Genomic DNA, 72,089 nt, shown 5'->3' on the forward strand with positions numbered 1-72,089 from the left:
AACATTATTTATTCCGTTGACATTCAAAGATATTACTTTTAACTCACCCATGAGGCTGCTGACAATTCCCAGGTTCGAGCATCCTTACTATTTCATCTGATAGCATCCAGCGGCACCGGCAGATCTCGCTGCTGCAAGAGGTCCGTTGGAGTTGAACTTGAACGCGCCTATTGTCACATTAGGCACGTTCAAGTTCAACTCCAAATGACCTCTTGCAACAGCGAGAGCTGCCGGTGGCAGCAGGGGAGGGGATACAAACGCTGCTATGAAGTTGTACACTCTCTACTTCCCGTAGTCTAGACTTGACCATGTGACGAATCACGAGGCACGGACCCGCACGGACCCTTGTGGATATGAGGAGGCATCTAAACACCTGCACATACGTCAGGGATGTAAAAGCCAATTAGGGCAAAGACCTGACGTCATGAAGGCAGGGTCTAGGCTCCGCTGCGCTCCGCAGCGCTCCGCAGCGCTCCGCAGTACCTTTTCGGCTGCTGCTCCGCTGCGGAGCAGCCGCCTGGCCACGCCTTGCTCCCGCGATAAGTTGAGGCCATGTGATACCGACTGCCGAGTCGAAAACACACCCATCTAGACCATCGTGGACAGATTTTTAACCACGTGCATCTTGTGCTGCGCAGTTTTTGTGCTGCACAGCCATCTTGAACGCGCCTCTTGCTATCTTGCAATCATGTGACATGTGAAACTTTATTGTTAAACATGTTCCCTTTAAATTATGTATATGAATTTATTTGAATTTCACTGAAGTTCAAATTTGAATTGTAATTACATCCCTTTTGACTTCAAATCAAATTCAATTCAAATTCAAGAATCTCAATTAAATTGGAAGTAAGCCAATAGTTTACATGGATACTTCTATTCCGATTAGTAAATGGAAAAACAGCTCAATCGGAATAAAAATGGTCAAATAAACACCTCAGTCGGAATGAAAATTCCTGATCCAATCAGAATAATAATTGGAATGGAATAGGTGGTGTAGTCCGTTCCGAATGAACACCTGGGGCCTCATTTATAAAACTTTGCGCAGGATGTACGCCAGAAGATGGCGTGCGCTCAAAACTCAGAAAGTGCGTGCGCACAGAAATATTCTGATTTATAAAATCGTGCGCACGCACGTTCCACGCCAATTTCCCTTTATAAATGAAGCTCTACTCTACATTTGCGGCACCTGTGCGTACCTCAAGACACACCCATAATTGCTTATAAATATTCAGCGAAACGCCCTTAATGAATATTGATGTCTGTGGACAACATGCCAAAAACAGCGGGAAAGACAAAAAACGCAACTTCATTGACTGTTTGTGGGTTCATAAATGGCGTGAGCAGCCACCGTTTCAGCGGATATCCACTGTCACCTACAACATAACTTGAATGAGTAAAGGGTGAATGTTTAGAAATGGTCGAAAAATTGCTACAAATTCTTTTAGGATTTACACACAGGATTTAAACACGATTCGCCCGCACCTACAGTAGAAGCCACCATCGCGCACAGCTCCAGCATTCAGTCTGCGCCCAACGCTGCTACAGTATGTCTCAATATGAATCAGGCCAACATTTGTGAGCAACATGTCCGTGTCACATATATAACTTGGACATTGAGGGAATGAAAATGCTTCCTGTTAACAAAGGCACATTCATTTTCACTCGGTGGTCTTATAGCAATATGATAGCAGTCAATAGCACGGATCACATTTGGGAAATTAGACTGCGTTTTTATTTGCCTGTTCACCATGTAAGGAAAGTTGATGTAGTTTGGTGATGAAGCAGTTACACCTCCTAACACGTCTGGCAAAATTCGGCTGAAGGTTGGCTATTCCAGTCCGGTCAGCCAGTTCTCGATTCAGCCAGTGGCAAGAAAGCCGATGCAAGTCAGCACTTACTGTATATAGCCTACCATTTGCAAGCTAACAAGCAACATGTTTGAGCCTTGATTATTGACAAATAACAAAACATGCATGAAAGCCATAAGTGGATAATTAACAAAACATACATAGGCATAGCCTATCAGCATGTCTTTCTCGCATCAAATAAGATGGATTTTTTGACGGGCGCACGAAACAACAATCAACCACGTTTTAGATTTTAAACAGGATTAGGTTAAGGCAGTTATGTCATTGATGCGCGTCTTTGCGCGATGTTATGCTTGTGTTAAACTTCAATTATTGAACCAATTTCGGGTCGTTGTACCTGTTTCCTCCTGAGGTCGCAGTTTCTGCTTTTCCCTTTTTTGTGCGTACGCATGGGTCAGAGCTTGCGTGGAGGTGCGCACATTTTCCCGTCAAGTTCACGTTTTATAAATACCAAAGCTTGCGTAGAACGAGGCGTACGCATTCTTTTGTGCGTACGCATCGTTTATAAATGAGGCCCCTGGTCATTCGGATTGACCGCTATATCTTCCCAATGAAAAGTAGCCTAGCTAGCAAACAACGGCTATTCAGATATACCGTTGAAAACGGGTCCCACAGACCCGAACACTTTAAAATTGTTGACGAGAAAACTGTTAGAGACCGTTTGGAGACATTAGAGACATTTTCGAGTAAAAATCGGGGATCGTAAACCGGTGCAAAACATGTTGAGGTTGAACGTGCCCCAAATAGGCGGCGCTTCTGTGCCAGTGATCACATGACAGTCAATTCAACTAGCCCAAGGCTGAAGCGCGGAAGTAGGCTAGTATTGCTATGTTAACTCGATAAACAATCATATTGCTGGCTATTGTTAATTTCAAGTGACTGTTTGTATACCCATGGTTAAAGGTGGGAAGTGATGGCATCAGGATATGGGAAAGCGGGTGCGATGGGCGATAATGTCACGTTTCTAGGCAGTGGAGTACTCCCAGAGGTTGAGATCATGTCAAAATATCTGAAAGAACTGGATAAGGAACGGTTTCGCTACATACTGAAAGGTTGGTTTCTTTTAATGTAGTCTCTGTAACATATATCAACTCCAGAGTTGGCCAGATTCAGTTCAACTCCTTTACGCTACTGTTAAATAACGTTTGAAGTAACTTATTGCAATGATCGTAAAGGAAAGTGTATACCGAGAAAATAGCCTATTTAATTAGAACTTTAAAGGCAGTTGTGAACGAAAACGCGCTGGGCTTGACAGTTTTGCTACGATTTCTGGTGTTCACACTAGTGGAAATTCCAGTTGAAAATCCAGTAGGTAGCCTAGTCTACTGGTCTGAAATGGTCTGTAATGGTTCCAACTGGTCCCAACTGGTCCCAAATGTTTTTTTGATTTTATACTGGTTTGCCCAGTTAGTGACAGAGGTGTCAAAAGTATCACATTCATTACTCAAGTAGAAGTAAAGATACTGGGATTTAAAACGACTTTTGTAGAAGTGGAAGTATCAACTCAAACTTTGTACTTAAGTAAAAGTATAAAAGTACTGGTTTTAAAACTACTTAAAGTATAAAAGTAAAAGTAATGTAAGGGGGGAAAATGTCATTAAGAACAGAAGTTTAGGCTGCGCCACAGGGGCAAATAGTGCACTACCCCACTTCCCCCAAAACATTTTCTAAAAGCCATAATGACTATAATGATATATTAAAATGTTAATGTTTAAAATGTGGGATGCACTAGCTACCTGTTTCAGCCGCATATAGCCTATGCCCAATTGATCGCATTCTAGTAAAAATGCAGATACATTAAAGAACCATATACTTTTTACTGCATAAACATGTGTTTCATGGAGCGGAAGATAGGCCTACAGTATGTGCTTATAAGTATTAATTCAAAGAAATCAAATTCAACATAATTATTTATTTGACAGTTTACTTTATTTTTGAACAGATAGTATAGGCTAGTCAAAAAAGCATGTGATACTTCCACGAAGGCAGGCAGATTCTACAGTCCGTTTTGGGGGTCAGCCCTGTCAATCAAAGACAGAAAGAGTGCATTAATCACTGGACATCTGGTCACTTACAGTAGCATATGCTCTATCAACTAGAATATATATTTACACAATTAACTTACAAATATCGCATAAAGCAGTAATATTAGCTCAGATAACATTTGGCTAAAGTTGAATTTCAAATCCCAGTGCCCACCAAACAAACGTTAAATCATACTAGCAAGCAAACCGGCTATCTAGCCATAGCAGACATTAGTAGCCTACGTTAATAGGTTACTACAATATTGTGTCAATAATCAACTGATAATGAAAAACTCTCAGCTTACCTCAATATGCGTTGTCAAATTAGACGGCGAGTTTTTGAAAGCCATTAGCTTGTGGTAATAAAGTGCGCAGAACTTGCAGCAGTGCATCCGAAAGTTGTTTTTGAATCCAACCATTTCGAAAGGTTCTTCCAGGGATGAGGTATGTAGGCCTACACTAGTTGGCTGCTCTTCCTGTAGGTGGTGTGATGGGTCGCGTACAAACCAGGATGTCGGAATGGTATATGTTTACATTTCAAGCCCAACCACAATCAAAGTCACTCTATTCAGATTGCGCGATTTATTTGGATAGGTTTTTTGTTTTTTCAACGATGACGACTAGCCAAAATGAAATAGTAACGAGGCTATTTTTAAAATGTAAGGAGTAGAAAGTACAGATACTTGTGTGAAAATGTAAGGAGTAGAAGTAAAAAGTCGTCTGAAAAATAATTACTCAAGTAAAGTATAGATACCCAAAATTTCTACTTAAGTAAGGTAACGAAGTATTTGTACTTCGTTACTTGACACCTCTGGTTAGTGACACCAGTTAAAACCAGTTAAAAACCCATTAGAACCAATAGAGCTATTGGGCAGGGGTGGCTCACCAACAACCAGTTGAAACCAATAGGATGTAACTGGTATCCTCCAGTTTAAATGGATATTGGTCTCAACTGATGAAACAACTGGTCTCAACTGGTCTGGCAACCCTATAGGCCTGCATTATATACTGTAGATTGAACATGAAAAATGTTGATGTCGTCTGGTCTTCACTGTAATGTTCCTGAACCCCGCACACACATTCAAGTAGAAGTATGTCTCTTGGACAAATATTTGATTTTAGCAAGAGGTAGACAGTTTTGACCAATTTAGCAAAATGATTAAGGAATTTTGAGGGGAGAATTGAATTGAATTGAATTGAATTGAATTTGTACAGACAGATAATAGCCTAAATAATGAAAAATGAAATAAAATAATAACATCACATTAACAAACCTTAGATTGACAAGACTCCATACATATACTGTACAGAAGCTCACACACACACACACACACACACACACACACATACTGTATACATATTCACCTACACAGAATATAAAAAAAACCCTTCTCTTACATACTGTATATACCCCCTACTGCTCAGATCATGTATGATTGACTAAGGTATTTTTTCATGTTTTTTTGAACGCATGTTTTTTATTTCACTGATTCTTGAGAATTTGCCTAAAACAGGTTTTAATTTTGAAAAAAAAAGTTAGTTAAATTACTAAATCTGAAGGTATGTCATTATAGACCAAGGTCTTAGCTGTTCAGCAATGTACCGGTGCAACCTCCCCTTTTTGTATTTTTTTCATAAAATAGGCATTTTTCCAGTACTTATACAACGTTTTTTTTAGGCCTAAACAGAAAAAGTATGCTTTTTTAATCCAACAACCATATTTTTGAATTAAAACAGACTATTACTTTAATAACTATACCACTGAAGAAACATATAGTAAGCATATTTATTTAAAACAAATACAAAATGAATCTGACGGTGGTACACTAATCTGACGGTGTTGACAGTGGTTTCATTACAACATAAAATTCCAAAATGAATACCACTCAAGTCTTGCTTGACAACTTTATTTAACTATTTGGTCCAAAAAGCCTCCGTTGAGGACCATTTGGAGGCTTTTTTCACCACCGTTTAGCAGAAAACCTGACGGAGGGTGACATCTGACGGTGGTGACAAAAATCTACTCTTTCACATGATATGCATGAATTGTTCACATTATCCACCCTATTTGCATCCTATTGCTGGCCACCTCAAATCTCTTCTTAAAAAGTATACATTTATTTTATAATCTAATCTAATATGTTGTATACAAAAGAGACGGTGTTGACATGTTATGGTTGTGACAGTAGCAGTGTCCAAAAATATGAACAACTTTAAGAGAAAATAGCAAACTAATGGGAGCTTGAGTGATCTTAAAGCATGCAGTACGGCTGAAGGTTTGAAAATGAGGTCCTCAAGAATGTAGTTGATCTTGTAGTTGCCTGATTTTATTGCCTTTTATAAATATCTGACGGTGGTGATGAAAATGTGGGACACATTTTGAGCAGCCACGAAATAATAGTAAATATTGCTCAAAACGTACTGTTTGGAGTTTCTAATACATAATACAATGTAAGCATCTCTGGAACTCCTTCAAGACTGTTGGAAGACCATTTCAGGTGACTCTTGAAGCTCATCAAGAGAATGCCAAGAGTGTGCGAAGCAGTATTAAAAGCAAAAGGTGGCTACTTTGAAGAACCTAAAATATAAGACATATTTTCAGTTCTTTCACACTTTTTTGTTAAGTATAATTCCACATGTGTTAATTCATAATTTTAATGCCTTCGGTATGAATCTACAATTTTCATAGTCATATAGTATGAAAATGAAGAAAACTCTTTGAATGAGAAGGTGTGTCCAAACTTTTGGCCTGTACTGCATATATATATATATATATATATATATATATATATATAAATGTACACGCTAAAGCTGTAGGGGAAGCTCTGCAGAGAAATATGCAAGCATAAAACGAGCGAAAACGAAAACCGGAGATGAAATCGCCAATCCTGCATAGTTTCTCTGATTGGGCTATAATAAGACCATGTCAGCTATGTAATCGCTGATATCCGGTCTGGGACATTTTCACAGTGGGTGGTGTAAACCAGGACATTTTAGCATTCCGACAGGCTTTTGTCTCAAAGTCGGGACTGTCCCGGTTAAACCAGAACATCTGGTCACCGTACCTTAACATCCAGTTGATGTTGAAAGTATCTTGAAAGTAAGGCTATAAACTAATAATATTATGTTAGCATTTGTGTTTTGCAGTTACTTACAATCATGCTGAATACCATTTGTGCTTGTGTGTGCAAAGACAGTGTTTGTTTACAAACTATGTTGCCCGTTTTCTTAATCTAAATCCCAATCTGTAGCCGTGACGGGCAACCACCCTGTTACAGAAGCAGGATTTTCCCACCATTTCCTCATATGCTGCACATAAAATGTATGCACATAATCAACATATTAATCTTGTCTGTCCCCCCCCCCCCCCCCCCCCAATGTTTCACAGCTGTGGTTAACACAATTGAAGGAAAGGACTGCTCCGAAGCATTGAAGGCTACAGTTGAGAGTGGCATTGTTACAGAAGAGAAATTAAGTCACATCATCGCAGGAATGTTTGGTCTGCTGAAAGAAGCTTTACGTCTCCCTAAGTCGTCATTAAAGCAGGAGGTAATCAAGATAAATCAATCATACACTTAGCGATAGTGGTCTGATGGACAATCACCCTCATCTATATTGTCTTATACAATATGTCTATTTTTTAAAAGGTGTTCCAAGAGGACCTGCGGGCGCTTAAGTATACATTTTTCCAATTTGTGAAGATATCTAGGTCTCAAATTGATTTGATCAATGTTTCAATTATTATCTTCTTCTTATTGCAGGATATCAGAGGAGTGTATAGCAGACTTTTCTAGTGTTGTGTTTGGAAACCGGTAAGGACGTTTCAGGCTTCAGAGATCTCTATTTTCCCTGATATATTGAAGTTAAAGTTGGTACACTGCAGGGCTGGCAAGTTTGAAAAAATTGTTGACTGTCACACTCAAAAGCGTGACATTTGGCAGCTCCGATTAGAGTCGATTTTTCAAGTGTGAACTTCTCAAGAAAGAGGCAAATAAATGTTACACAGCTCTGCAACAAGTATATAGGACAATGATAGACTTAGCAGCCTTAACGTTATCTTGGAAAATCAAGGAGAAACAGCGAATCAACTGTGAACAAAAACTAGCAAGGAGAACGTTTTAAAATCTAATTGTCGGAGTCGGCGCTGCCGCTGTTGTGTTTGAAAGACAAGTTAGAGGTGCCAAGACCCGCCTTACGTTGCTTCTGATTGGTTTATATTGCGTGATGCCTTCAGGGGTTGGTGAGATTTAGGCACAAAGGACTGATGGATTGGTTATTGCTGTCAGTCAATCAGAGCTCGAACTACGCCAAGGCAATGACCAAAGTTTATCATGAAAAAATAAATATATATAGTGCACTGAATGGGGAAATAATTTGCGTGAGAAATGTCAAGTATGGCGTGTGGTGTGAGAATGGGTCAAATTGCGTGACTGTCACGCTCAAAGCGTGAGACTTGGCAGCCCTGACACTGTTATGACAAAATCAAGGGAAATAAGAACAAGAAATTGAAGAGATGATGATGATAATAAAAATAATAATAATAATAATAATAATAATAAAGAAAATATCAGTCACATTTACATTTATCAATTTTTTCGTACACTTTTGTCTAATGTGACTTAGAGCAAGAGAATGACATTCAAGCTTTAGTGCAGAGGAGACCGTCAGTAGAAATAAGTACTGCATCTGTCTATACAACTACTAGAGGATAAGTGTGGCAACATTATAAGTACTAGCCAAGTGTGATGGGAGGAGAAGAGAGGGAAGTGCGTTGAGTTGAGTTTCTTTGAAGACGGAGAGGGACACCATCCACCATTGGGGGACCACAGATGAAAATAGTCTGGATTGCCAGGGGTGGACGGGTGGCAGTGCCAGCCAATGTTCCTTGGAGGAGCGCAGCTAACGCAATTCAATGGTGACATCCAATAGTCTTACCTACTCCACAGCACACCAGAGACAAATACATTAAATTGTCAGACTATCGATATACATATCTGTGTTGATAGAATAATGTTAGAAATGAAGCTAACCTTGCATCTCAATGATGTATCTCATTTTGAGGGACTAGTTTCTCAGCAGCAGTGGAATTTTACTTTGTAAATTAGAAAAATACAATTCCAAGGAATTACCAGTGCATGAAAATGCAAAAATGTATAGATCAGGCATCACCAAATGGCGGACCACTGACGGTTCTGTCCGGACCCATTAAAATTGTCGGCCTAATATTATCAAAGAGCATCATCAGGAGCCAAGCCAATCAACTCGATTGATTACTTTTCAGCAACAGAGAATTAGGCCTAGCGGGTGAGAGCGAGATGAGAGAAAATGGTATGCTCTAAAATGAGAAAAAAAAAATAGATGGTGAAAACCGAAATTTTAAAGATGAATGGACGGACCAATACGTTCGTTATGCTGTGAATGCGGTGAAACAGTGCGTTGATTAAAAAAATGGCAACGTTAGCGTCACTAAACATGACCAAACATATGAGACCAAACACAGGTCGTTTGAGGAAAGGTAGCCTACGCGCAGAAGTCCGCAGTGAGGGCAAGTAAAACTTGAAAAGCACCTGGAGAGCGCAGACCCCCGCCAAGCGCTCAGACGGTGATCCGGATCACTCCCAAAATGTAATGTCAGGCTAGAGGATGTAGGCTTCCTGGCACAGCTTGATGCAGCTGTTCAGAACGCTGTTTTTCTGAAAGATACACTTTTATTTGAATCAAAAGATTCTGAATGTTTTACATTACTTGAAATATAGGCCCCTAAGTTCAGGCTGCTCAAAGCTGTGTTCAAAGTTTTGTTTTATTCAAAATAAATTCAGTGTCTGTTAACTTTCTTGAAATGTAGGCCTAGTAAAGACAAACAGTATTGTTTTGCATTCAAGTAGGCCTACCATTCAAGTTAAGACTTTTTGGTATGTTAAAAACATATTGAAAAGACTTGAAATTTAACAATTAGAAATGTACATGCGTTACTGATTTTATTAACATCAGGGTACACTATTTTAATATAAGATTCGGACCTTTGCTGGGAGGAAATTTTAGTAACTGGACCTCTTGGAAATTTTAGTAACTGGACCTCTTTGAATTTTAATTGAATACCCCTGGTATAGATAGATAATGTAGATATGGTTACTAAGGTGTAGCTAGGGTAAACATGGTGGTTGCATAGTTTCTCATAGTTCTAGCTTAGTTAATAGTTCTAGCTTAACTAATGATTTCTAGCAGTTATGTTAAAAATGCTAACTATGTTAGCAATGTTAACTATGTTAGCAATGTTAACAATGCTAACCAGGTTGATTAGCTAACTTAGCTAAGGATTCTTAGCAGTAATGTTAAAAATGCTAACAATACTAACAATGCTAACCAGGTTTATTAAAGCAACACTAAAGAGTTTTTCGTACCTTAAAATAATGTTTCCAAAATCGTTTCAGCTGATCAACTCGTAAAGGGCCCAATACATCATGTCTGCTTTCATGCGCTATGAAACCCATTACTTTCAATGGTTTGAACGCGCAAAAACTAGTCTGCCGCTGCGCTCAGTATAGCGGCATTTTTGCCGCTTTGCCGCTCTTGCGCTACCGTGGTCGAAGTTGAAATATGTTGAACTTTGACCGCGCCACGCTGTAAGTCAATGGTCTTTTGCGCGGAACCCAGCGGTAACCACAACAACAATCGTTAGAACGTTACCTCAACCAAGAGCATTCTAGCGGTGAGCGCAGCGCATGCCACCTGTAATGTGATGGGCCCTTAACAGGGTGAACGGCACTTCTACTTATACACCGATGCTCATTGAGCTCAATGCAAATCAAACAGGCTAATAGGCTAACTGGAAAAAAGTACCATGCCAATCTCTAGCTATGGTGAAGGGTATGTGATGATGTGGGGCTATTTTAATTTCAAAGGCCAAGGGAACTTTATCAGGATGCATAATATCCTTGATCCATGAAATAGCTAGCCTTTAAAAATAAAAACATATAAAAAAATCCTCCTGCTCCTATGGGAATTTAACATAGGGGTCAATTACTTATGCACCCTGTATTTAAGGAAGAACATTTATCTATTTACGATACATTCTTCAATCACAAAGAAAATTAGTGTCCTTAGCGGTTTGATTTTTACTCATTTTTTGAATTAAGGCATTACAATCAATTCTCAAAAGATGATTTTATATTCCTCTTTTTAGTCAACTTTAGCATGGGTGTGAATACTTACTATACCCACTGTACCTTTAAGTCAATGGTTTGGTGAGTATGATAAATGTACACTTTGTTCGTGTGTGGGCAGCCTGCACCATATCCTATTGGGGTGCAAGGTAAGTCTCACCCAGGGGCGCTATACATGGCATCACAACCAAGTACTGAAATGCTTAGCAGCAGCCATTGAGGACCAGTGTTCCTGATAGAACTAACTGTTCCTTGGGAAGACAGAGTAGAAGAGGGCAATGAGTTAAAGAGAGCAAAATACACTGAAATAGCAGAGGAGGCAGCCCAGCGGGGTTGCAGTGTGAGACTAAGGCCTATTGAAATTGGTGCACGAGGGTTTGTGGCAGGGCTCAACATTAGCTTTTAAAAGTGGTTGCCAACTGGGCAACCAGGCATGAGGTTTTGGTGGCCAAATACAAAAAAATGGTTGCCCCATTATAAAAGGCCTGTTATTCTCTGTGCACTAAAACAAGGCATATCTTTAATGTCTTGGATACATACTACAGTATGTTTAATGTGGTGTGTAGGGCTAATTGAGTGCACATTGGTTGTGTATACAGTAGTTGTAATTGAGTGCCTGCCACTTTAAGAAATACGTGGGGAGAGTAATTAGCTAACACAGTCTAGTTGCGCATAACGCATACGGATGCAACCAGAGGTGCAATTCATTGTTTTCTATATCATTAGATTAAATACATTTTCGAAAATATAACAAGTCGAAGACAATCTTTTTGGGATCATAGAAGAGATAAGTGTCTTCTAATGTTCATTAATGATTTTAGTGACCACTACACGAATGACATGACCTGAGCTAGCGGCATGGCAGGAGCTCTCTCCAGATGTAAAAGTTTGCCAAGGTTGCGTAGCTTTCTAAATGAACCCAAAATTGCCTAAATCCCATAGCCTATAGGTTAGCAACACAAATTTGAGAGATGCAAGAGAGCATATCAACTTGATATTAGCCTATTATTGTGTGTTACAATAGCATCACTTAAACTAGCAGCCATGTTTCGCTGTTTATCATTATGGCACTGCTGCACATAGCCTACGTGTGTGTGAGGGGAAAAAAGACGCACAGCCACAGGCTAGCTTCTAGAGGAGGGGGTGCCTTGCGCACACGCATGTTAGGCTACTTCAGAAGAACATGGTCATTCTTAAAAGTACCGTGAAGTACAGTAGGCTAACATTAGCCATTGTGACATTTTTAGTTTGTAGTATCGGTGAACCGTGCAACTTTATGCCTACTTGAAAAAAGTTTAATTTGTTTACTATTAGCTGCGTTGATTTGCCGGGCCATCCCGAGTCAGAACATTCAAGTTTATGTTGCCCACCACATGTGGGAAATGCTGAAATGTATGTGTAGCCTATGTACTGATAATACTCTATACCAAACAATGAAAATAATAATCAAACCACAGGAAAAATGGGGCAATGTTGTGGTTGCCACAGGGGCAACCAGGAGTGAGGAATTGGTTGCCACTTGTCATAATTTGGTTGCCCGGGGCTACTGGGCTACCGTTAATGTCGAGCCCTGGTTTGTGGCCAGATCTGCTATTGGTTTGCTGTCTGAGTTTCGTGGACGAAGTCTAAGGCAAGTGGTTAGTAGCATGTCTTTGGCAGCAGAACGAGCAAGTGAATGGTTGTGGGTAAGGAGAAGCTCCAATTCCTGGGGTAAGGTAAGTTAGCTGGCTTATTTGTTCTGTGTTTGTGACACGGTGCCTAGGTTTATGGTGTGTTGGTTAGGGTTTTTAAGGTTATGGCTAAGTCCGCACTCAAAGGGATAAGCCAACCTAACCAACCTAGACCATGCCTAGGTTAGTTAAGAGTATTTTGTGGTGGGGGTGGTAGCATGTAGCCAAGCTAAGATAAGCTAGCTGGTTTGTTGCAATATGGTAGTGTGGAGGTAGCATGTGGTGGTAGCATGTAGCGCAAGCTAAACTAGCTGGTTTGTTGCAATGTGGTAGATGGTGGCAGCATGGAGGGGGGTGTCTCCAGGACACTGGTTTCACTGTTAAGCCTTCATGAGGTGTCGTGGGCCTAACTTAATGAAACATCAGTGAATGAGGGTGCCAGAGAATGGGTGCTTCTCAAAGTCAAGGATTGCTCCTTCCAAGCCACTTTTTCAAGGACGTTACGTCATCAAATCTCGTCAAGCACTGTTCCAAAGTCAAGGATGCTTTCAAATTCTAGCAAGTACTGAGTCCTTCGTTCTGAGAATTTCGGAGAATTTTGGAGGATGCATCGATGGATCCTCGGAGTGAAGAAATGACCCACAATCCTTTGCGTATGAACAATTAGAAATTTTCTGACGGTGCGGTTTTAAAAAAAGAGGGAGAGGGAGATGGAAAGTAGATGCAAAGAAGCAGTGCGTGTTAATGTAGGCTAAATATGATTTATCAAGTGTTTTGTTAATGCCATCGTATATTTGCTCAGGCATTTATATCAAGTTATTGTGCATATTCATCATAAATGCATATGTCAATGTGCATGAACAAGTTGTGATAGACTTGTTATTAATTTATCTCAGAACTTCGCCCAATACAAACTTTGTAGAAGTTTAACATTACCGTTGCTGTTGCCAATTACCGGTATAACTTTCCATTGACACTAACATAATTATAAACTACGGATTGTGATATGTGAAGACCAAGTCAAATGTGGAAATACTGTAGGCTACTCCAAAAAAGTTTATTTAGAGGAAAGTGCAGCTGCAGTTGTCGGAACTCCTGTAAGCAGCACAATTTCCACGGTTCTAATTAAGCGCGCAGCCGGAACCGTGCACAATTGACGTGCACTTCCACACTCGCTAGGCTGTTCCATTGCATGTGATCTTGACGGCTGGAGAGGGTACTGGGAAGGTGTGTAGCCTTGTCTCTCTAGCACTCGACTTGAAAGAAAGCATTCTATCAAGGACGAGCTCTTGACTTTGAGAAATACCCCATGTCTAATAAGGTGAGAACGACCACTCGCTGAATACTTCCGCATGGTACTGCAACTAGAGGGCGGTTGCGAGCAAGTGGTGAATGAATGGAGGTGAATGGAGTTTCTCCTAAAATCCACTTTTCTCTGGATATAATTTTTTGTGTAGAAATCGGAATATTCCATGTGATAGGGGGGCCAAGGAAAATACACACGGCTGAGTATTAGATTTTTTAAGTCCCTTAATTGCTGTCAAGTTGTGCCTAGTATTCTGTGCAAATTCCCTCAACTTGAAAATGGGATGGCATCTATGGAGACTTTAAGGTGCTGGATTCCACTCAATGACATCACAATACAACGGTGCTTAAGTTTCTTCCTTATTTTTTCTCTTTATTTTCTTTGAATTCAGAGTCAACTGTAGCAGCCATTCAATCATTTATGTCATTTTCACCAGGTGAAAAACCTTTAAAAGACAAACAAAAATAGAGACCAAAAAATACACAAGATAAGAATACACATCCAACAATAGACATTTAAATAACCAAACCAATTCTAAAGTGCAAATAGCTAATTCAATAGAAAAACACGATAGAAAAATATAACTATATATAGCTCATTAAAATGACAAGGAAACATACAACATATCACCATCAATATAAAAAAGACTAGCAGCAACACTCAAGCCCACCACCATTAGACTTCCAGATTAAACTAATGAAACGCAAACTGTAGTTTAAATTGCACAGGCCCATTAGCACCTCGTCACACAAACAATTACTCGATTTAGCAAACATTATTGAAATCGCTAAGCATAGAATCACAATATGCATTAACTTAAACAATGGGCAGATGAAACCACGGATGCCAGTCCCATAAATAACTAAAGAAATGCGTTCGGTACAACACATTTTCCGAAGGTGGTATTAATCTCTTACCGGCCGTCTCTCCAAAGTTTAGATGTCCATAGGGTGACCAGATTTCTCTGAACCAAAACCGGGACACTTTTGTGCGTGATCAAATGTAACGTCAACATGCGACAGATTATACTTTTTTTCGTAGCCGTCCTTAAGCCCAAACGGTAGTGGGGGTTTGGGTGTCACCCCCGAGAACATTTCTTAAATATTGCTGTGTAAATGCACAAATTCTGTGCACTTTCAGTCAGAGATTAGGGCATGCACTGTCTGACTCCTAAACATTATAGCCTGTAGCCTATGCATGAAAAGATTTTTTGAAAACGAAACTCAGCCATATTATTTTCTCAACCTTAGTTTACATGATAACTCTAAACAGCTACTCTTGTCAGATGGCCATTATACATCACTGAAAAGCGGAGATTCCAGGCGTTCAGTAAAGGTATGGTTTGCCCCCTTTTTGATAACGACCAACCCCTCTGGCTCACGGACTACAAATGGTACGGGTTGAGAATGCTCCTTTCTTTCCTGCACATCGGGAATCCCGAAGGTTCGGGACTTTGTAATTAAAACTGCAACCGCAGGGGGGCAACATAAGACCGCCCTAATAACATGCAGGTTCGTCTCATGCCAGAAAAACACTCTGGTCAATGGAGAGGGAGAGAAATGCTTATTAGGCCTACCTTCTTTCAACGAAACGGCAGTGTCTGCTCAACTTATCACGGATATGATTCATAGGCTAAGTCAGGAAAACGAACGCAATGTTTAGGACAATTAGGTAAACGGGGATGCCTTTGCTAGCCAAAAAGTAGGCTAGTTATTTTGTAGGCCTACATTTCCATGACGTCAACTTTCGAAAGCATGCAGTTTAAGAAGGCTTGTGCGTGTTACCTACATAAAAAGTGCATGTTACATTTAACCCCGCGCCCTGCTGCGCTGTGAAATCGGCTACATTGCCGGGACATTCTAAAACTCTTAACATGAAAAGCTTAACATGAAAATTAAGATAACGTCCATAATGATTGGAATTTGGATTCGATATTTTGAGAGTTTTATGTGCTTATGAGAAGTAATAGACTATAAGAGAGAAATGTGGTTATCATTGGTCGTTGTTTTCCAAACGTATTCCACGTTAAGCCTTTTTGTATGAAAAGAAGGGGAATGCCGGTGCAACGCAGATGTCTTCTTTTGTATTTAAAAGGTGCAAAACATTGGCCCCGGCAGTGGCGCAACTGGCTGGGGCACCTGCACCGTACGCCGGCGACCCGGGTTCGATTCCCGCCCCGTGGTCCTTTCCGGATCCCACCCCGACTCTCTCTCCCACTCACTTCCTGTCATTCTCTGTCCTGTCCATTAAAGGCATAAAAAGCCCAAAAAATAATCTTAAAAAAAAAAAAAAAAAAAAAAAGGTGCAAAACATTGACTATATCTCGACATTACAAATGTCTTCATCAGAGTCGTAGCCTATACATAAGTTGTTCATCATAGTTGTATACTTCTGTCCTGGCCTGGTTGCACCAGATTGGCGCACAACAGAAGCGCAGAGAACTTTCCTTTGTAGGCATATGCTTATGTCAGATAACGTCCATGGAGTTTGGGTCCGAGTTTTTGATAGTTTGATGTGCTTATCAGAAGTAATGAGAGAGAAATTTGGTGATCGTTGTTTAGTTGCATTAAACCACGTTAAGCTTTTTCCTTTCAATGGGGCAGAAACGCTTCATGACATATAGCCTAACGTCCATAATAATTTGAGTTTGGGTTCGATATATTTAGCCAATAGTTTAAAGTGATTATGATGAGCAATATGAGAGAGAATTTGGTGGACATCGTTGTTTAGATTAAACCAAAGCCTTTTTCTCGCCATAGACGCCAATGAAGAAGACAACGTAAATGTGAGATATCTTCTATAATCGTTGGATTACGGTTTCGTTTTTTTGACAGGTTTAAGTGTCCATGACAATATATGGTCATGAGAAATTTGGTGATGATTGACCGTTTTCTGCCCTTAAGCAGCGTTAAGCGTTTTAGAATGTCCGGCATAGGGCATGACTTGACGTTTCAGCTCAATCTAGCTCACGTTCAGAATGATACATTCGAAATGTTGCGTGGGAATGAGCCCTGTTGTGTGGTCGTGTCTTAAACAAGGGCCTTTTTACCCGTGTTGCCTTTTTAGCGTGTGACTTAAAGCCTAGATGAAGATGTTGAAGTTGGTGCGTTATAATAAAAAAAGTTTGGGAATCGCTGCCTTAGGCTTTCACTATCCTTTCACCCTGAGCAGTGGCATAGACATTGTGTTGAAACATTTACTTTTGTACCACTTCATCCCAGTTATTTTTGTAGGCCTACCAACTTTCAGTCTCCATTGGATTCGGACAAAGACGCTTATAGACTGTATAGGCCTATAGACGGCCGATGTCGGCGCAGCACTTTTAGTCCGTGAGCCAGAGGGGTTGGTAGTCGTTACCGTAAAGGTGGCAAAGGCTACCAGCCTTCATGAAGAGCAAAGGCTACCAGCTTCATGAAGAGCAATTGTCTTATGCGATCATTCCCCCTCCCCCACACTCGTCTAACCAGTTCTTCACCTGTGCGCATTGAGGACGACTGCCTCCGTGTCACTGAGCCTGCACTAATTATGTAAATGTGAAAATGTGTGTGAATGCTGATGTGTGTGAATGCTGAAAAATAAAGGCTAGCTCTTTTCAGCAAAACGCAAACACAAAAAAGATTCGCAAAACTAAAACATCTTTAATTTTTTTAATATATACATTTTAAGAGCAAATTTATCCTTTCTTTGGTGGATCATTGAATGGATGATAAAACGGGGAGCGAACCTGGGTCGCTGGCATGCAAGGCAGCCCCCGAATCACTTGCGCCACAGTTGAGATACTGAAGCTTCGGAACGCCTATATCTAGTTACCCTAGTAGGCTAATCCTCATGAAAATGTAGGCTATATGCCTACTTTCGTGGGGGGCAGAGACATTTTTCAAAGTTAATACCTAGGCCCTCTACGAAATAGTAGCCTACAAAGCTTAAATCTTCTCCGTGGCTATTCGAAATTGCGCTGTGAGCAGCGGAGGACCGTGAAACTAAATATTGGTAGTTTATCCGGTTTATCCTTACCGGTGCATGGCTTTGAATATGCCTATATTACAGTAACAGTTGGCAACAAATATAAGGGATTCAGCCAGTCGAGTTTATTTGATATTCGCGGCATGCACTTGAAACGCCCATCAAAAGTTCTGACATGTTAAACTGACATTAGTCATTAATTCACCACATGATAAAATGCTGTCGTAGCCTATAGTTTGACGCACAGTAGCCTACGGTAGTCTATGCCTATCTGCCTAATGTTACAAAATACGCAATCTTCTCAGTGCATGTAGCCTACGGTTATAAGTAAAGTGACAAGCGTAGGCATGTATTAAAGAGATTTCTGTTATATACATTTTATTTTCAGTTGTCAAAAGTGGTGGGGACAAAATCTGTGATAAAAAGTGGTGGGTACATGTATCCAGCGTCGCCGGTTAAAATGAACGCATGCCTGCGTTTTAAAATAGGCCTAAACATTATTAAGTATTCCTGGCATATAAATGTAGCCTAATGTCCATCTTGGCCATCTCTTTCGTCTTCGCCCTGACAACAATAGCCTATTCACAGAAATGCGGTCTTGTAACCGTAATGAATTAATGAATTAGGCTAATCTAAGGTTGCCTATGGAGTCTTTCAGGTTGAATTGAAGGCTATTTCCTTCTGATAAGCCTATAGGCGATTTTCTTACACCATTTTCAATCATTTCAACAATGGTTTATTGAAACGTCGTTTGATTAATTTCGCCAGTCATCACCTTCATTTTAATGATTAAATGAGACGGATATGCGGTCTTCGTCATTAAATGCAGTTGAATTGCGAGTTGAAATGCGGGTTGAAACTTTCTGCCACCTGGTGGTTGTTTGGGTTCATTGCCTTAGCCTCGAAAAAAATCGTCTCGACAGCCTACGGGATCTCTTCGGGAGTCCCGCGGGAAAAGGTGCATTCTCAACCCGTACCCACTGTAGGTTATTGAGAATGATGACTTTCTCTTCAGCATTGTCGTAGCGTACTGCTAGCCATTAAAACGAGGCAATGAAACAATGTAACGTTGACTGCAAAGATTGTGCAGACTGCGATTGACTGGCACACGATCACACACACACAAATCATACGTCAGACACTTTATGCTAGTTTCTACATGGGTTTAGGTAGTGATCGGGCTATATTAAAACCACACTTCAACTGTGGTTGGTGAAAACCGGGACATATTAGCGTCCCGACGGGCTTTTGTCGGGACTCGGGACACGCCACTCAAAATCGGGACTGTCCCAGGAAAACCGGGACGTCTGGTCACCCTAGATATCCAATTGCACAGAATTTCGTGTAGGCTACATGCAGGTTCTCCAGTGTTTGTTTCAGCGTTTGTTTCAGCGTCTTACTATAGCGCGTGCTGTTCCTACTACTCACTCCCGGTTGATGCTTAATCAGTGTTGCCAGATTGGGTTGACTGATTTCCGCCCAATCACCCCGCCGTCTTCAGCAAAAAAAACACCCGATGACGTTTTTCTCATAGAGAACCATTGAACTAAAAATGTTATTTGCCCGCCTACAACTTATTTCCCCCCGCCGAACGATATAAAAGAAGCCCAATTGGGCGGCCGGGCACCCGCCCAATCTGGCAACACTGTGCTTAATTAGCCACCTGTGACTTCGGATACGTCGCTCACGTGACGTTGCAGCCTGAACGCAACGTAAACATACTTGACTGAACACTTCAGCAAATTCCTTTCTGCTAACCCGTGAGTGAAAGTCACCACGATTTCTTCTTTTTTCCCTTTCTTTTCATCATGCAGCTTTCTCCCCAATTCAATGCCAATTCAATGCAGTTTGACTTAACAATTGCTCTAAAAAACCTTTCAAACGTGTCAATGACGTCATTCATTAGCAGGGTGCTAGTGTGTTATGGGCAACAACGACCAAGCCTGTGAGAAACCAAAGGGCCATAAGTAATTGTTCATTCAACTTTGGACCCATAACCCATATTGAGCTTGCAGAAACTAAAATCCAATCTTCGATTTTTTAATGACAATCAGGTGAAACAGACCAATTTAGCTGTCTAGCCCCATAGACCCCCATTGTTTGATCACTTGCATAGATGTTTTTAGTTAGATGAAAAACTTAAAAATCTCAAGGTATAGCTGACTGCCTCAAAGTGCCTGAAAAGGCCCCGGACCTCCAAGTGTTAAAGTGTCAGTGACATAATGTACAGTGTTTTACAGTGTTTAAGCAAATTATTTTTTTTTAGATATAATAAAACTATTTCTTATCAGATTAGAATTACAAATTTTAGAATTGGTTTGTATTGAAATTGTTCTCATAATATTCATTATCTTACTCACAATCACACTTTGCACATACGGGTCATTTCTGACCCATGTGTTCAATCATTGTATTGTTTCACTAAGTCACATTCATAGAGTAGTCATAGAGAAATTAACATAAATATTGCTGTTTGTTAAAATCTGAATATGTAATGGTAAATTTGAATATTAAATGACAAATTACACTGATTTCAAAGAGTACTGCAAAGAAATTCTGATTGAAGGCTAATATTACATATAATAGGAAATGAATGCGGGTCATTTGTGACCCATGTGTTCAAATGTAATTTAGGCACACAAAAAGAGTTAGAATTCAAGGAGTATCCATCAATTAATGAAAATAATGATTGATGTTTGGAAGAAACTAAGTAAGTGATGGAAACCTGGAATATTAAATGACAAATTAAATTATTTTCTTAAGAATAGCTAAGAAACCCTAACTCTTCAACAAAATGAGTGCGGGTCGCTTGTGACCCATGTTATGCAGTAGAGTTTAAGAGAAAAAGTTTAAGAGAAAAAAATCAGGCCCCGGCAGTGGCGCAACTGGCTGGGGCGCCAGCACTGTACGCCGGCGACCCGGGTTCGATTCCCGCCCCGTGGTCCTTTCCGGATCCCGCCCCGACTCTCTCTCCCACTCGCTTCCTGTCATCCTCTCTACTGTCCTGTCCATTAAAGGCATAAAGGGCCCAAAAAAATAATCTTAAAAAAAAAAAAGAGAAAAAAATCAAATTTAGTCGTGTAATGAACAAAAGTTAATTGAGGAATGTGTGCTGGGTCATGAAAATAAGTTATAGCTGAGTTTCAGAAAAAATAAACTCATCCGGGTCATTTGTGACCCATGTTATGCATTAAAGGGCAGTAGCAACTAGCTTCTTTGATGATATTTCAGATTTAGCTTGCACAACTGGAGGATTACCATCTAGTTTCTAAGGTGTGTGCAGCTAGCTAATGAGATGAGTTTGTGTAATCTAAGTGGTCTTAGCAGATATCCTTTGGTTGAAAATAAATCTCTTCGTTACCTTTTGCTGGAATGCTTATGTGCCTCGGTCCTAGTAATTTCCCCTTAATTCCTTCTGTTGCAACTCTCACTGGTAACTTTGTTAACTTATCTAGTTCACGACTGTAAACAAATCAGTCATCCAAACGGCAACTCTCGCTGCAGCCTAGCCAAGTTAACTTCTCAAACTGACTATTATTCAAACTTCATGACTACAGTCGTTTTAAAAATGAATGGGCTTATTTAAGATGTGGGATAGGCTATGATAATGCCCGAATGTGGTTTATGTGGTTGATGACTGTAGAAGGACACTGGCTCCGTGAGCTTGGCTTCAATCGCTTCCTAGTTGTCGTGCAAGGTTGGCGCACGCCGCTGATATCAAATGTTTGGTGCGCGACACGTCGGCACAAGGCTCAAATCTGGCGCGCAACAGAGGAAATTACATAATTTTGACGTAACATTGTCGCGCAACAGGTTGGGCGCGTCGAGTATACTTCTAGCATTACAGGTGGCCTGGTCATCTGACATAAGATTCTAATTGCTAAACAGCCCTATTATGATGTTATAATCACAATGTTAAGTCCATGGGAACATTTGTAATAGTTTTTAATTAATAGTTCAAAAAGTATAAAAGTTACAAAGTTGAAAAATACAAAGCCCGGATGGCCTAAGTAAGACCTATGCAGCAAAGTTTGAATGAAGTTTCTACGTTAAACGGTTGAAGCTGCATTTAACTGCGTTAGAAGAAGAATAATAAGAAAATGCCTAGGAAGAACAGTACAGTGCATTTTCATGCACTGTAATTAGTAGTACTGCGTCAAAAAGTAAAACAGGATTGAACTCCTGTCGGAACATCTAGTAGTAGCCGCCTAATAAACATGGTGATTCAGTGTGCATTCAAAAATTGTGAAAATAAACGCAACAGCAGAGGCGGACATCCCAGGGTCCAGGAAGTAAAAGTCCTGTCATATATTCTTTCTACCTGTGCATTTAAAACAGGTGATATTAGGGGTGGGAATTGGCAAAAGAATGACAATTCGATACTATTGCGATATTTGGGCCAAAATTCGATATTATTGCGATTCTAAACATATTGCGATACAACAAGTATTGCGATTTGATTCTGCGATATATTGCTATTCATGTCTCTCATATTATTCAAAGGCATTACAAAAAATAAGGAAAATAACACTGTTCAACTCACTCTGTCATGGCGTGGTGCATATCAAGGTCCTTACTATTGGCTTTTTGTTGAAAACCGAAGTACACCCACACTTTCAATGTGATGGAGGGTCGTCTATAACAGGTTGTGATTGTGAAGCCATTTTTATTTGAAATTGCCGTTGAATGCACAATAAACCGCCACAACAAGCGCCACCTTGTGAGTGTAATATCTTGAAATTCCCCTTGGGGACTCAAATAAAAGTAAAATAGATAATTAAATTCTATTATTAAGTATTGCGATACTTTGAGCTACTAGTATCGATATAATTGCATGCACAAAATATTGCGATACTGAACAGAATCGATTTTTTCCCCCACCACTAGGTGATATCACTAATTATCCTATCTACCAGGCTGCTAATTACGATTAGCTGGTTAACTAAATGGTTGGATGAAATACTTGACTGGGTTTTTACTTTCTGAACCCAGGATCCCACAGAGTTTCCACCAATTTCAGTTTAAAGAACCAGAAAGGAACCAAGTCTGGCTTCTTGCAGCCGGCTTGGAGCCTGCCAGAGTGCAAAGGATCAGGGCTGTAGCCCAGGATTTTTTTTAATGGGGGTCTGGGGGTTTCTCCCCCTGGAAATTTTGAAAATTGGGTTGTTCAAGATGCAGTTACAATGTAGTTTGAGAAGGGAAGGCCATTCGTTGGGGTCCTCCTCATCATATTTTAATATCAAATAAAGCAAATTTTTCCACTAGACCTAAATCTACTGATATGTATGGGGAATTAAGAGAGAGAGAAAAAAGCGTCAAACAGAGACCTCACACTCAAACGTTTTTTTCTGCCCGTGACATGATGAACTAGAAGAGCACTCAGAGAGTGCAGACCTCCGCCTGGATTGTTCTTCCAAGGTTGTCAGTCATACATTTGAACCGAAACTATTCAGATCGCCACCACGTGGCCATACCATGCCACTGATGTCGCATTTGCAACAATTTGGCAGAGTGGAATTAGTTGGGGTGGCAGGTAAATAATAAATATCAATCTGCTTCTGTCATACAGGGAGCAAAGTATAGGCTTTTGCAATGCCATGCAAGGTTAGTTTTATTCTATCAACACAGACATGTGCATTGATAATCTGACGTTATCATTTATTTGTTTCCGGTGTTCTGTGGAGTGGGTTAAGACTGTTTTTAGTGGCAGGCTGGATGTTACCATTGAATTGCGTTAGCTCAGCGCCAGTTTAGCACCGGTGAACGCTGCAACTTAAGGACCAGATGAAATGCGCTGAAAACTGTCTCCACCGATCTATATCACCCCAGCTAAATTGGAAATGAGGTCCTATGTCCAAAATTCTGAACTATTCCTTTTAAAGAAGTAAAAAAATTTTACTAGAGAGGTTGTAAACTTATTTGCAGCTGGTCTTTACAGTGTTTATGAGAACCAGCAGCTTGTTGGCAAGTGGTTCAAATTGTAGTTGTCTGTCCCTGAGTTACTGCTTCACGTGTCAAAGGACTGAAAATAATGGGGGGGGAAAGCAACCGGTACTACTTAGCTCGAGTTACTTCATCCAACAGCTAGAGCTACCAGGCAGCCACAGTGCTACACTCTGGGGGCATGAACATGGAAGCTCAGGAACATGCCCCCAGTGTAGCACTGTAGCTGCCTGGCAGCTGTTGGCTGCAGCAACTCGAGCTTAGCTTACTTACAGTACTTGGTGATTTTGAGAAACAGAGGTCTATGTGAAAAATCTCAGGAATTCTTTAATTCAAACATCTTCTCTGTTTAATGACAACTTATGTAATTTGTTTTTAGACGTATGGTTCTGGAATCTATAGGCACTCATCAGGTTACACAGTTACCCAGCATCAAGGAATTCACATGGAGAGTAGATGTTGCCATTTCTACAAGGTATAGCCTGATGTTTCTAACATACAGTTCCTATAGAAAGTCATCATACTCCTTTGAAGTTACTTTTTTGTCTTACAGCCTGTATTCAAAACCCATTTAAAAAGTATATTTTTCCAGTTTGAATTTGACTGAATTTGAACAATTCTGCAAGGAAGATTCTGCACATATTCCCCAATCTAGGTGTGCAAAGCTAATAGAGACATATCCAAACAGATTTATGGCTGTAATGAAAGCAAAAGGAAGCTCTACAAAGTATGAATTCAGGGGTATGATGACTTTTCCAACCCTTTTATTCTAGTTTTTCATTTTTCATTAATTTTCAGAACAGTTGTCATTTTTTTCTCATTATCTTGATGTTGTAGAGCTAAATTTGTAAATAAAACTGGAAAAATATTGGGTTTTGATTTCAGGCTGCAAGATAAAAAAAGTTACTATTTCAAAAGGGTATGATTACTTTCTATAGGCACTGTAACTACATAGGATGTTGGTGTATTGTCATTTATGTTTGTTATCTTTCAACATGAACATGCATATGTCGTATATTTTCCTTCTCTGATTTCAGTAGCCAGTGGCTTTGATTGAACATTTTTGTTACAAGTGCTTTCAAGTAGTATAATAAACCATCTGTTTCCTTCTATAAAGCTCTATTTCCCGGGCTCTTCAACCTTCAATACTTGGACAGATTAAGCTCTCTGATGAAACCAGACATCGCTTTGAGGTAAACTTTGGTTCCAATTTTTTTTCTGTAGGTATTGCTAGCTGGCTAAGTTGCTTTATCCATTTCCGAAGGAGTACTGTAGGCTTTCATTCTCACCGTCTTTGGCTAGTGGAAAATAGTCACACATAGCCCAAGGATATATGGATGCAGTTCATTATGGGTTTTATGTCGTTAAATAAAATAAATGTTCAAAAGAAGTCAAAGAAAATCTTTCTGGGATCATAGAGGAAATAAGGCTACCTTTACGCGGAAACGATCTGAACCAAAAATGCAAAAGTGGCGTTTCGTTTTCACTTCTAATTCCGCATTTAGACGAGCGTTTTTGCGTGTTAATGGAGATGCAAAAGTGGGTGACACTTCATATTTATCGATGCAGTATACACACCAGATGGCAACACTATCAAGACCAAGTGCCTGCATATAATCTTTCTACTTCTCTTCTACTTGTTCACTCGTAGCGCACAAAATACAGTAAACAAAACAAGAGAGATTGACATGTTGATGTTTTCCGGTTTTGTCGCATGCTTGTCACGTAATTTTTATCTGACGAGAAACACAGTTTTGCGTTTCTCATCCTTTACACGGTGATGCTAGCCTGACGAGCCAGACCCACATCAAGATGTAGGGTCTGGACACTCACCGTAGACAGGGCTCAATCGGAGGGGTGGGATAAACAGTTGTCTTTCAAATTCCCTCCCCGCAATAGGATAACGCTAAACGAATCATCTTCTTGTTTTCAAGTAGCAGGATGCGTAACCTTCCCTCTCCACGCAAAAGGATAACGCTAAACGAATCATCTTCTTGTTTTCAAATAACAGGATGCATTACCATCGCAACTTCTGGTCGCATGTCAGTCACCATTATGTTAAGCCCACCCACCGACTCTATACACCCTGTGATTGGCCCGCTGGTGCTGGGGGTTCTCAGCTCCCTGGCTCAATGGATCGTGCCTAGACTGCCCCGCCAGCCAAATTACATTTGCTGCCGCTAGGGGCGTCTAGATTTCTAGGCTACAGTGATGCGAGAGTGGAGCGTTTTTAAGATTTCCACTCTGGAGGGTGGTTTCACTTTCTTGTGTTTTCAACCCCCCAAAACGCCGTTATCATGTAAACAATATAGGGCATCTGCAAAACATTTCTTTTGGAAATTGATCTTAATGCCTTAAATGAAAAAATAAGGAAATATTCAATCTTTAAAGACATCGATTTTCTTTGTGAATGAATAATGTATTGTATATAAAGCACTGGGGTCATAAGTATTGGAACGCCTATGTTAACATGTGTTAAAATTCACATAGATCCCACAGATTTTTATTTGTTTTAGTTTTTAAATGCCAGTTATTTGATGTATTCAGGACACTATGCACCCTGATAAAGTCCCCTTGGCCTGTGGAATTAAAATAACCCCACATCAACACTATACCCTTCATCATACCAAGAGATTGGCATGGTTTTATTTCAGTAAGGCTATTAGCTGGTTTCATTCTCATTGAGCTCAATGCAATTCAAACCAGCTAATATCCTGGCATGTCCGTATATGCACTGGTGGGTGAGGAGTGAGATTTTATATTCGATTCTGAAATGAACCGGGAGCCAGTGAAGACTTTTCAGAATGGGGGTGACATGTTCATGTTTGCGCACCCTTATCAGGATTCTGGCAGCACTATTCTGGATGTATTGGAGTCTCTGGATGCTCTTGCCAGAGATCCCGATGAGGAGTGCATTAATATCTTACAGAGTTAAAACAGATAATGTACAGATAGTTACTATTGTTAATTGCTACGTTGGTTGCTAAGTCGACATTATGATGGTGGTTGCTATGTTGTTGCTAGGGGTAGATATAGTGGATGCTATGCTAAATGAGTGGTAGATGCTGGTTGCTAGGGTCATCATGTTGGTTGACAATATTTAAGTTGTTGCTAGGGTAATTGAGATGGTGGCTAGGTTGTTGATTAGGTAAATATGGCAGTTGCTATATTAAATAAAATGGTTGCTATGGAGTTTGCTAGGTTGACACTATAGCGGTTGTTGCTAGGGTAAATAAGATGGTTGGAGGGGTGTTGCTAGGCTGTGCCAAATAAAGTGGCTGCTATGCTTGGTTGCTAGGGTAATCATAGTTGGTTGCTATAGTGTTTTGTAGGCTGACATGGTTTAATGGATGTTGATAGACAGATAGTTGAATGGATGTACAGTGCCCTCCACAATTATTGGCACCCCTGGTTAAGATGTGTTCTTTAGCTTCTAATAAATTCATTTTTTTTCAAATAATATAGGACCACAATTTAAAAAGGCATAAAATCCAACCTTTAATACAAGTGCATTTATTTAGAAGGAAAAAAATCCCACATTAAGAAATAATTATTTTACATCAAATCATGTGTGCCACAATTATTGGCACCCCTGATGTTAATGCTTTGTACAACCCCCTTTTGCTAATAAAACAGCACCTAATCTTGTCTTATAATGTTTCACAAGATTAGAGAAAACAGAAAGAGGGATCTTCAACCATTCCTCTATGCACAAAATCTCCAAATCATCCAACGACCTGGGTTCTCTCCTCTGCACTCTCCTCTTCAGCTCACCCCACAGGTTTTCAATGGGGTTGAGGTCTGGGAACTGAGATGGCCATGGTAGGAGCTTGATACGGTGTCTGGTGAACCATTTCTGTGTAGACCATTTCTGTGTAGGTCATATGTTTAGGGTCATTATCTTGCTGAAAGACCCAGTGACGACCCATCTTCAGCTTTCGGGCAGAGGCCACCAGATTCTGATTTAAATGTCCTGGTATTTCAAAGCATTCATGATGCCATGCACCCTAACAAGGTTCCCAGGCCCTTTGGAAGAGAAACAGACCCACAGCATCACCGATCCTCCCCCATACTTCACAGTGGGCATGAGGTGCTGTTCTGCATACTCATCTTTTTGTTACGCCAGACCCACTTAGAGTGTTTGTTGCCAAAAAGCTCTAACTTTGTCTAATCTGACCAAAGCACACGGTCCCAGTTGAAGGCCCAGTACCGCTCCAGACGTTTGTGCTTATGATTTTGAGTGAGAATGATTTTTTTCCGTGCATGCCTCCCAAACAACTTGTTGGCATGTAGATAGCGCCTGATGGTTGTTTTGGAGACTTTGTGACCCCAAGATGCAACCATTTGATGCAATTCTGTAACAGTGAGTTTTGGAGATTTTTTTATTTCTCTTACCATCCTCCTCACTATGCGTGATGGCAAAATAAACTTGCGTCCTCTTCCAGGCTTGTTTACCACTGCTCCAGTTGTTTTAAACTTCTTAACGATTCCTCTGACCATAGATATGGGCAGGTGTGCGAGTGGCTATTTTCTTGTAGCCATAGCCTTACTTGTGAAGGTCGACACACATCTGCCTTACTTGAACAGTGTGTTCCTTTGTCTTTCCCATGTTGAAGAGAAATGGCCTCTGTGTCACGTCATATTTATAGCCCAGGGAAACAGGATGTTAAGAATTACTAAATAAATGTTCTTACATACTCTGATTGACTTTGTAAACTACTGTAGACATGACAGACATTACAGAAATACTTTAATTACATTTATTTCCTAGGAATTGTTAGGGGTGCCAATAATTGTGGAACAGGTGATTTTATGAAGAATAATTATTTCTCAGTCAGGGATTTTTTTTCCCACCTTAAAATTCACTTGAGTTGAAGGTTACATTTTTCTACAATTTTCAGTGTGAGAGTATGCTTCTACAATAAAAATTGTATTTATTTTAAGGCTTTTAACGCATCTTAACCAGGGGTGGCAATAATTGTGGAGGGTGCTGTATATAGATTTTACCGTGACATTTTACAAAAAACAGATATCAAATATTTGGTTATATCAGAAACCAAACTAACATTATCCTATCAAGTGTTATTGTTTTACATCATTTTACCTGTCATTTTCTTTTCCAGATTCCTGTTTCAAAGTTCCAAGAACTACGCTATAATGTTGCGCTCATTCTAAAGGAGATGAATGACCTAGAAAGAAAAAACATTCTCAAGATTCAAGACTGAAACATTACTTCCCCAACAAATCAATCACCTGCTATGCCATTTCATTGTCCTTAAAACCAGCATGGATCAAATATGTGTGTAACCTGCAAAATATTACATGAGAGATGTACTGTATATAACAATATGAAAAATAGTTGACACTTTAGAAATCCACTGTATGATCGTGTGCTGTTTTCATTTTTGCAAATACAATAAAACCTATAACAAACAAACTTTCATTTGAATTCAATATTTAAATTGATTGTATTGTAACATTTTTGTAATAAGAAACATTATATTATGAATAACAATTGTCTGTCATGGAATATGGATGAAATATGGGTGGGAAAGATTACAGCTGTGGGGTTCATACGATTAAATTTATATGCTTTTTAAAGCGGCCCAACGAGTTTTCTTTTTACCTTAAAGTTTCCAAAACCCTTTTTATAGTTTTTCTCAGTCGCTTTGGTACATTTCTCGAATCATCCTTGAGATTTGCTTAACAGTAAGTGCATTTCTCAAAACTATTTGTACAAATAGAAAAACATCATGGATTACCTGCAAAATCCAGTTTCTTGCTTAAAATCCTTAGTCCATCTCTCAAACGAAATATTTCTGTCAATGAACATGTCCGTGCATCAGAATGACAAGTCCTTGTGTCATTGTGTACGAATAAGACAGTCAAATGCCTTAGTCATGTTGTCAATATAATAGTGTACTCTGGAGGGATGATCTGATGTAAACTAAATTTGAGAAATTGATTCAGAGATGGGGTTTAGTGTTTCAGCAACTGTGAAAACTGTATAACACCAAGAAACTCATCTGCACGAGACTGTCCATATTTGCCGGGAAACGCCAGCAGATGGTGATAGAGGACCAGTAGACCACCTATATTCTTAGTGGGCCCAGTGAAGGAACTGATCAAATTGGGGCATCTTGAGGGACATGTTAGACACCCATGTAAATTATTGGCTGATACAGGATCCCAGGTACAGCGGGGGACATAAGCATTTGATACTGATACTTCCAATGAGGCTTTTTGCATGACAATTTCATTAACATTAACATTAATTGACATTAACTCAGATAATCCAACCATATATAAAGTCCACACGAAGAGATATGTGTAATAAAGCGGAATGACACAGGTAAAAAGTATTGGACACACCTACTGAAATTTCTTAAAGGAATATTTCTGTATTTTACACACACTGTAAAAAATTTCCTTGTAAAATCACGGTATGCTACTGGCAGCTGTGGCTACCTGTAATCTACTGTTTTTTTACGGTTATTTTTCAACTACAGCATAATACCGTTTAATATATCACAGTACACTGCAATACTTACACAGTAGTAGTACCGTAAAGTTACAGTACTCTACAAAATGTACACAGTACTAGTACTGTTAAAATAACACTACACTACAGCATTTTCACAGTACTTGTATCGCTTAATCTTTATATACACTACTGATAATAAGAGCAGCCCAAACAAGATGTCATTTAAAAGCTTTTTATTAAATACAGTAAACAGTATTAAAATTCTAATTCATACAACTCACTTTCAATTCATACAACATCTGCGCACCTATGATACATGAAAATGAACACCAGGCAGTGTAACTGTAGTGAAATTATGCTATGGACATTAGTACTGAACATGTGCCTAGTTGCCGCACTAAGATCGTCCTTTAAACAAGCCTTGTCCAGTGGCCGCATCTACAAACGACAGCGGCAAACCCATGACCCTGTCCCGCGAACGCCGGGCGGTGAGGCTGTCCCTATGGATTTTAACAACTGGTGCACCAACTTCAATGTCATGAATGGAACATGTTCGAGATCCACGAGACAGTTCAGGAAATCATTGGATACCAAGCTACTCCAAGAAAGAACTTACTTTGCCTGCTCCGGTGACCCGGCGAAATGGAGTAAAGTTGTAGGCTATCCATCCTTTTCGGAGTCCAAAACGGAATATTTCGAACTAGGCGTACCAACGGGAGAGAGTTTGGATTACCACTTCTGAAATACGTGTCAAGTATCCTAAAAAAATTCCCCTTGAGCAATAAACATCCAGCGGAATTAACATCTATCTCCATTACTTCCTGGATTGAGAAACAGCTGATCTTCGTGAAAGACGTCATCCAGCCATCGCTCAGCAGAGGGGGAGCTGAGGAACGCCACAAACAACCAAGGACAGTAAGCAGAGACAAATTATCCCACCTATGGCAACATCGTAGGTCAAAAGCTATTGAGATCATTCTCAATAATAGCACCTTTCCTTCCCCTCCACTGGTTATCAATGACACCAGTAGAGTACATAAGTATTACATGGCCAAATGTCAATCACCTTCGTCTCATACACTGACCACGCCCCCTTGGTCCAACAGTATAGAGACAACTGCTCCAGTCCATTACCCATCCACTGCTAAGTTTACTTTCACTGAAGTAGAAAAAGTAATTTCTCATTTGCCAAACAACAAAGCCTGTGGATATGATGGGGTGACATATGAGACCCTTAAAGCCACAAAACCCTGGTCCACCCATATACTCACAGATATCTTCAACAGCTGTTTGATTAATGGGAAGGTGCCAGAGTCATGGAAGGGGGCCCTTGTCCATAGAATACCAAAGAAAGACAATATCCCAAGTGATCCCTCCACGTGGAGAGATATATCTCTCCTCCCCACTGTCTACAAGGTGTTTATGAAATGCCTTCTTGCCAGAATCCTCCCATGGCTTGTGGATGAAGGCATTCTCTCACCCAAGCAAAAAGCCTACATAGACAGACAGGGTATGAACGAACATGTGTTCTGCCTGAAAACTGGAATTGATGATTTCAAACACGAATCATGCAAACTCTACACCATATTCCTGGACTTCAGAGATGCTTTTGGGACATTGTCTCACAACATGATGCTCAATGCATTACAGGAGATCCATCTACCTCAGCCGTTTGTGGACATCATAACGGATGTGTATAGGGGATCTTTTTTGCAAGTGATCTGTGGTGACCAACTCACAGAGCCTGTATCTCTTGAGGTGGGGATTAAGACAGGCTGCCCCTGGAGTGCTGTTAACTTCATCCTAGCCATCAACCAGTGGATGAAATGGCTCTGCCAGTGCGCATCACCGCACACTAGATCCCCAAACCCTGTCCAGGGGTACGCAGACGATGTGGAGGTGTCCTCCAGGGATGAGAATATCATCCAAAACATGCTGGCCAGAACGGATGAATTCCTACAATGGTCTAAGCTGGAGGTGAAACACACCAAATGTGCAGCATTTTATGAACGGCGAAGTGGTGGCAACCGCTGGTACAAATCGAAATCCGACAAACCCCCCTCCTTTACAATAATGGGACAGCCTATCAGGGTCTACTCTCGCCATGAAACATACAGCTACCTTGGCCATAAATTCAACATTGCAGGTGAATGGGGTGAACAGGTACAGGAGATATCTAGGAGGTGCCTTTAAGAACAGGATCAGTCTGATTGACTCCTCCCCCCTACCTGCAGTCATGAAACTGGAGGCCATTAGAGAAGTAGCCCTGGCAAAGATACAACACCTCTTTGCAAATATCCACATCCCACAAAATGTCCTACGGGATATGAACAATAAAACAGTTGAGGCCGTCAGGAAATGGCTGGGACTGAACTCCCATTCCACCAGGGACATCATCTTCCTTTCACACAAGGAAGGGGGTCTGGGGGTCCCAAATGTGGAATGGATTTACACTACTGCAAGACTGACACACCTCATCAGCATGCTCAACAATGACGATGCTGCAGTCAGAGAGCTAGCCAGAGCTTCCCTCCTGCTGGACCTTAGGAAGAGAAAGGTCCCTTTGGCCACAGGCAGCCAAAACAGCTTCCTAGGCTTCTGAAGGAAAAGCAATGGCAAACTGGACACACAAGCCACAGGTTTCGGGGTCCGGTCAGATTGGCAGGACCTCAACGACCTGTGCAACAGAACAACAGTCAGACTACAATGGACACAAGGCAACTCACACACTGCACCAGAGGCATCTGATGCAGTGGTCACAGACCCATCTGTTACCGTGGAGGCGACGGTCCATCACAAAAGTCCTGAACAGGGAACAGTCTCTAGCATTATCCTCATACAGACGGACAGACACATTGACTGACTAACTAACTGCTTGACAGACAGACAGACAGAGACACTGACTGACTGACTGACTGACTAGCTAACTAATTAACTGCTTGACAGAGAGACAGACAGACAGACAGACACACACACACACACACACACTGACTGACTGACTAGCTAACTAACTAGCTGCTTGACAGAGACAGCGACACACACTCACACTCACACACACATGAGATTGGGGAACTACAGGAAAGGCCACTGAGTGCCACAACTCAGAGTGGGGCAGAAACAACAGCGCACATTTTGAGCAGAAAATGACATCTATGCCGAACAACATGGTGCATGAAGCACTCGCTATGAAGAGGGATGTTGCACTGCTTGCACCCCATCAGAGTTGACCCTGGACGCACATTGGTGCCGCTGTGCTTCAAAGAACACTCCCTGCAGGTCTTCCGCTTGTCGTTGAGCTGCACCAGATCATGTTCAGCCGAAGCTCCTGCTGGGCTGGTGGGGAGCACACAGGTATCACTTTTCCACCAAGGCCGTGCCAGTGCCGGTGCTGACGTGACTTAGGCCGGCTCCGGCTCCTTTGTAGCACCGGCCCGCATTTCCACACGTTTCAGCACCTAACAGCTACGCTCTAGAATCTTTGGTTACAAGTAGCATGTTACCATAGTTACAATTGTAATGTTCACGAGCGATATTTATTCCGAAAATGGCAGACAGAAAGTTACTACTGTCTTTTGTGGTTTTGAAATTACTTTACAAGTTAATATTAGTGGAATTTGAAGGCTGGTTGCATGTATTTAACACGAACAGCATACGTAACAGACGGAGACTGCGCTCCAGACGGGTGCGTAAGATACGTAACTTATAGCGTAGTATATCCTAATGTAGGCCTAACACAACAAATAGCCTAATTGTGCTTTACCTTTCGTTGTTTTAGATGTTATGGCTGCTCAGACGAAGAGCATCACCTGTAGTTTGGAGACATCCACGGTCGACCGAGTGGTGGGATACTACAGTGCCTACGTTCAATCGCACTCGTTTCATTCAAAACTTCAGAGTTTCGCCAGAGTCTTTTGATTATATTTGCCGCCGCCTAAGACACACACTCGACAGAAGAGATACAAATTACCGACTGTGCATACCTGTGAGAAAGCGGGTTGCCATCGCGATTTGGAAGCTGGCTACCAACAGCGAGTATAGGAGCATAGGTCATCTTTTTGGTGTGGGCATTAGCACAGTCTCGAATTCTGTCAGGGACTTCTGCGACGCCGTTATTGCGGTGCTTCTTCCACTACACATTCCAGTCCCGGATGAGAGAATGTTCTTGGAAATGTCAACTTTTTTCAGAGACAAATGTGGTGTCCCACAGTGTGTGGGGGCCATTGAAGGCAGTCACATTCCAATCATAGCACCAGAGGAATACGCAACTGATGCGTTCGAGTTCTAAGACTGTCAGACTTGTGGGAGAGATTAAGTGATGGAGAAATATTAAGTCAACACAAAGTTAATATTTCAGGGCATGATATTGGACAGTTTTTGATTGGAGACCCTGCCTATCCACTACAGAAATGGCTTATGAAACCATTTTCGGACACAGGACGACTAACACCCGAGCAGCACAGATTTAACTACAAAATAAGTAGTGCAAGGTCAATTGTGGAGACCACCTTTGGAAGGCTTAAAGGAAGGTGGAGGTGTTTGATGAAAAGAAATGGCTGTAAAGTTGAAATGGTGAAGAAAATGGTGCTGACATGCTGTGTGTTGCACAACATTTGTGAGGAGCATGGTGACCACTTTTATAGAGACAGGTCAAACACACAACCCCCTGTACATGCTCTACCTGATCGGGGCCAACAGGAAGGAACTGATGTCCGGGCTGCATTAATGCACTATTTCAATACCCAAGATGAATGAACACAAACACACACGTATATATCTCTCTGTGTTATTGGATATTCTGTTACAGACAAATAGACAACAGACAATAGCAGAATCAATAGTAATAGATAGTTATGGTTATGGTTATGGTTATGGTTATGGTTATTTAGCAGACGCCTTTGTCCAAAGCGAATAGTAGGCTACCCGTAAATATTATAAATAGTAGTATATATAGTAAATAGTATAAATGGTATTATTGATAGACAAGCTGTCAGTGTGAATTAGTAATAGAATCAATAGTAGTAGATATTACCAGTAAATATATATTTAAAAAAAAGTATTATTTAAGTGTATAGTAAATTGTATAAATGGTATTATCGATAGACATACTGTCAGTGTGAATGAACTATTGTTCTTTTTCAATTGCGGAGACCATTCGTCCCATGAGGCCCAATAAAGCATTGCTAGTATTCTCCATTCGGGCTAAGAACATTTCATTAAATCTCTGGCTGTGCTCAAGGAACAATCGGTCTCTTCTTTCATCTACTTTCTCCATGTGCTCCAGTAGGTCCTGTTGCTGTGACTTTCTTTTTCCTACAAAAAAAAAAAAAACACCACACAATAATGGCTTCATTTCAATATGGTAACCATAATTTTTGCCACATTACTTCAGAGAAAACACAATTTGTGAATGTCTTTCTTGTAAAGTATTCACTATGTTTAGGAATGGAATTGTCTGAAATCTATTGGTTAATGATGTAGCATTCAGAGTTCCCTTCACTGGAACTAATGGGCCCAGCCCAGCTCAGGGATGTGACTGAAGGTCATATGGGGATCAAGACAGGTGACCCAATACTTTTGGCAATATAGTGTATATGCAATAACAGCCAATGGCATAATACATTATAGTTAAAAACCTAACAACATTTGTTTTGAACAAGCTGTTTGAAGGCAAGAGTTTCAAGAGATGGCAATGCAAACTGAGCAAAACATACTGCTCTGTATTATTATACTGTGTAGCTAGTAGGCTATGATCAGTGTAACATAGCCAGATGTTGCCTTACCTTTTCTAACTCCAGTGTGAGTGTCTGCTGATGGTTGAGGTGTTTCATTGATGGGTGCCACAGAGTCGTCTTCAGATTGTGCTTCTTGTAATACAAAATACAAGACGAGTATTACACTACAGCAAGTCTCAGTTAATGATCAATATCACATTTCTCACGTTGATCAGACGATCGACACAATTCAGTTCAGGGCAGGACAGGACAGGACTTAGCTACACTGACAGCCTAGCTGTTGTAACCGTACCATTAACGTTAGCTAACAACTTTACCTCAACAGCTGGAAGCAAACTAGCAGCTACACAAACACCATAGCTAATCAACAAGTAACGTTAGGTAACAAGTGAGTAACATTATACAACAAAAACATACGAAATTAACCGAGTAACCGTTACATATAAAACCACAACAACTTTTAATGAACAGATGAAAACTCACCGTCTTCACACGAAGGACCAGCATTGGGGTCGCACATAGCTTCCAGTATCTCCGTGGCACTAACGTTAGCTGTAGCAGAGTTAAGAGCTCCCTCTGGTTGATTAGCAGGTCGTTTTCCAATTGCGTTGTCCAGTAGATCAAAATTAATCCCGGTCTTCAGTTTGCTTCTTCCAGCACCACTTCTAGATAGTTCTCTTTTATAATCTCTGGTCTCTTTCTTTATTTTCTTAAGTTTGTTTGTTATTTGGTCCACTGTTCTTTTGAAGCCTGCCATCTCTAATTCTCTCTGTATTTGCTCATATATTTTACCCTTTCTCACGGCCCCGTCTAATTTTTCTTGCATTTCTGTTGACGACCAAATAGTAATTAAAGCGTTTATTTCCTCAGTTGACCACTGATGAATTGTTCTCTCGTTTTCAGTCATATTTCTGCCTATTTCTGCTAAAGGGAAAACAAATGGCGACGGAAATCCTTCTTGCTGTAGGGGTAGCTCCGCCTACAACCTCTATGACGTTTGTGGTGCCCGGCTTTGGGACCAGCAACTTCACGGAGCCGTGCCAGTGCTAGCTTTTGAGCACCGGCACCTGACATTTCTGGTCGGAATGCGCAGAACCAGTTCAAGATTGGGCACCGGCACGGCACCAGCACCGGCACCGCTGCGGTGGAAACGAGCTAAGGGAGCACTTCTTGCGGTGACTGGGACGATCAGCTCCTGGGTTAGATCTTTAAGCCAGTCCTTATAGCCGCCCCTCCTGTACGTCCACTCGGGTCCTCCAGCAGACCTAGCAGCAACAAAGGCATTGTAGCCAGCCACACTGATGAAGTAGAAGAAGAGCCTCCTCCACCATTTTGTAGAACGATGACGGACCTGGTAGTAGCCCACCATCTGATCCAGCAGGTCGACCCCCTTCATGTGCTTCTGATAGTCAGGAAGGCATGCAGGCACCCTAACCTCCGTCTGCCGCTGACCATTAGCTTTCCTCCTCACTGACCCATGTGCAGTTGGGTCGTGGAAGTTGGATAGAACCATCACAGTCTTGGTGTCCTGCCAGACGCAGAAGGTCAGGTCATCCCGCTGTGCCACATTGAAGTGGTGTTTGTTCAGTTCAGCCTTCTTTGTGAGCTGCTTATTTGTAGGGAGGTCCTTCCTCCCAGCACGCACCGTTCCACACGCTTGCACCCCCCTGATCTTAAGATCCTCTAGCAACTGCACACTGGTGTAAAAGTTGTCCATGTAGACACTCAAGTTCGACCCAAAATAAGGCTTAGCGAGGTCGGACACTACCCGGTAAGCCAAGCCTGTCTCAGTCTTACCAGCAATGGCCCCGGTGTATACCTGAAAATTGCTGACATAGCCGGTGTTGCTCTCCGCCATTACCCACACCTTAATTCCCCACTTGATTGGCTTCATTGGGAGGTACTGCCGGAAGGCCAGGCGTCCCTTGAATTTGACCATTGACTCGTCTACGCTTACAAAGCCATTGACCTCATAAAGCGCCTTGAACTGAACCAGGAGGAGGTCCATGAACCGCCGGATCTTCCAAAGTCGGTCAGCTTTATCCAAGGCAGAGTTCAGGTTATTTTCTAGGTGGAGATATCTGAAAATGCACATGATAAAGAATTAAAGCTTCCATCATTGTATTTATTTACATGTATTGTGTTATTTATAGTATTTATAGTATAGTATAGTATTTATATGTATTGTTATTTATTCATTATGCCATAATTGTATTACTATTTATTACACTATTTATTCATCATGCCATAAATGTATTGCTATTTATTATGATATGTATTAATTATGCCAATATTATTATCAGTATCCATCATCACCATTAGTAATTGCACCACTATCATTACTGGCCATTCTGTTTTCTATAGACGTTTTCAGACAGGTTTTCTGCACATTTTGCATAATTGACCCTTCCAGAAGTCCCGCCCTCCATAGTTACTGTTGCTACGCCTGTCAAACTTTCGCACCCTGCCCGTCTATTACAATGGAGGAGAAACGGGATTTTTTAAACAAATGTAATTTACAAAGACATCGTACCACACTGAAAGCTCATATTTGGTCACTAGCGAGCTACATCTGTCCTCTGTCAACTACAGTTGCATTTTTAGCTCTGAACAAAACCATTCATGAGTTATTTAAGCAAAAGTCGAAGGTACGCGTTGTTTTCGATGGTTCCTCCAGGCTAGTACGAATGAAACAGGCGGGGGACAAAACTAGCATAACGTTTTAAGCTATACTTCCATAACGTCAATATTTGACAACATAACATGATTGGTACTTCAAATAGGTATTATTTTAGACAGAATTGCTGACGGGCTATACATACGTCTCGTTGAATGTCTGTTAAGAACTTTTTGCCGCCATCGTGAAACGTATCTCGCGGTTATGGAAATATCACGCAATATGCAAAATGTAAAGTTAGAAAAATACGTATTTCAAACTATATTATGTCTTTATAGTTCAACATGTTATTTCACCGTGATTTCACGTGTTTGGGGGCACCACACATCCAAATAAATGCCCTTCAGGTCAGTGAGGGCATCAAGGAGCACACTCGAGGAGATCCGGTTCCGGTGACATGGCGGCAGTTTGAATGGCTGGCCCTCTGAACCTCCTCTAAACTCAAATATTATCTAATGATTTAAAAAGTAATCCACGAAATATACATCATGATCTTCGAGTGCTAATGAACCTTCGTTCAGGTAAGTTTTTGGAATTAAAAATACGGGATAAGGAAGACAAGCGAATGAATGAAGACGCTGGCAGCATGGCAAAGATAGCTGAGATCAAACAAATGTTTGCGGAACTGAAAGACTCTTTGAGTAAAGAATTCCAAGAACTAAAAGATGACCTTAAACAATTTCGAAATGACACTGAGCGGGATATAAAAGCAATTATGGAACAAACAACTGATCTGCGCCAGAAGGTGGAAGAAACGACACTTCGCGTGGACCACCTGGAGTCTAGGGTGAGTGACATAGACGACGCGGACATTTCCACGCATAGAACAACACAAGAGGTGAAGTCGCGAGTGGATGCACTTGTCGAGATGGTGGATTACTTGGAAAACAAATCCAGACAAAACAATCTGTGTATATACAATATTCCCGAAAAAACCGAAGGTGAAAACATGACTGCTTTCCTTGGACAGTGGATAGGAGATATTCTTGGAGTGTCGGGGGAGCTCGGCATTGTACGAGCACACCGCATTTCTAAGGAGCGACAAGATTTTGAAAGACCAATAATTGTCTCCTTTTTCAACTCAGACACAAAAGCACGGGTGCTGCACGCGGCGTGGAACAAGAAAGAAGTGGTTTATGAAGACAAGCGGATTTATTTCGACCATGATTTCTCATCTGCAGTGAGAAAACAGAGATCTTTATACAAACCCATAAGACAACAACTAAAAGAGCAAAATATCAAGACGCACATACTGGCCCCGGCAAAACTGAAAGTCTTCAAGGAAGATGGGACTACTATAACTTTTTCGAATCCAACAGTGGCTGCAAAAGAACTGGAGCAGGAAGGCCTGTACAAAACGGAGAGCAGGAAAGCCACTAATCAATCCTGAAGTAGGCCTAGGCCTGCGAGCCAACAAGACTTTAAGGGAAGTAGCCAAACTTATATTTTTCGGTTGACACGAGAACGCTCTTGGAACTCTTGTGGAGAAGACGTTTTGAAGAGGGAAGGAATGGGACTGTGAAGGGGGAAAAGAAAAAGAAAAGAAAATCATGTACCCTAAAAAAAAAAAAAAAATATGTTGAGTTGAACTGTAGTTCTCTCTTTCTCTCTCTTTCTCTTTCTATATCTGTCTCTCTCTCTCTCTCTCTCTCTCTCTCTCTCCCCTTGTGTGTGTGTGTGTGTGTGTGTGTGTGTATATCTGTGTTTGAGAGACTGAACTGTGATGTCTGTGTGAGAATGGAAGGTGACTGGGGTAGTCGGTAGAATGTATGGAAGTATGAATGAAGTATGAATGGAGGAAAGGTAGGAATCATGTGTGTGTGTGTGTATATCTGTGTTTGAGAGACTGAACTGTGATGTCTGTGTGAGAATGGAAGGTGACTGGGGTAGTCGGTAGAATGTATGGAAGTATGAATGAAGTATGAATGGAGGAAAGGTAGGAATCATGTGTGTGTGAGAATGGAAGGTGATTTGACTGAGTGTATGGAAGTATGAAGGTAGGAACAGGAGTGGATGGCTAGGTGAGTGAGGTGTGTGTGATTGTGTATGTGTGTCTGTCTGTTTTTATTTTATTTTTTATTTCTTTCTTTCCCCTTTTTTGTGTGAATGAGTGTATATGTGAGTTATGGGTAGGTGGTTCTGTGAATGTGTGCATAATTTGGGTGGGGTTTTGTCTGGTTTATGTATGACATGTATAGGTGGGAAGAGACTAGGGGGAGGGGGAGGGGAGATTAGGCAGGATGGAGTGGGAGTGAAGGGATGAGGATGGGGGTAATTGATTGGACTACATACTGTGTATATATATATATACTTTTTTTTTTTTTTTTTTCTCCCTGTGTCTGTAATGTTTAAAGTTTTACTTAAACATATGAAGAAAATAATCTGATTTGAGATATACAAATTTCTAAGTTCAAGGGGGGATTTGGTTGAGAAATTAAAATTGAAATACTTTCGCCTGTGTCAGATGTATAGCCTTTTTTGTTTCCCTCTACCTCTAGTTAATCGAAAAATAAAAAATAAAGCTAAGAAATATAAAGCCTTTTTTGTTTGGAAGTTGGGTATGGAAATAGCATAAAGTAAGCGGGGAGGAGGGCACAGAACATAAGCTGCCACAAATAGGGGATGTATAGGCCATGCTCAAAAAAGTTGGCTGACTCCCTGATCACAAAGATGTGTCTAACAACAGTCACCATGAGATACCACTTTGGTCTGGGGTGGTACAGATGGAACCAAATTTATATGTGTGTGTATTGTCCTTTTTCCCTTTTCCTTTTTATTTTACCCTGTTTTTTTGTGTTTTGTTTAATGGTTTCACATACACTACATATTCATCTAGGCTCATACACATACACTCATGCACACATACATATACATATTCAAGTGAATGAACATGTAACTGCCCTTATCACGCGGCTTGAGTACATCAGCTGGATGCTATCAGATGAAATAGTAAGGAAGCTCGAACCTGGGAATTGTCAGCAGCCTCATGGGTGAGTTAAAAGTAATATCTTTGAATGTCAACGGAATAAATAATGTTATAAAGAGAAAAAAGATTCTGTTAGAGATGGAGAAGGAAAAAGCAGACATAATCTATTTGCAGGAAACTCATTTGGATAAATTAGAGCATGAAAAATTAATGAAAATAACAAAGAGACAGGTATACTATAGTACGCTAAATTCCAAACAAAGAGGAGTAGTTATACTTATTAAACCACATTTAAACTTTGAATTAGAAGTATGCCATACAGATAAAGAAGGAAGGTACGTATTAGCAGTTGGAAAAATAGAAGGAGCAGAATTTTCATTTCTGAATGTTTATAATCCACCTGATACAGACCTGGAATTCATGGTACACTTGATTGATTTATTAACTACAAAGACAAAGGGAGTGGTAATAATGGCGGGGGACTTAAATTTGGTGATGAATTCAAAACTTGACTCCTCCAGCACTAAGGCACATAGAGCAGAGAAACATGCTAAATTGTTGAGGAAAGCATGCTCTGAGTTGGGATTAGTAGATATATGGAGACAACTTAATCCAGATAAAAAGGAATATACATGCTTCTCTGGAAGACATTCAATTTACAGCAGATTAGATTACTTTTTTATTTATAAACAAAATGTAACTTTAGTTAAATCATGCAATATTAGCTCAATAAACATCTCGGACCATGCAGCGATTTCCCTTACAATATTATTACAAACTAGTAAAGGAAGGAGTTTATGGAGATTAAATAACTCGCTTTTGCAGGAATCACATTTTATAGAAATGATTAAAAAAGTACTGGAGGATTATGTTGAATTAAATGATACTGAAGATATAGATTCAATTACATTATGGGAAGGCGCAAAAGCGGTTTTGAGGGGCCACATTATTTCATACTCTGCAGCTAAGATGAAAGCAAGAAGAGTAGAACAGTTAATTGAGGATATAAAAATAATGGAGAGTAGACATAGTAAAACAAATAGCAAGGAAGACAAGGAGCAACTAAAAGAAAAAAGGATACAATTAGATAGAATACGTACGTTAGAGGTAGAAAAGTTAATTGCATTCACAAAGCAAGAAAGCTATGATGGGGGGCCAAAGTCACTAAAAATACTGGCTTATAAACTAAAGAAACAAATGAAGAAAGCACATATTACAAATTTAAAAACAGATCAAGGGACAATAATAATTGATAAGGACCAGATTGCAGAAACATTTGCCAGCTATTACGAAAAATTATATAGGGCGGATGTAAACGCAGATCGTGATCAAATTCACACATACCTAAGAGACATGGATTTACCAAAACTGACACAAATAAATAATGAGAAGTTGATAAAACCAATAACTGCACAAGAGGTACAGATTCAAATACAGGGGTTGAAGGATGGGAAATCTCCAGGCGACGATGGCTTTACAAATGAATTTTATAAAGTTCTTAAAGATCAATTAACCCCGCTACTGGTTAGAGCATATAGGCATGCATTGGACAAAGGCAAGTGGGCCCAAACATGGTCATCATCAATTGTAACATTACTACATAAAGAAGGGAAAGATCCTACAAAATGTGAATCATACAGACCTATATCACTTCTCAACACAGATCACAAGATAATTTCATCAATCTTGGCAAATAGGCTAAAAGAAAATATTACAGAAATAATTACACCAGATCAGTGCGGCTTCATTCCAGGAAGGATCTTGGCGGATAATATTAGACGAACTCTGAATATGATTGATTATGCACAAAGAGAGAATAAACAGCTATTATTATTGACATTGGATGCTGAAAAAGCATTTGATTTGGTCAGCTGGCCTTTTATGTTTGAAACAATTAAAAGGTTTGGTATAGATGATATATTTTGTAAATGGATTGAAACTCTTTATAGTAACCCGGTGTCTGTAGTAAAAACAAATGGCACCATATCAAGGAAATTTAAGATTCAAAAAGGCACTCGACAAGGAGACCCACTCTCGCCACTTCTATTTGCTGTGTATATTGAAGTGCTGGCAATAGCTATAAGAAAAAACATGAATATTAAAGGGATGAAGATGGGAAAGGAAATACACAAAATAGCTCTTTATGCAGATGACATAATTCTATACTTAACTTCGCCTGAAACCTCAATGCAACATCTATTAGAGGAGATAAAAAAATATAGCTCAATATCTGGTTATAAAATAAATGAAAATAAATGTGAAGCATTAAGTATTAGAACACAGATTAATCATCCTGTTAAACAACAGTACACTTTTAAATGGGATACAGAGAGTATTAGATACCTAGGTATCTCCATTAGTAAAGATCTAAATAACTTGTACAAAGATAACTATGGCAAGCTGGAACAGAAAATAAGGCAGGATTTAAATAGATGGAAATTAATACCAGACGGTACGTATAGCAGAGTGGAAACAATTAAAACTAGAAATGCAATTCCAAGGAATTACCAGTGCATGAAAATGCAAAAAAAAGATAGATAATGTAGATATGGTTACTAAGGTGTAGCTAGGGTAAACATGGTGGTTGCATCGTTTACAGAGAGTTGATAGTGTGAAGGTAGACAGTTTAAAGCTGAAACATTCCAGTTCTAACTTAACTAACGATTTCTATTCATGTTAAAATGTTGATTAGCTAACTTAGCTAATGATTTCTAGCAGTTGTGCTAAAAATGCTAATTATGTTAGCAATGCTAACTTTACTAACAATGCTAACCAGGTTGATTAGCTAACTTAACCGATGATTTCTAGAAGTAATGCTAAAAATGCTAACTATGCTAACAATGCTAGATTTGCTAACAATGCTAACCAGGTTGATTAGCTAACTTAGTTGATGATTTTTTGCAGTTATGCTAAAAATGCTAGCTATGCTAACAAAGCTAACCATGCTAACTAGATAACTTGCTAGTGAGGACTTTTATTTTGAAACATTTGTTGCTAGGGTAGCCATGGTGGCCACTATCAGGAAACAAGAAGTTACTGCAGTATAATCATGTTGGTTGCTATGGAAACGGTCATAAACGCTTAATTTTAATGGTTGCTATGTTGGTTGCTAGGTACATGGAGGTTTCATGTAGTTGACTGGAGGCATAGTTGATGATAACTGACAGTTGGAATGGTTGAACAGTTAAATAGTTGAGTAGTTTCAATGGTCAAATGATTTAATAGTGTATTATTGCAGTGAGGACTTTTATTTTGAAACAGTTGTGGGAGGAAACAGTTAACAGGATCTGTAGTCTTAATGAGATTGTATGCTTAAAGCCTGAGACAGAAGGTGCCTCTCATATAGCGTTCACGCGTCCTCTCTCGCTCCTCACTGATCTACATAAAGAATGATGGAGCGGCAACAATGGGATAGTCTAGCCCTTCTTCTATCTTTCTTTATGTAGATCATTGAGGATCGAGGAGCGAGGGAGGACATATAAACGCTGCTTGAGAGGGACCCACAGTAAATACTTTAAAAGTTGTATGTAGATAGTCTAATTAATGTTGATAGACAGAATGTTTAATGGATGTTGATAGGCAGATTGTTTAATAGATATTGATTGACAGTTTAATGGTGGATGAGTGAATGGTCTGAAGAAGATGAATGGATAGAAGGTTGGATGGAATGTGCCTTATATTCTTGTTAAGAGAGACACTGATACAGCTCTCTAGCTGAGAGTAGTTGACACAGGTGTAATCAATTTAACTGGCTAGTCTTAAGAGTGCCAGAGTGTACTCTTAAAGCCTGAGACAGAGTAAATAATTAAAAAGTTGAAGGTAGATAGTCTAATTAATGTTGATAGACAGAGAGTTTAATGGATGTTGATAGACAGATTGTTTAATAGATGTTGATAGACAGTTTAATGGGTGGATGAGTGAATGGTCTGAAGAAGATGAATGGATAGAATGTTGGATGGAATGTGCCTTATATTCTTGTAGAATGGAGAGACACAGCTCTCTACTGAGAGTAGTGGATACAGATACAGGTGTAATCAATTTAACTGGCTAGTCTTAAGAGAGCCAGCCTGAGACAGAGTAGATTGTTTAAAAGTTGAATGTAGAACGTCTAATTGATGTTGATAGGCAGACCGTTTAGAATGGGTGGATGAGTGAATGGTTTGAAGAAGATGAATGGATATAAAGTTGGATGGAATTAGGAGGACTTATTTTGATACTGTTGTGCACAGAGGATACAGGGGAACAGAATATGTAGTCTTCAGAGAGATTGCCTGAGAGAAACTGACAGTTGGTGCCCAGGTGGCTGACCAGCTGGAGTAAGATTCTAATTGCTGCCATGATGTCATAATGAGCAATGTTAAGTCTATGGGGGAAATTGTAATAGTTTTTAACTAATAGTTTAAAAAGTATAAAAGTTACAAAGTTGAAAAGTCATAGCACACATGTCCTAAGTAAGACCTACGTAACGTAGTTTGAATGAAGTTTCTACGTTAAACGGTTCTAGCTGATTTGCGTGCGTTAGAAGAAGAATAATAAGAAGAAGCCTAGGAAGAACAGTACAGTGCATTTTCATGCACTGTAATGATGCTACTCCCTCAATTTCTTTTCTTATTCCAAGCGTTACCTCTCCAATTACCAGAGACATTCTTTAAATCGTGGAACAAAATCCTCGCTAATTTTATCTGGAACAATAGAAAACACAGAGTCAAATTTAAATTACTTACTCAACCTAAGAATAAAGGAGGCCTAGGCCTTCCCAACATTCAAAATTATTATTATGCAACACAAATTCAAATAATTATGAGGTGGATGAAAGGAGACATGGAGAAAAAGTGGATCAATATAGAAAATGATATAACAAGAGGATCAATAGGAACATTACCATTTTTAAAGAAAGAGAGACAAAAACAATATCTACACCCCTTTTGCATAGGTAATACAGTTATGAATTGGAGACAACTGTGCAAAAAACTTAAAATGTCGAGCGATAGTATACTTCTCAGAGAAATGATGCACGATCCAGACTTTATACCAGGAAGAAGTGACAAGATTCTACAATGCTGGGCTGGTAAGGGATTAGTTACTTTTTCACAATTTCTCGATACAAATACAATAAGAGTATTCAGTGATATGGCAGATATGTATAACTTGGAGCAAAAACACTTTTTCAAATATTTACAGATAAGAAGTTATATAAAGGAAAATCTAAAAGAAGAAAACACTAGAAATGAACTAGTACAATATTTGATAGAAAATCGAGATAAAGGTAAGATAAAACTTTCAAACATATACAAAATAGTGCAAACCCTAACAATGATAAAAAGCGATGCAAAAGAGAAATGGGAAAATGAGTTATCCATAAATATCACTGAGACAGCCTGGAGAGACTCTATGAAGGACAGCTTTAAAAGCACACATTCAAAACACTGGAGAGAATTCGCTTGGAAAATAAATCAGAGACTTTTCTTAACTCCAAACATAAGTGGGAAAATGTCCCCTACAACAGACTCTGGTTGCTGGAGAGGATGTGGAGAGGTAAAGGCTAACCACGCACATATATTTTTAACCTGTCCAATAATAAAAATGTTCTGGCTAGAGGTAGAGAAAGCTACTAAACATATACTGGATATTAAAGAACATATCACTTTGGAAAACTGGTTGGGTATTAATATTCAGGATAAGATAAACGCAAAAGAGCAAAAGGTTTTTAATATATTGCGCCTAACTGCACTGAAGCAGATAACAAGGTTATGGAAGCAACCTAAAACACCTGAACTAATTTTGTGGTATAAAACGATAAAAGAACTATTTGAAATGGAGAGGCTTATATCTGTTACAAATGGCAAAATGGAAAAGTGGAATACAGACTATCTGAGATATGTAGATAAGGTAACAAGGTGCTCTGACAGCATGGTATAGGGAATATAAATTACACCACATATAACATTTCGCAGCACATACACAAACACTCATACATAACCCCCCCCCCCCCCTGTCCCCCTGTCCCCTTTCCCGTGTGTAATGTCCTTCAGTGTATGTCAGTGATGTCCTATGTTATGTTACTGTATGTCTACGTGTGTTATAATTTGTATGATGTTTAACCCTTGGTTTTCAATGGTTCCTATACATGTGGCATGTTTCTGTATGTTTAGCCCCTGGGCAATGCATGTTTGAAAAAATTTAAATAAAAAAAATAAAATAAAATAAATAAATGCCCTTAATGGCCCACAGGCTATGCAGTCTCCATAGGTTAACATGGCAAAAACTCAAAAGCTTGCCAGGCCTTGCTTGCCTAGTTACGGGTTGCTAAGCCACGATTGGCCTGTGGCGGTTTTAGGGCGTGGCTCTGGAAGGGTCAATTGCAGCGTGATGATGGCTATGTCCAGAAGTCAAGCGTGCACACTGGGCAGTGTGCATTTTCCGGAAGTTACGTCAGAATAGACTGTCCGAAAGTCAAGCGCTCTCACTAGTGGGTTCTTCGTTTGGCGTGATTTCCAAGCGTGCATCGATGCATCTTTTTTGGCCTCAGATATCCCATAATCCATTGCGCAGCGCAGGTCAAGCTCCACATGTCATGCAAATCGTCAACACACCCCCCTCCCCGAGTCAGGTGACGCCAACTAGTTAGTGCTGTCCAAATGTAGGTAGGGACGCATACTGAGGAGCGAGCTAACTAAAGGCTGGCTTACATTGCACGATTTTGGTCTGTTTCAACAGTCGGCAACTAAATTTCCAAAATCGGGCGGAAATCTTGGGAGTTGTACTGAAATCGCAGCGCGCTCCCGTCATCTAAATCGTTTAGTGTAAGGTGCCAATCTTAGCGGTTTTAAGTCCGTCGGAGGCAGTCTTTTTCTAGTTTTGCCGTTACGACAATATCAAACATGTTTGATATTATCGGAAGTCTTTTCAGTCGTGGCTCATGCAAATAGTGACGTGAACATTAAAAACCAATAGTAACCTTGCGCGAACATGAAACAGGAAGGGGCAAAATAGGCGACAGCTGTAGCCTTTATGATTATTTGTTATTTCATTTCTTATAATTTATTAGTCGGTTGTTCTACGTGACAGAACAGCTCTATATCTGTTAGTGATGTCACACATCAAACAATGCTGCAGAAACGCGAAAAAATTACTTTGATATGAGTAGGCTATCATGTGATTTCCTGTGAATGATGACGTGTAGCCTATTGCACGATGGAAATAATTTGAAGGAATCTAGCAGCAGTCTTGTAAATAGTGACCCCAGTCTTTGCAAAATCCTAATCTGAGACTGGCCTGTGACTAGACTGTGACTAAAACCTCAATGAATTGTCTTTAGATGTGAGAGGGTCTGAGACTGTAGTTTTTCAAAAATCTTTTCCAAATCTTTGCAAAGTCTGGCAATGTAAGGTAGGCTTAAGACGCTACTGGGCAGAGGGTACTATCCAGCGTGCACGCTTGACTTCTGGACATAGCCAGAGAGATTCAAAACTGTTCAGTGAGGACACTTTAAATACACGTCATAGGCTACGCCCCTCGATGATCACTGACAGCTAGGTGTTGACATTTTCCGCGACAGTATTCACATAACAGCTGTGGCGGCAACAGGCGAAATTAAACTAGCCTAGGCTACTAGCAGAAATAAAAGTTCCGGTAGAGAACACAAGCGATGAGAGCACAAATAAACACAATCGTTACCTCCAAATCATGTCAAAACGGTCCCTTGACATTGCCTTTGGGACGTTGGTTTGGTACAGCCATTTAGTCTGCCTCCAGTAGTCCCGGCATGATGGCAGCTTCAAAACGCCAAAGGTGAGACACAGCCCGATGAACGTCTTCATTTCCGTTTTGGAGACTGGCGTCCACTTGGAGTTCGTGGGAGTCTGTCGCGCCTGCTCCGCATAGTGATTGGTTTCGGTCACCAACATATCCCACAGATCCTCCGTGAATATCTTAGAAAATACTTCCAGGGGGCTAGCATTTACTGGGATGTGTTGCTTTACGCCTGGTGTGCGAGTGAACCGCTTCATATTCCGAGGCTCGTAACTTTCGGTTCTCCAGTCAACCTGGAATCCCCGAAAGTCATCATCCTCCTCCTCGTCAGTGTCCCACAGATTCCACTCCTGTGCCCTATTCAACGGATCATTTTGCACAAAATCATCCTCGTCCATTCTCTCATGGCCAAATCCCTCACACTCTACCTCACAATCTACATCAATATCGCTCCCCTCGCTAAATCCTCCATATTCATCATTGCTAATTTACCGCTAAAAACATAAACAAAACTGCACGTGTATGTTTGACGTGATTTTCAGCCAACCACAGTACATTTTGGTTGCCAAGTGGGCTTTAGCAAGTATACAAGACCCACCTCATGTGTATTTGAACCAATGACAGTGAGTTATATGCCACACTTGTCATGAAAACTTTGACGCGAAAAAATGTTGTGCTACGCAGCAACCGGCGGGAGATAGAATGTTGCGCTACGCAGCAACCGGCGGGAGATAGAATGTTGCGCTACGCAGCAACCAGCGGGAGATAGAATGTTGCACTACGCAGCATACGCCGTGAATGGGTTTTAAGCAAGGGGGCAGGCATATTCCCGGAAGTAGAAACACGAAATGAGCTGGTGATCAACGCTCTGCTAACTCCCTTGGACGGCCATAGATTTCAGATTTTTTTGCGATCCCATAACTTCATGTAACATGTGCCCTTTGTCTCCCTTATAGCTTCTGTGTATTCTATATAAGGTATCGAAGGCAAAATTAATTCACTTCTTCCCCGTATATTACGTTGGTTTCCCGTAAAGAAGTATTTTAGCATGTCGGTTGTAGGGAAGCTAACGTTCGCCCGTAATGTTTGGATAAGAAGCTGAGTGAGCCTGCACGAAAACCATGACGGAGAGTCATTCGCAAGATCAGTGAAAATGCGTGTAGCCTACGGTAGCCTACTGTTTGATATGGTAAAGCATTACCTAGAGGCAAGTACACATAATAATAATCTTAAAAAACGAACGTTAACTATTTCAGAGGTTTTCGATCTATCAGACGAGTTACAGCAGGCTAACGTCACGAACTGAGTACGAGTCTGCGCAGTACGACGGAAAGTAAACGGAATTTTGTTTCAGCCCTCTTCCATCGAGAACAACGGAGTCTGTTTGTCCATTTCTTTTAGGTCTATGGTTTTAAGGCCAAATGTCAAAGCTGTATAATTTCCCTGAGAATATTTGAATCCTTTCTGTAAAGAAATTTGATTGGCGGATTCAAATAAAGAAATCAAATGTGTGTGTGTGTGTGTGTGTGTGTGTGTGTGTGTGTGTGTGTGTGTGTGTGTGTGTGTGTGTGTGTGTGTGTGTGTGTGTGTGTGTGTGTGTGTGTGTGTGTGTGTGTGGACAGGATGAGAAAGCGTAGACACCCAAACCAGACTGGAGCCACTTGTGAATAACACAGATAGCCTACATAAAATGTAGGGTTTTATTACAGCAGACAAAGGCATTTATGTATGTTGACATTTACCTTCACTACATCCTGAACTGGTAACACCAGTTACAGAAGCATATGGCTATTTTTTATTATTAATGTGTGGACCAAAAGTCAAATAAATTAAATGTAAAACTGTATAGCTTACTTTACTTGGGTGGCAGAACAGAATGAGAAAGCGTAGACACCCAAACCAGACTGGAGCCACTTGTGAATAACCTGTAACACAGATACATAAATGTACATTTCAGAGAGCTTTTGAGGTAGAAGGTGGCTTTTATTACAGCAGACAAAGGCATTTATGCATGTTGACATTAACCTTCACTACATCCTGAACTGGTAACACCAGCTACAGAGGCATATGGTTACTTTTTATTATTAATGTTTAGACCAAAAGTCAAATAAATCAAATGTAAAACTGTATAGCTTACTTTACTTGCGTGGCAGGACAGGATAATAAAGCGTAGACCCCTAAACCAGACCGGAGCCACTTGTGAATAACCTGCAACGCAGATACATAAATGTACATTTCATTAGAGAGCTTTTCAGGTAGAAGGTGGCTTTTATTACAGCAGACAAAGGCATTTATGCATGTTGACATTAACCTTCACTACATCCTGAACTGGTAACACCAGCTACAGAGGCATATGGTTATTTTTTATTATTAATGTTTAGACCAAAAGTCAAATAAATCAAATGTAAAACTGTATAGCTTACTTTACTTGGGTGGCAGGACAGGGTGAGAAAGCGTAGACCCCTAAACCAGACCGGAGCCACTTGTGAATAACCTGCAACGCATATACATAAATGTACATTTCATTAGAGAGCTTTTGAGGTAGAAGGTGGCTTTTATTACAGCAGACAAAGGCATATGCATGTTGACATTTACCTTCACTACATCCTGAACTGGTAACACCAGTTACAGAGGCATATGGTTATTTTTATTATTAATGTTTAGACCAAAAGTCAAATAAATCAAATGTAAAACTGTAGCCTATAGCTTACTTGGGTGGCAGGACAGGATGAGAAAGCGTAGACCCCCAAACCTGAAGCCACTTGTGAATAACCTGTAACGCAGATACATAAATGTACATTTCATTAGAGAGCTTTTGAAGTAGCAGGTGGGTTTTATTACAGCAGAAAAAGGCATTTATGCATGTTGACGTTTACATCCACTTCGTCCTGAACTAACTTTAACGCTATCGTTAGCTAACAAGCTAACGCTATCTAACGCTAGCTAACAAGCTAACGCAAGCCAACTTTTGTTGTTCACAGGCAAACACATATGCTAGCGTTAAACCAAACTTTGCTCATTTTAAACTCTGAGTTTAGCTTTAATTAAAAAGGTAACAAAGCCCAAGTTGGACAGGATTTAGCCCTGTTTAAAGTGAGCTAAATTAGCTTGCGCAAGCTAGACGTAGCTGGCGTGTAAATATGAGCAATATCTGCCGGCCAGCAAATTTTCGGCTAATATCAGCAAATAAAGCTAGATAAGTAGGTAACTTGTGTTATGGAAGTACGTTTTCACTGAATAGACTAGGTAACTGCATAAATAAAGCATATAGGAGCATACTTACAGTGAGCCTTCAGACGCCACTGTTTCGTCTTCCATTCAGCAGCACTTCAACTAGAAAACTGAAGAAGCCGTGAGAATTTCCAGAAGTCGAACGTTCCAGTTCTACTCTCTATGTCCTCGGCAGATGCTGCTTTAGTTACTGTTTATGCTCATTAACACACCTGTCTTACAGTAATACAGTATTTCCACAGTAGTTGACTGTGTCAAAAACAGTAGAATGCTGTTGCAAAATTGCTGTTAATTAACAGCATTTTTTACAGTGCACTTTAAGCCCGTTTTCTGTATTGCCTAGCATGAAAACGGGTGTTTGACACAGAAATCTCGACGATTGAGCCTGTTTGTGGAATTTGGCAGCTTTAGAATGGAGCTCTGTATGGCTTTAACATTTCTTTTTTCTTTTTTTTTTTTTTTTTAAAGTATATATTTTTGGGCTTTTTGTGCCTTTAATTTTGACAGGACAGTAGAGAGAGACAGGAAGCGAATGGGTGATAGAATCGGGGTGGGATCCGGAAAGGACCACGGGGCGGGAATCGAACCCGGGTCGCCAGCGTGCGCTGCAGGTGCCCCAGCCAGTTGTGCCGCGGCTGGGGCCTGGCTTTAACATTTCTCTCTTTGTGCCTACAGTAGGAAGAACAGTACAGTGCATTTTCATGCACTGTAATAAGAAGACTTGGAATAACAGTACAGTGCATCTTCATGCACTGTAATAAGAAGTTTTGGAAGAACAGTACAGTGTATTTTCATGCACTGTAATAATAAGAAATCGGATAACAGTAGCACTCTAAAAAGTTGAAGTCTAGGAAGAACAGTACAGTGCATTTTCATGCACTGTAATAATAAGAAGTTGCGGAAGAAGACTTGGAATAACAGTACAGTGCATTTTCATGCACTGTAATTAATTCTGAATTTAACCAAACAGAAAGTCTTTTGATATTCCAGGGTTCCCTCTTGTGAATCCTGACGAACTTCCAAAACTGTTCAATTGGATTGAAAGGGGGTGATAGAATGGTTGAATAGAGCATTTTACCTTGTTCTGTGATGTTAATACACAAGGTGGAACTTAGGTAAGTCCAAGAAATGTTCAGATGTTAGTTCACAAGCCCAGTTAGGCCTACAACCCTAATTAGACTGAGAATGAAACGGTCCGCTTTGGCAGATTTAGCAGGGCGTATCAGAATACATGTACCGTTACATATTCAGAATAGGCTACAAATTATGAGTAATTGTCAGTGGTGGACGAAGTACATTGATTATGTACTTAAGTGAAAGTATATACCTTGTGTCAAATATTACTTGAGTAAAAGTGAAAGTACCACTTGAATTTTCACTTAACTAGAAGTATAAAAGTATTTGCCTTCACATATACTTTATTAAAAGTAAAAGTACTTCAATGAATTATGGCTCCAATGGCCAAATTATAATTATAATTTATCATTTTCACATCAAAGCTCCTGCTAAATCAGTTTATATAAGGTGAAATACTAATGGCACTCTTCAAATAGTTTCTTACATTTGTCTACTTAAAAGAGTGTAAGCACAAAGCAGTAAAAGCTCTCTACAGTGAGGAGAACATGTATTTGATACCATGCTAAAGTTGCCTAAAAAGAGGAGTATAAAATTATCGATTGACAATTGATCTTAATGCCTTAATTAGAAAAAAATCAAACTGCAAACAAACAGATTGGCATGGTGCTTTTTCCAGTAGGCCTATTAGCCTGTTTGATGCTCATTGAGCTCAATGCAAATCAAACAGGCTAATAGGCCTACTGGAAAAAGCACCAAGCCAATCTGTTTGTTTGCAGTTTGATTTTTTTCTAATTAAGGCATTAAGATATTGTCAAATGATGATTTTATACTCCTCTTTTTAGGCAACTTTAGCATGGTATCAAATACATGTTCTCCCCACTGTAGAGAGCTTTTAATGCTTTGTGCTTATACTCTTTTAAGTAGACAAATGCTATGGTGAAGGGTATGTGATGATGTGGTGCTATTTTAATTCCAACGGCCAAGGGAACTTTATTAGGATGCATATATCCTGGATCCATGAAATAGCTGGCCTTTAAAAATAAAAATCTGCCTGCCCCTACGTTAACCCTATGTGTTAAATTCCCATAGGGTTACATTGGGGGTCAAATAGCTGTTGTGTCGGCTGTGCCCTCTAGTTTATAAAACGGAGATATCAGTCATCAACAATGCACTCTCTCTCCCTTTCATGCGCGCTCACACATTCCCAATTACGTTATGAGTAACGTTATGAGTAACACGTAAATTAGATTTGCTGCAATAGAGATTTGAAAGAGTAGCTATAGGCTTTCATATCTATGAATCATGCTGTTTTGATATTGAATCAATGTAAACGTTCTCTAAGAAAAGTGTAAAGCAGTTTGCAGTAATGTTAACCACAATGTCGTTGCTGGAAAATAAAAATAGCAAACAGCCAATGATAATCTAAGTGCGAGGCGGGCCGGATCTATGATGAACTAATGCGTGCTCGAGGGGGCGCATTGAAGTGCGTGGCGGGCCGCAGTTTTGACACGTGATTCGACGTGGAACGAGAACGACATGGAACGAGAGGGTTTTTCATAAATGTAAGAGTAAAAGTATCACTTAGAAATGTAGTGGAGTCAAAGTACAAAGTCTCATCAAATATAAATACTTGAGTAAAGTACAGAAATACATCTATATGCTACTTAGGTATTGTAACGAATTACATGTACTTCGTTACTGTCCACCACTGGTAATTGTTATGTTAAAGTCATTAAATAGGCCTTGTGGGTTGAAGTTGAAGTATTTAGAGAATACAGTTACATTGTTGAAATCAATGGATTCAATGATGATGCTTCTCTGTTTCAAAAGTTAATTACTGCTGTGGCCTACTGGTTAGGGCTTCGAGCTTGTGATCGACCAGTCCACGGTTGAAGTGCCCTTGAGCAAGGCACCTAACCCCTCACTGCTCCCCGAGTGCCGCTGTATGAAGGCAGCTCACTGCTCCGGGTTAGTGTGTGCTTCAGCTCACTGTGTGCTGTGTGTGTTCACTAATTCACAGATGGGATAAATGCAGAGACCAAATTCTTTGTATACACAAGTACATGACCAATAAGCCTGATTTGATTAATTTGATTTGATAAAATTCACCTTCTGAATAAATGAAGGCAACTCTGTACATTTCCCAGAACCCCCTGAAAGCAATCTATGATGAAACTGCTTCCATGTTTAAATCCAAACCCCGCCATCTTGCACTAGCCTCACATTGCACCTATCAAAACGCAGCCATGGAGGCGCCATTGGATACTCAGAAATTACTGTTTGCATGCACACAGCAAATTAGGAGTAAAGTAAGGGCTGTTAACTTCTGTTCCTTGCTGGTTCTTGATGCCTGTTCAAGGAATATTTTCCCAAGTCTAATAGCATACTTTGGCCAATCAGTTACAGTCTTTGCTAATCAATAAACAAAGCCTAGTTCACATGTTGATTAAGACCTACAATAAGGCACTGCATTCTCAGTTGTTCATTCTAACTTAAAATAGCTTATCATGGCTTATTTCTTTTTCTAATTAGATTTAAATTAATTTATGGTGTGGCATCTGAAAGTGAATTATTCTTGTGAGCATACACTCATAGTGCAGGTTTTCAGTGTCATTTAGTGATCACGTTAATTTTGAGAGCACTGATAAGCTATACAGTATAATGTTTACATTTCCAGATCAATTGCGTCCCACCTGTCATAGCTCTGCGCCCCAATTCAATTCTTGAGTTTGAATTGAATTTGAATTGAGGTCAAAAACAGGATGCAGAATTACAATTCAAATTTGAATTAAAGAAAGTAGTATTGAAATTCAAAGAAATTCATATACATAATTTAAGGGTAGTGTACAATGAAGTTTCCCAAAATAATTATGTCAGATATGATCGCAACAAACCACACAACTTATAATTGAAAACGTATGTATGTGAGATTCTACACATTCTTTCTGTTATGGATTCCACTCCCTGTCATTCCAATTCAAATTCAAATTCAACTTCCTGTGGGGTGGGGCCAATTCAATTTAAATTCCAATTCATGAATTGAATGGAGGCCAATTGTAAAATTTGGAATTGTGCACAAGCCTGCAGGAAAAGTCTGTTTAGTAAGCAGGATTTGATGACCACATTCCTATAAAACTTGGTGGAAAGCATATAATATAATCATCACGATGCAAGGCTTATTGTTATGGTAGACTTGAGTTTTTCCACCAAGCGCTTGTCTGGGGCATTATCTAAAATCGCTATTGTATACTACTGATCAAGGAAACCTGGTCAGAAATCAGTGACGAGTTGTTTATATGTTATTTTAAGAGTGAAAACAGTGATATTGGGTGGGTGCACAACACACCCTGCTTCTCTCATCCACAGGAATGCACATCAGCGCATATCAATACAAATCATTACAAATTACACAATTGCAATTGGAAATATAATTATAACTAGAAATGCAATTCCAAGGAATTACCAGTGCATGAAACTGCAAAAATGTATAGATAGATAATGTAGATATGGCTACTAAGGTGTAGCTAGGGTAAAGATGGTGATTGCATAGTTTAAAGAAAGTTGATAGTGTGAAGGTAGACAGTTTAAAGCTGAAACATTCCAGTTCTAACTTAACTAATGATTTCTATTCATGTTAAAATGTTAACTATGGTAACAATGATAAACAGGTTGATTGGTTAACTTAGCTACTGATTTCTTGCAGTTATGGTAAAAATGTTAACTATGCTAACAGTGGTAACCAGGTTGATTAGCTAGCCTAGCTAATGATTACTAACAGTTATGCTAAAATGCTAACTATGACAGCAATGCTAAATTGGTTAAAGATGCTAACCGGGGGCCCGTTGCACAAAAGCAGAATTAAGACATCCGGGATAAGTTACTGAGCCGCGATCACTGAATCCTAAACAAGAGCATACCGGCTGAATTGGTTGCACAAAGACCAATCCAGGATGAGCAGACACGGATTCATCAAGCCAGGTGTAAGTTATCCGGTGTATGTGCGCGTTCTCGTTTCTCCCCCAATAACTCGCGGTTGGAATAAAAAAGACGCAAAAAATAGCGTCTTGCACACAAAGTAAACAACCGCTTTTGATATAGACTAACAACGAGGTAAAGTTTTACTTTTTTGGATGGGGGATCATGATTATTTCTGTTACATAGCGGGAGTAGGTGTGGCAGATCAACTGAATGCAAATTTACGTATGCACCCACGTGTGTGAGAGCTTCCTTGTCTCGGCACGCAACGTCATTAGGAAGCGCTTTGCCACCGCAAAGATGCACAAAGTATCTTAATTTGTCTTAAAAGCCGAATTAGTTCAAAACACCTTCGAAAAATGTCCCCTCCACTTCCAATCAACTACTACAGCAGCCTATTCATCAAACATCTGTCAAAAAAGAAGCAAACAACGAGTAGGCTATGTTATTAATTATAAGGCCACCATAATTTAAATGACATCCATATGGTATTAGGCAGACATTCTGCTGTGTTTTGCGAGTAAATGCATGTTGCAAATAATATATAAATGGAATCTACAGCTCTTTAAAAAAATTACGTGGAGGTCTCATTTGAATGACAGCTAGCTGAACCAATCAGATAATGTAATTACCATTAGAATCAACTTATCTTGGCTGTGAGCCTGGTCAGGAGCAGGCTAGCTCCACAGAATAAATCGCCATGGTAACTTATACCATAACATATCCTGCTGCCCCCTATCCCGCTTTTGTGCAACTGGATCACGGATAAATTGAGCCAGGATAACCAAGATATCCCGGGTTAATCCCTTATCCTAGTTTTGTGCAATAGGCCCCGGGTTGATTAGCTAACTTAGCTGATGATTTCTATTAGTAATGCTAAAAATGCTAACTATGCATACAATGCTAAATTTGTTAACAATGCTAACCAGGTTGATTAGCTAACTTAGTTGATGATTTCTTGCAGTTGTGCTAAAAATGCTAACTATGCTAACTATGTTAACAATGCTAACCAGGTTGATTAGCTAACTTAGTTAGTTAGTAACAAAGTTAATCAAGTTTCTACGTTAAACAATTCAAGCTGAATTGCGAGCGTTAGAAGAAGTGGAATAACTAGAAATGTAATTCCAAGGAATGACCAGTGCATGAAAATGCAAAAAAATGTATAGATAGATAATGTAGATATGGTTACTAAGGTGTAGCTAGGGTAAACATGGTGGTTGAATAGTATAAAGAGAGTTGATAGTGTTAAGGTAGACATTTTAAAGCTTAAACATTCCTGTTCTAACTTAACTAATGATTTCTAACAGGTATTCTAAAATGTGAACTATGTTAACAATGATAACTAGGTTGATTGGTTTACTTAGTTGATGATTTCTAGCAGTAATGCTAAAAATGCTAACTATGCTAACAATGTTAATTGTGCTAACAATGCTAACCACGTTGATTAGCTAATTTAGCTAATCATTTTTAGCAGTTAATGCTCAAAATGCTAACTATGCTAACAATGCTAACCAGCTTGATTAGCTAACTTAGCTAATCATTTCTAGCAGCTGTGTTAGAAATGCTAATTAAGAGGAATAATGCAGGATTGGCGATTTCATCTCTGGTTTCGGTTTCGTTTTTCGTTTTCGCTCGTTTTATGCTTGCATATTTCTCTGCAGAGCTTCCCCGACAGCTTTAGCGTGTATATTTCTACATATATAGGCTATATATAAATATATAAATTGCAAGCGTGGTTCTTCTTGTTTCTTTCGCGTCTCTGACTTCCAGATGTAAACAGCAGACAATCGTTTATCAGAAAGTTGCAAGGTTGTAATAGCGGAGAGGGACACTAGGGGCGGGAGGAAATGTGACTGTTTTCGATAAAACTGGTCAGTCAAGCAAAACAACGATTTCTAAGCGATTTTATGACTATGAAAAAGTTGCATAGGGTCTCTTTAACAATGTTAACTATGCTAACATGCTAACTAGCTAACTTGCTAGTGAGGACTTTTATTTTGAAACATTTGTTGATATGGTATCCATGGTGGCCACTATCAGGAATTTTAGAAGGTACTGTAGTAAAATCATGTTGGTTGCTATGGAAACGGTCATAAACGCTTAATTTTAATGGTTGCTATGTTGGTTGCTAGGTACATGGAGGTCTCATCTAGTTGACTGGAGGCATAGTTGATGATAACTGTCGCGGCGAACGCCCCCCTTCTCGTTAGCGGTCGGGCGGAACTAATTATCACTCACCTGTTTGCACGCGGCCGGAATCAAAGACGCACGCAGTTTCCAATTCAAGTACAGCGGGAGTTGAGAAAACGCCAGTGCAGTGCGAGAAAAGTAAAAGACGACATTCTTATTGAGCTTTCCTGAAGCTGTGGAATCTGGTACCAATTCAAAAGACTGAACAGACAGCCGGTAAGACCGCTATGTTAAAAGGACTTTGTTGCGAGTGCTATTGTTGTTGAAACGCCGACGAGGCAATGAAGTGTAGGCGGGAGAAAACATTTGTGTTTGTTCGCTGTAGCATCTATGTGTGTTTGTAAATATTCACATGGTAGTTTATAGAATGCATTGTGCAAACATTTCATTGGTCAACTTTATTGCAGTCTGCTCAATTTAGTGATTTAACTCTGATGTGTGTTATGTGGAATACTGTTGAACTAAATTGATTGTTTGTAGACATGGTTTAAAAATGTGCATAGTCTATTTTCGTAGAGAATCTAAAACTGTTTAATTGCTGAATTTGCACATTGTAGTTGGTGGGAGTGAATATGTGTTGTAAATATTTATATGGGTAAAGATTGTGTGTTAACCCTTTAGGCGCCAGAGGTTTTTTCCGAAAACGTTCGATTTTGACATCTTAATTTCAAAAGGCTATAACGTGAAAGTGATAAGAGATAGAGGCTTTCTGTAAATTAGAGAAATATTGAGGATGGCCCAAAGTTTATGTAGGGATTCAATTTACCCATCAAATTAGCATATTATGACGTCATACGGTGGCGGCCATCTTGGATTTTAGAATTTTCATGAAATGTTTTTGTTGTTGTTGTTGTTGTTGTTGTTTTTTAACTGACAGACATACAAATCACAAGGACATGAACACACAACCAGAACACACATTGTAGCATACTAAATGATCAGGGAAATACTAAATAAACAGTATAAATCATTACTAATAAATGGCAAGATGATGGGAATAATGTTGATGGGAATTTGAATTTAGCAGGCCTTTTGCTGTAGAGAAAATGAATCCCTACTCATCTAGATGACACTTCTTGTAATGTTTCATGGTGTGGTACTTCTCATTGCAGGGCAGAACACAGAGAGCCACCCCACACTGCCTACACCTGTATTTTGTCTGACGGCGGCCTTTAGGCCGGGTCCGATCAGAACAAACAACACAATCTGGGTGATCATCAGTCTTGTAGAGAAAGTGCCGCTCAGTGAGTCTCTGTGGCAAGTCTCCCAATGAGGACGACTTTCGGCCTTGGTTGCTCTCTTTCCTGGAGTAGCCTTCCAGCAAAGCAGTGATTACATCCTGCACAAAGACTTTTAGTGACTTGTGAGGAGCAGCAGTGCAGCGGCAGTAAATTATGTGTGCATTCACCATGCTTACACTTAGAATGGCATTGAAGATTCTATTATACCATTTCCTTGACCTATGGGGAAAGAGGTAGGTCTTCATTCTCTGGTCTGCTGTGTCGACACCCCCCATGAATGAGTTGTAATCATCAACACACGCAGGCCTATTTATTTCCCTGTAACCACTGTCAGTGTGTTTGGCCCTAATGCGTTTTCTGACACATGTGTTGCTATGGAGTGTAGACAGCATTGTGAGGCGCTTACTATCATGCCATGCACAAGCTAACATTTTCCCCTTGCGCATAAATACTGGGTCATCTCCTTTGCTCAAGGGCAACTGTTCTCGAGTGAGGCCCTTTGGCATCCCCTTCCTCTTACTGCTGACAGTCCCACACAACCCTGAATCACTGCTGGCCAGTTCTTCTGCTATGGCTGGTGAGGTGTAATAGCTGTCCATGTACACCTCATGACCTTTCCCTGTGTACGGGGCCATCAGCTCACGGACAATAAGGTGCGTGGCACCGAATTCAGCATGGGGCCTGCTTTGTCCAGTGTACATGGACCACTGCAGCACATAGCCTGACTTGGCTTCACTCAGTACAAATACTTTATAGCCATATTTGTCTGGTTTGTTTGGGTTGTACATTTTTAGGGTTGACTTCCCTTTGAATGCAATGGTCATCTCATCCAGTGACAACTGCTTAGATGGACCATACACTGCCGCAAACCGGGGGATGATCAAATTGATAATTGGCCGTACTTTGAACAACCTGTCATAGCCTGGCTGGCCCCTGTCAATATACTCCTCATTGTTGGCAAAATGAAGAAAAGACAAAATCATCTCAAATCTATTCCTGGACATCACCATGCCAAATCCAGGAGTTGCTGTTAGCCAATATTCAGCCCAGTAATCTTCTAACTCTGATTTCTCCACCAGACCCATACTCAAATGCAGAGAAAAGAAAGCTTTCATTTCACTGACTGTAACGTCAGACCACTGATGAAATCTAGAATGTGGCTTGAGTGGATTGGAGGCTAAAAACTGATGGGCATAGCGTTTTGTCTCATTGGCAAGCACATTCCAGAAATCATCAGAGAGAAAGAGTGAAAGAAAATCTAGGGGCGAACTGGCATTGGATAATTCTCTTTCCCCCACATATCCAATTGGCTGATCAAACGGTTGGATCCAGCTTTGATACTCCTCCTCGTTAGTCAAGTACTCAAAGCCTGCATTCCCATCATCTTGACTAGACAAGCTATTAGCCCCTCTGCCCCGTGCGCCACCGCCTCTGCCCCTGCTGCGAGCAGAACGCCCAGACCTGCCACGCGCGCCAGCCGAATGGAGAGGATTAGCACGGTTCTGCCTACTCTCAGTCTCACTGCAACTCTCCCTGCAGCTACGTGCCCCCCTAGCTCTCCTCTGGACACTTCGTCGAGCAAACCCAGTGTTATGAGATAAAGGCTCCTCCACCACGTTACCGTCACCGCGATTATGCAGAGACGTACGGTCGGAAGACAGAGGAGTAACATGGCTAGCGTGGTAAAAAGACTGTGCCCCGACGCAACTTACAGTTCCAGCCTTGTTCTCCACACAACTAACATGCTTTCTAACCTCCCGATAAACACCCCGACCCCGTGTAACACTGTTCCCACCACTGACACTGGGCAAAGGAGCGTCTATATTGGGCAAAGGATCCAAAGTTTGTGCTTGGTGTACTACACTCTCACTTTGTCCAGCTGCGCTATTGCTAGGCAGGGACGCATGGTCACTGAACGAGTCACCGTCATCCTCTGAAGGCAGATATTCTCCTTCATAATCAGGACCAGCGAACAGAAGACCCAACACTTCATTCCTGGTAAACTTTTTTGATGCCATTACACGATTGTATAATGCAAATACTCTCTGACGTTCACAATATCGCTCTGCTAAAATGGCTCACAGGCACACTCGCTTCACTAATATTTCACACTGATTCAACGTGGTTTTGCTCGAGTATTTTGTATAGAAGCGTGACGTAATTCCGAGTCGGGGATGTAGTATGACATGTCTGCCAACTAGTGGCAGGGAGTTTGAATGAAATATGACACCCTATTTGACAAAATCGGCCGTTTTAAACAGTACCGCATCTTGTCGACTTAAGTCGACGGTGGCGCTTAAAGGGTTAAACTCGCTGCTAACTATTCTACTTGCTGCTACCTACACACGGTCTGTTTAGTGACCTATGTGTTTGGTTACTTATTTTAATTCATTGTGGCAGTTGATTCATTGTCGTAGTTTAAATTGTAATTTGATACCTGTGATGAATTCAAGCTAAAATAATTCATTTAAAAAGATGTGTCTATTTATATGTGAATGTGTCAAGTCAAGCTTTTGATAATTAATCATTGTTGAGGCCTGTATGGCATTTTATAAAATATGTGCAAAGTGCTAAATGGTTGGTGTTCTCTGGTTTCAAGGTTTTTCACCTGTAATGTCTGGGCTACAAAAAGAAGAAAAATAAAAAGGGATAAAGATACAACAGAGGCCTGGTCATTGAGTGAATCCCAGTTAAAAGAGTTCATTATTGGTACCTCCCTATCAAGTGAGGGTGAAGCACAGCTAAAAAGACAGGACACTTGACAGTGAAAAACCGCCTCGAGCTGGTTGAAGAAGCTCCTGCCAAGCCCATCCAAAGCTGAGTCCACGCCACGCCCGCCTGAGTCCACACCACGCCCGCTTGAGTCCACGCCACGCCCGCCTGTCCCTGCGCGTGAGTCCACGCCACGCCCGCCTGTGCCTGTGCCTGCTCCTGCGCCCACGCCACGCCCGCCTGTGCCTGCTCCTGCGCCCACGCCACGCCCGCCTGCGCCAAAGCTCAAAATGGAGTCGAAGTCTTTGCAGCAGTTAAGGAAAAAGAGAACGACTACCAAACAGCGGTTTACCCGACTGGCAAACTCACTACTGAAGTCTTGCAAGAAAATGTCGGCAGAAGAACTGTTGGAAGCCTTCAATAAGGTCACACTGGAGGCTGACAGGGTGATGGAGGCAAATGAGGAGGTGGACATCACATGGACTGAAGAAGAGATCGAGCTCGCATCCAGCTCTATAGAGGACGTGAATGCGGATCAAAAAGCCAGCAGACGAATGTGAACAGCAACTTGAGGAAGTGGAAGAGGCTGTCTAGAAGGTCCTATGGCAAAATGTTGGCAATCCTGAGCTGTCCCTGGCACTGGGGGCAGCTGAAAAAGAGTGCGAGTGGTTGGAGAAAAGCAAGTCTGGCCTGAAATTGGAGGTATACGAGTTAATGCTTGATAACCTTGAGGGGCTGGTGAGAGCAGCAAAAGAGGCCACCCACCAATGGACGCGCTGGGTCCCAGATGAAGAGAGGCCCGACTTCCAGCAGCGCATGAGGCGTGCCGAAGCTTGGCAGTTTGACCTGATCTCAGAAAAAGCCACCTTATTACAGGAAAAGCTGGAGAAAGAGGGGTCTCCAGGAGGAAACCCACATCACTCACCTGCTATTAAATTAAGGCCAACAGTGCTCCCGCAGTTCGATGGGAATAAGCGGAACTTCTATCTCTGGAGAAAGGAATGGGAGGCACTCCAAGAGCAAGGGGAACCTACCGACTCCAAGGAGGTGAAGAAGTTCCAGCTTTTGAGTAGTCTTGAGGAGAAGGTAGCTAGGGACCTTCGCCTGTCAACTTACGGAACGGCAGATGAAATCTTTCGTGTCCTTGAAAACAGGTTCGGAAATAGAACAGCAATCGCTCTAGAAATTGTTGAAGATAGGGAAGATAGGACTTGATTCAGGTCATTGAGAAAGCCTTGTATGACCTTAGTGGGTTGGAGAACACGGGTGCCTTGAAAAACCCACTCGTCACGAAGTCTCTGGAGAGCAAGTTGCCTGAGAGTTTGAAAAAGGAGTGGCTGGTCTATGTGTCAAAGGCAGAGGAAGCCATATCTCCTGAAGATAGGTTTGATATGCTCCTTAATTTTCTGAGAAGTCAGGAGAAGATTTACGAGCAATTAAACCAATTGAGGGATGACGACCCCGCCAAGAGAGAGGCAAGAATCTCACAAAAGCACGCCCGAACGAAATCCACCCACTCTTCAAGCTCCCAGGCATCTTGCATTGTCTGTGGAGATAGAGGTCACGGGAGAAAGCTGTATTATTGCAAACAGTTCAAGATGCTCAAAGTAGCAGAAAAGAAGGATGCAGTAAAGAAACTTGGTGCTTGTGGAAGATGTCTCGAGGTTCACGACAGCGATGCAGAGTGCAAGGCCACCTTTCTGTGCAAGAGCGAGGGGTGTAAAGACACTCAGGGCCCACATCACCATTATTACCTCTGTCCCAAGGCTGGAAGCAAAGGAGATGGGCCGAGGAGGTTGAAGCCCAGCCCAGCAAGAAGTGAATCGAAAAGGTACACGGAGACCCAGGAAGAGTTCCTGACAAGCCTGGCCCCTGACTTGGCCCAGCGGTGTCGAAATGCATTCTGTAATTCTGTCTCAAAGACATTCAGCTCAGCCATGGTGGAGAATGGCCTTGAGGAGTTCCCAGTCATAATGATGATCCTTGAAGTCACTGCGAATGCTGGGCAGAAGGTTGGGACCCTGATAGATTTGGCGTCCGATACCAACTACATCACTCATGAGGCTGCAGGTGAGCTGAACCTGAGGATTGAGGATGTCACGCTCATAGTCCATGGAGTTGGCGGGATGCAAGTAACAGTTGAAACCAAGCGGTACCTATTGAAGATCCGGGTCATGACTTCAAAGGGAACCTTGAGATCCCACCGGCTTGTGTGTTACGGGCTGGATAGCATGTGCCACCCAAGAGACTGCAAAAGATATTTCCCGATGTTCCCCTCCATGAACTGGTCCGTCCCACCAAAATCAAGCTCCTCATTAGTCATAAAGAAGGCCAGCTCGTCCCTCAGAAGATGTGCTCTGTCGGTGACCTTGTCTTGTGGGATGGTCCCCTTGGGAAAACAGTGGGTGGTTCCCATCCAGACCTTTTGGAAGACGTCACAATCACGGCCCATGGCTCAAGAACTCATTTTGCACGCTCCATGCGAACAGCAGCTGCAGAGTATAAGGAAATCATCTGTCAGAGCTCACTTCGACCGCCTCCACTCACCCAAGCCACCACGTCTTCATGGACTGGTGGAGGTGGGACAGCATCGGGGCTGCCTGTGAGCCCAGGTGTGGCGGCTGCAGATGTGGAAATTGTCAGCCTGGGGGGAAGGAGATGACCATTTCAGAAGAGCGGGAGCTGGAGCAAATAAAGAGTGGATTGACGTATGTAACCGGTGACCGTCACAGTGAGAAGCCACATTGGCATGCGAAGTACCCCTGGATGGAGGATCCAGGAATGTTGCCCAACAACAAGAGGGCTGTTGAAGCAACGTTCATGAGGACAGAAAAGCAGTTGGCAAGAGAGCCGGAGTGGAAGGTAGCCTACAAAACACAAGTCCACGACATGGTTGAGCGGAACGCTGCTATCAAGCTGTCGAGAGAAGAGTTGGTGAGCTGGACTGGACCCGTGTGGTACATTAGCCACCTAATTGCACCAAACCCCCACTCTGTTACCACACCGGTTCGCCTTGTGTGGAATAGCAGCCAGAAATTTAGGGGCCAAAGCCTGAATGACTTACTCATCAAGGGCCCAGATGTCCTCAATGACATTCGTGCTGTCCTCATACGGTTCCGGCAAGGTGGTTTCGCTGCGCTTGGGGACATTAAAAAAATGTACAATTCTGTATGGCTTGAGGACCAGGAAGTGCATCTTCATCGCTTCCTGTGGAGAGACTCAGAAGAGGAAGACATTCAGGAGTATGCAATTACGAGGGTCAACATCGGAGACAAGCCGGCGGGCTGCATCGCACAAGTCGCCATGCGTGAGACAGCAAATCTGCCAATGTTCCACCATCTTGCAGAGGAGAGGCGTGTGCTTGAACAAGATGCATATGTGGATGATGTCCTGACCTCACACAATGACCTGAGCCAGCTCAAACAAATAACAGCAAATGTTGAACAAATTTTGGAAGCCGGCGGATTCTACATGAAATCATGGGTCTACTCAGGCCAAAGTGGGAGGCCAGGACCCATAGACCCGGAGAGGAAAGAACCCTCAGTGATGGTCCTCCCAAACCAACTCTCTAAAGAGAATAATAAAGCTCTGGGTCTTGGTTATGATCCAGAGAGTGACAAACTTCACTTGATGGTGGCTGTGAACTTCTCTAAAAAGAAAAAGAAAATGAGATTAGGAGAAAACCTGTTGAAAGATGAAGTAAGGGCACGGGTGCCAAATCCACTCACCTGTAGAGAGCTCTTAAGTCAAGTCTCTGGGCTGTACGATCCCCTTGGTCTTGTGACGCCTGTCAAGCAAGTCCATCAGAGAATACATGGGACGTACCTTTGTCTGAGGGCCTCCGGGAAGATGCCATCTGCCTCTTTGAAGACTACGCTGAGCTTGGCCGGTTGAGTTTCGTCAGAGCCTTGACACCACCTGACCCATCCGCCGAACCCTGCGGTATCACATTCTCTGATGGCAGCGAACGTTCGTACGGCGCTGTGTTGTACCTGCGGTGGAAATTGCCACAAGACGTGACCGTACGGCTAGTTGAATCCAAAGCCAGGCTGACGCCTTTAGATCATAAGGGGGACGCGGTCAAGGCTGAAGTTTGCGGAGCTGTCTATGCTGCCCGTCTCAAGAAGTATTTCCAGAAGCACTGCAGAATTCGTGTGGAGAGGTGGTACCACCTGGTTGATAGCCAGACAGTCCTGGGGGCTATCCAACGTGAAAGCTACGGCTACCAGACGTTCTTCGCTAATAGAATTGGGGAGATTCAAGGCAGCACGAACGTCCAAGACTGGTGGTGGATTCCTGGGCCGTTCAACATAGCAGATATTATTTCCAGAGGGGCAAGCCCCAGATTGATTGATTCTTTATTGAACAATATCATGTGTTCAAAAGGATATAAAAAACACAATAATTCCATTGTGGTCCTTAGGATGGAAGGGGACTAACAGCACATAGAATAAAACATTAAAGGAAAAGGGGGAAGGGGTCAAACAAGATACAAAAACAAAAACAGACAATAAGGACTTAACCCTCTAACAGCCCGGGTTTTTTTTGGATTTTTGCATAAAAAATTCAAAAGGCCATGGCTTGAAAGTGGTCAGAGATAAAGTCCTACTGTAAATGTGAAAATCATTGAGTATGAACTAAAGTTTATAAAGGGAGTAAATTTACTCATCTAATTTGCATATTATGACGTCACAGGATGGCGATAGCGTCAAATTATGCACATTTCAGTAAATACTGGTTGTTGAACACATTTGAGCAGTTTTACTTTGATTTTTGTAATTTCTCCGACATGACAAACAAACAGGACCACAGCCACATGTAAACCAACAATAGTAAACTATTAGTATTACCACAATCCCTATGTTACTATATAATAAAGTAGCCTGGTCAAATCAGTTCCTATCGCGGATGACTTTGTAGTTCTTCAGAGCCCTATTTTTACTAGACCTGCTGTCTGTACCATGTCAATTACAGACACTATCATCATGATTATCACTGGCACCAAGCACACCATGCTTATTTGAACCCTTTGGTCAACATTGCTGCAGGTAAACACTGACGTACACACGTAAAGACCCACCTCCATTCACAGACGCATCTTGACTGTCACTGCCAATGAACGACCGATCATAATCTTCAAAAGGCAGATATTCTCCTTCAGAATCAGAGTAGGTGACTTACAGACCCAAGACTTCATAACACACGACTTTGTTTTTTAACATTTGCCGTTTTTCTGCTTCAATTTGTGCATAGCGATCGCGCATTTCACTTCCGCGTTATAAACAGGAAATGCGTCTTTTTTTTTTGTTTCTCGCGAGTAATACAGGCACTTCCTGAAAACTTTTTTACTCGAATTTGGGCTTGAATCGAAGCTCTGGATGTCTGCCAACTAGTGGTGGAGAGTACAAAGGCGATTTGTCACCCTACTCGGATCTACCGTCTGTTTTAATCAGTGTTGTTGCTTGTCGCCGTACGGCGCCTTGGGCGGTTAGAGGGTTAAGGGGAGCCAAAAGCAGACATATAGACATGCGCTACAAAACACAGACAGACAGACAAGCAGACATACAGCCATACGCTTTCTGCTCCTAGTGCTTCAGATTTTTGATTTTGTTTATAAGTTTACTAACCATTTCTTTATTGAAGATTTAAAATGAGAGTAGGAGGAGCTCAGCTGTTTAAGGTTGGGAGGTAATCCATTCCACAAGACAACTGCTGAGTATAGGAAAGAAAACTTTCCCATACAGCTCTTAAAACGGCAGAGTCTGTAGTCTGTGAGACTCCCCCTGGTGGAATAATTATGTGTATCACTAATTTTTGAAAAGTAATTACAGTACATAAATACTTGGGTGCCAGGTTATTTCTTATTTTATAAACTAAACAAAGGTTGAGTTGTGAAACCCTCTCTTCCACCTTGAGCCACCTAAGTCTGGAGAAATGGTCAGGAAGAAGATGAGTTCTTGGATGGAGTTTAAGTATTTCAATTTAATGTCGCTTATAGAGCGCCAATACATTACACATGTCTCAAGGCGCTTTACAGAGTGTTAGACATTCAAAGAGAGCCCATGAGTAACAGGGGCAAGGAAAAACTCCCTAGAATTGGAGATACATATAGGAAGAAACCTCAGACAGACCCACGACTCAAGGGCCCAACCCATCTGCCTTGGGTCAGTTACAGTACAGTCATTTGTAGTTTGAAAGTTACAATGACAATGAAAGTTCAAATAGTCCAGTGTAGGGAATAAATTGTCCATTAGTAATCCATTAGTTATTTCTGAAGGTGATGGGTCGCTGGGATCCGAGGGCCAAAGATTCGGGCAGGGAACCACAGCAGGCGATGTTAGGGCAGTCATAGGGATGGCGAAGGCAATGGCGATGGTAGGGCAGTCAGAGGGATGTGACTTCAGGTGTGATGAGGGACAGGCACAGAGATGGTTGATGGCTGGTAATGGTTTACACTCTGATTAGTTTATTTTGACAAATCTGAAGCTTGTTTTTGAGACCTTTGGTAGTTCCAGTGAACCAAGATGTACAGGCATAGTCAAAATGGCATTGGATCAGAGCATCGGCCAGGATTTTTAAGGTGTTACTATCTAAGAGGCTGGATATTCTTGCCAGGAATTTAGTCCTTTGACTGACCTTTGATATTACTTTTTGAGCCATCCCTTCCCCAGACAGTTTGTTGTCTAGTATACAGCCCAAGTAAGTGACTGATTTCTTGGCCATAATTTCAACATCACCTACGACTACCCTAAATTCCAAACCGTTTCTCAGCTTGCCTCTGGACCCAAAAAGAATAGACTCTGTTTTGCCTAGGTGAAGAGACAGCTTGTTGTCTACCAACCAATCCCTGAGGTTAAGAAGCTTTAAACTAAGGAGCCTCTCTACTTCTGTTTTATCTTTATGAGCAACTAGAATAACTGAGTCATCTGCAAATAAAAACAAGTTACAGTCTATGGCTGAATGCATATCATTAACATATAACAAAAAGAAAAGAGGACCTAAAACACTGCCCTGGGGAACTCCACAAGTTAATTTAAGTGGAGTGGACAAGGTCCCTTCCACATCTACCACCTGTTCTCGGCCAACCAGGTATGATTTTACCCATTGGAGTGATGTATGAGAGAATCCCAAAGCTTTGAGCTTAATTAAAATGATATCATGCTGAACTGTATCAACTGCTTTTTGGAGGTCTATTAGCACCATGCCACATAAGTTCCCCGAAAAGTTGGACGAAGGCACAGAGTGGCAGCTGGGTCCTAAGTTCTTAAGTCTCCCAGAGAGTGAGTGGCCGGTGAAGTCCGCCAAGGATGTTGCTGTCGAAGCGAGAGAGAACCTCACACGCATTCAGAAGAAGGCTTTTGTTGCTGCTCTCACCCGGGCTGGAGCCAAGCAGGAGCCCAAGCAGGAGCCCAAGCAGGAGCCCACTTTGACTTCTGCAGATCTGCATAGGCCACCTGCCGGGATTGCAGCTACAAGCCTGTTGGATATCAAGCGGTTCAGTAGCCTGACACAACTGATGAAGTCACTAGCACTGGTCTGGAGAGCGGCGAAGAAGTTTCTCCATGGCAGAGCCAGGGGAAGATCAAAGTGGGAGGCAGTCCCATTGGCTGGCATTGTCACTGCGGCCGAGAGGGAGGACGCCTTCCGAGATCTGTGCTTGGCAGCACAAGAGTGAAGCTAGTGGGCTGTTACTGTGTGGAGGCCGGATACAGCATTTCAAAGAGGACTGCTTGGCTGTACCACTGATTCCCTTTGACACCTGGCTGGGGACTCTACTAGCACGGCAAAGTCATCAGGAAGGGCATGAAGGGGTTGCTGGAACTCTGTTAAGGATGCGGCAGAAGGCTTGGGTCGTACAAGGTAGAAGGCTGGCCCAGAAAGTTGTCAACCAGTGTATCCACTGCAGGAAGGCAAGAGCTCAAGTGTGCCAACAAGTGATGGGTGATCTACCAGTAGAAAGGTCAAGACCCGCTGCGCCGTTCCAGTTTACATCTATTGACTTGTTTGGGCCATACCTGGTGAGAGATGACATCAAAAGAAGAGTGTCCATGAAGGTCTGGGGGGTCATCTTCTGCTGCATGGCGAGCCGGGCTCTGTACGTAGATCTTGTCAGTAGTATGTCCACAGAGAGCTTCCTAATGGCCTACCAGAGATT

General features: G+C 41.1%; 1 protein-coding gene across 1 annotated transcript; it reads left to right on the forward strand.

The window, feature by feature from the left end:
• The first annotated feature begins 2,647 nt into the window (after positions 1 to 2,647).
• commd5 (COMM domain containing 5) lies at positions 2,648 to 29,374 on the forward strand. The gene is made up of 7 exons (XM_062524638.1): positions 2,648 to 2,920; positions 7,281 to 7,441; positions 7,540 to 7,568; positions 7,654 to 7,704; positions 24,317 to 24,412; positions 25,055 to 25,130; positions 29,061 to 29,374. The coding sequence occupies exons 1-7, from the start codon at positions 2,782 to 2,784 to the stop codon at positions 29,160 to 29,162; spliced, it is 654 nt and encodes a 217-aa protein (XP_062380622.1). The 5' UTR covers positions 2,648 to 2,781; the 3' UTR covers positions 29,163 to 29,374.
• The last annotated feature ends 42,715 nt before the right edge of the window (positions 29,375 to 72,089 follow it).

Source organism: Sardina pilchardus, chromosome 21 (assembly GCF_963854185.1).
Source record: "Sardina pilchardus chromosome 21, fSarPil1.1, whole genome shotgun sequence".
Taxonomy (NCBI): Eukaryota; Metazoa; Chordata; class Actinopteri; order Clupeiformes; family Clupeidae; genus Sardina; species Sardina pilchardus.

Excerpts from the sequence above, each read along its gene's own strand:
- commd5 (XM_062524638.1), top strand. The coding sequence starts at position 2,782 with ATGGCATCAGGATATGGGAAAGCGGGTGCGATGGGCGATAATGTCACG. Across the intron at positions 7,442-7,539 it reads AGTCGTCATTAAAGCAGGAG|GTGTTCCAAGAGGACCTGCG; the intron begins GTAATCAAGATA and ends ATTTTTTAAAAG. Across the intron at positions 24,413-25,054 it reads GATGTTGCCATTTCTACAAG|CTCTATTTCCCGGGCTCTTC; the intron begins GTATAGCCTGAT and ends CCTTCTATAAAG.